The sequence below is a fragment of the Vigna unguiculata genome, chromosome 1 (assembly GCF_037176805.1).
Source record: "Vigna unguiculata cultivar grain cowpea cultivar isolate G323 ecotype 2 chromosome 1, ASM3717680v1, whole genome shotgun sequence".
Taxonomy (NCBI): Eukaryota; Viridiplantae; Streptophyta; class Magnoliopsida; order Fabales; family Fabaceae; genus Vigna; species Vigna unguiculata.
The window spans coordinates 32,408,749-32,479,846 of NC_140792.1; the positions used below are offsets into that span (position 1 = coordinate 32,408,749).

Genomic DNA, 71,098 nt, shown 5'->3' on the forward strand with positions numbered 1-71,098 from the left:
TTTTATTTTTCTGTGAAACGAAAGGGTGCATGGAGGAGACGCAGGTCAATCTTTTCAAATCCTCCTTCACCTGTCAACTCCTTAATTTGTATTTACTGATCCGTAGCTAATATCACGGCCTATTTATTGTGATCGCTTTACAATTTCAGATTATCTTGTCCCACCCGCACTTTCTCATAACCCACCCCTCAATTATTTCTTCACATTATGTTTTGCTTCTTCTTCCTCTTTTTCTTTATCATTTTTTTTCTCTTTTCTCAAACTTTTTCATTCACATACTTATATATTTTCTACTCAGTTAAGAGATCATATAGTATATAGTATACAATAGGGCTGTCCCTTCCCTTCTGCTCCCACCTAATATATTATGTTCTTTTCCTTCTACCATTTTCTAGTCCTTTGGAACCATCCATTGGTTAGTGTTTTGGGCTTAATTATTCTAATAAAAATCATGTGGCTCTGGACAAATTGATTTGTTGTCTTGCATGAATGCAACAATGAGTGTGACCACACATGTCAAGTTAAAAAATTGGCACTATCACCTTCCATGTAATCCTCTTCTTGTCCCCCCTTACCTTTTTTAGCTCTCTTTAGACAAAACAAAAATATAAAACTTACACCTAAAACCCTATTATATTACTAATCATTTCTTTAATTATTACTATATCTTCTGTCTAAATTCACCGGATGTTGCTTACGGAAGATTCTTCCAGATTAGGAGTATTCTATATCATTTTCTGCTTCAACGTATGCTGCTTATCCAGCCTCTTTACTGCATGCATTCTCTCAAATCAAGCTTATTCATCTTCACAAACGAATCACCACCACCTCTAATATCAATACATTTAAAATTATGTATAATTATCTAACAGATTATGCATTTGTGTATGTATATGTATGATGCATTCACATCATGTCCAAACCTTCTTCTGTGTACACATAATTTTTTCTAATGGTTAATTTTACAACCTAATAACGGTTAGATTTGACAAATTTATGTAATTCAAAATTTATCCAAATTTTGTCAGATTTCTTGATCACGATTTCTTATATATTATTTTGAATATTTGTGATGTTTTCTGGCAAATGGGTATATTTAGATAAACAGCGGAAGGTCTTGAAATCATTAAATTTCAGAAATTGGTAGCTTATTTTTTTAGAAGTTCCTGTTGAAAGTTGTTGAAAACAAGTGACTTTTTTTTTTTTCAAATAATGAATCCAAACAATGTTCGGTTTATTTTTGACTTAGAGATTGTTTGGTTAAGCAACTTAAAGTTTATTGAATGAGTAGTATTATATAAATGTTATTATTGTAAGTTGTTTTAACAATTAAAGAAGAAACATGGTTAATTTGTTTGCTTATAGGATATAAATTTCATTAGTTATGGTGGGAACAGCATTATTGAAACGTGTTATACAATTCCGTGAGATATAATATAAAATGTTTCTGTCAGCGAATCTAAATGTTTATGTATTTATTTGATAAAATATGTTAACATAAATTGTAAAATATGTTAAATAATAATGAGTACACATTAATGTTTGGCCTATATATTCAATAAAACAAAAGTCAAAATGAGTTCGAGCTTAATTTCCAGAGAGAAAAAAACTTACCAAAAAATAAAACAAGTTTATAATTTAAGCCTCACCAAAATTGTTCCAACTAAGTCCTATGTTTACAATTCTCTAAATTTTGTAAAAATCAATGTAAATAATCAGTAGGTGTATCATATTATTTAAGGTTATTGGAAATAAAAAAGCTTAGCAGTTAACATAAGATGGTGGGAATAATTCTAAAATATATGCAGCTTGTTGGGTATTCAATGTATCTACAAACACACATCTTAAATTAAAGTATGAAAATCTATTTAAGGACTAATATGTTCCAACATTTAAAATACCCATCTAATAAAATAAGTGTTGGAATAATATGAAACTATAAAGAAATCCATTAATTGTGCCGAAATTGGACTTTTTCTTGTTCTTTTCAAATTCATTCAATGATATGTTTTCTTTGTCTGATTTGAAAGAAAAAGAAGCTCCCTGAATCCTCATGTTCTTCGAAGGAAAGATAGTTGGTAAGAGTTTGTCCTCCATGTTTCTATTCTACTTATATTGAAACAAATGCCAACAAAAATGAAAAATTATTTTCTTTAATGAGAAATCAATATTAACTATGGAATTTGAAATGAGAAAGGAATTAGATTGATATTCCTGTGCAAATATAACACGTCAAACTTCAGTATTTTGTTTTGTTTATACTGTAGTGATTTGTATTTTTTATGAAACAGTATTATTGTCTAACACTCTTTCGTGATTGCACATGATGCTTTATATATGCACACTGGCTTGTCCATGGTTTGGTAACAGGAAAAAGAATCACTTTTATTGTCTAACGTCCTTTTCTCTTGATCTTATTTCTTGACTAAAGCATTTCATCTTGCTTATTAAATATAAATAACATCAAATAAATTTTATTGTTTCATATACATACGTACAAATAAATAATTTTGAGATGTACATATATATGATAAAGAAATAAAACTTAAATATGTAGAATGTGAAATACCATATACATTTATACCTTTAAATATTAAAACTTTGTACTCATTTTGCATATGAAAAGTAAGGAAGTGACAACTCGTTATTATACTGTGCTGTGTCTGAGTTTTTGCTAGTGGTGATTCAGGTGCAGAAGCCCAAATATTTTGCTAGCTGATATCCAAAAGGTAAAGAAATTAACTCCTTTGTCTAGTTCCCTTGAGTGAGGATAATTTGGAGAACTAGCCTTTGCTGATGAAGATGATGGAACTTATCAATGCTACAAAGGGATTCTACTATGCTTCCTCCTTCCAAAATGCATGTCTTTTTCACACTCTTTTTTATTTATTATTATTATGCATTATTTTCCATCCATTTCTTCTTCCACACAATATATATATATACTTGATTGGAAATTTGACCTTATTCCATGAGAGAGACTTCGTCTTATTTACAATTTCAATGAAGTTATGATTATTTCATATCCACATTACAAAGAGTACATTTTTATTTGATGATTCAGGATATACTTATTACAGATTACCAGAGATTAAGTTAATATAATTAGTATTTTGAAGTTCATTCTTTCTGCTAACCCATTATTACTACCATGACTTACTAACAGTAGCTTTCTTTTACTATTTATATGTGCTTTTCCATACGAGAGAATCTACAACAATCAGAATACTTACAATTGTACGTTGCTGTTAAGTTCTCTTCCTTTTCTTTCCTTCTATTTGAAATTCTTCCGTTACTTACTTGTTAAAAAGTATTTAACAAGATAAATATGCATAACATATTCTTTCTAACACTTATTTTTTTTGTCAGACTGAGCAACATCCACAAACCTCATAAGATACACGAAACTTTGTGATTCTTAAAAAATTTCAATCAACAACAACAATCTCCTCGTTAACATTTTCAGTTATCAGATTTTGCTGGTTAAGTAGTGAAGAAGACGATAACAATAATGACCTAAAATAAACATGGTTATGATGACTACACATATATAGAGATTTGTAGGTGTATGCTTAAGTAACATGTTGTCGTGGATGGTCACCGAAAGTTGTAACACAATTGGAAAGCATATAATCAAAATATATATATATATATATATATGTTCTGTTTATATACCCAAATTTTCTAGGTTATTCTCCCTTCTTCTCCGGGGTGCCCTTTTATTCCCTGCAAAGCAAAAGATGTGGTTTTCCCACTTCCACACATCTCTTTCAATAATTCTCCACACAAAAATGTGTAACAATTTTAATTGGGTTTCATCAATGCTGATCTGTAAATGCATCATATGTCCTTGCTTCATAATTATCGTCGGTAATCTATATTATCATTTTCGTGTTAGTTTGTCTTAAATCAGTGGTGTCCACTACTTTTCTTTTCCTCCAACAACAAATCTTCAAAATTATTTATTTAATAGGTTTGTCTGCCAGACATCAAAATATGATGTATTTGTTAGTCACTAACTATATTTGACATAAAGAGGTTACTATGTTTTTATTATAATTCGATCTTGCTATACTTTTTTTAACATATCTTTAAACTTTGATTCGAAAAAGTAAAAAAAAAAAAAAAAACTAACTTTTCTTGTATATAAGAAGGATAGGTTAACTTTTTGTTTTTTCTTCTTAATTAAGTCAAAGAAATTTTATATCATGAAAAACAAAAATGTCTATGTCCATATAAAGGATGTAACCAGGTTAGGAATAGTTATAATGTTTGAGCAACATATGTAACTCTGTGTAGTATATACAACAGCTTTCTGTTTCCACAGTTTTCTGATAAACACTTATCTCAGAAATGCATAAAACAATATTCTGAATCATATATTTCTTTTGCCAAACTTTTTCATTACTCCAACCCCCAGTTTCACAGTTGCAGTAAAAAAAAAAAAATGTAATTAATAGTTATTTTTCAAAAACATCATGCTTTCCTTCCATTTTGTTGAAGTCTTTCTCTTCATCTTACTAGCAAGTTATTTGACCATCCTTCTCCAAGGAGATTGATGTTTTCTAAGTTTCTGAAGTTTCTGCACATTGAGATACCTTTACACACATTCTTCATCCTAATCAGATACATTTTTTGAAGCAGTAGTTGACAAATAGGTTTGAAGTGCTAATTTCACTATTTGGTTTCAGATGAAATTGAAATAGAATCAATTGTCTAGACCAGGATACTTGGAAATAGTTTGAAAATAAAACTTTTACACCACAAGAAATTGTAAAATAACCTTATAAAATAATAAAATAGGCAGTGTAAAGATGAAAATTCGAAGAAGATAAATGAAGATGTTGGAGAGAACTAAATAATTAAGATATAAAGTATAGGAACTTTTACATTTATTATTATTATTTTTATTTAGAAACCAAAAACTCATATGTATAAATTACAACAATTTTTAAAAAGCTTTAGGATCTACAAAATATATATATATATATATATATATATATATATATATATATATATATATATATATATATATATATTATTTATTTCTTTATTGTAGATAATATTTTTAAAAATTATTAGTATATATATGATATAATATAATATGTGTGTACATGCATGTGCAGAAACAATTCTATATATATAAGTTTTAATTTATTAATAATACATCTATAGAATATAAAGATAAATTTTATATTTATGGTAGTACATACACTAGTTCTATTGGAATCTAATATGAAAGTATAAATTATAATAATTAATTAGTTTTTTTTGTTGGGAGTTGAAATTAAAGTAAATTTAAAATAAAATAGAGTGAATTTTTATAATGTTTTTATATCTTTCCTTTCATACAAACAAGTTTTAAATTTCTTCTCATTCTTATAGTAATTTTGTCGCCTAAAAACTATTTAGCATGAGAACAGTATCACGTTGGATTTGTGGTCTTGGATAAGTTTTTCTCTTATCTTAAAGTACCCCATGCATATGGTAGGGTTTGGGATGTAGAAATATTTGATCTTCTAACTTAACCGTGAAATGTTTGTTGACTAGACTTTGAACCTTGAGATGATCAAAGAGTTTTGTTTTTCAAATATTTTCTTCTAAATCTCTCAAGAAAATTCAAGATATGAGAAACTAGTTTTTTTCAAAATTTTCAAATTAGAAAATAATTTGCAATTGGATATAATGACGAAAATATATCCGTACATGCAAACATATATAAATGGAAAAAGCTAGTACTTTTTTTAGTATTTTTTTAATTTTTAATTTTAGTTTGAGATTGTGAATGGTTTACTTAAATTAATTTATATTTTAAATCTCAGAATGAATTTTGGTTATGGTGACTTTGTGAATGATTGAATTGTTTTTATAGGAATAAATTTGGTCTAATAATTTGATTGAAATAATTTATCTTCCAAAAATTTAATTTGGTTGATTGGTATTATTATGTTAATTTATAAATAAATGAAATATAAATATAATTTGAGAGTTGGTGTAAGGTTTTTAAAATTGTTAACTAAAATAAAAAATAATAATTTGGATTAGGAGTTCTATTATTGTTGATATATGTTATTGTCAACACCCAATTTCGTCCGGGTAAATAAATTTATTTTCAAAAAAAAATTAAAAAAATGTGAAACATTATTTTCTTCAAAGATTTTCAAACTTTAATTCTAGAAAAAAAAAAGATGAAAAAAAAAGAATAAAGAGGGAAAAACCCAATTTGTTATTAATTATCGTACTCCTTCTCATGAGCCCAACAACTCAACCTGCTTTCTACCCTTGTTTCTGGGAAAGAGATTAGTCATATGATTCTAATAATTAGAAAAAATATTTCTTCAAATGGTTATAATCAATATTACTAATTGTGATTGACTGATTTGTTAATGGTTAGAATCAATCTTACTAATTTGGGATTGATGTTGTGCTCTAAATTAGTATGATTTGATTCCCATGATGTGTTGCTATCATAACCAATTCCTTCCTTATATTGTTTATTACAATTAAGGCTGAGATTGCATTGATATTGCAAGGTGCGCACTCTATCATAACCGGAAAAAAAATATTCTCTACACTTTTCTAATTCTTTTGATTTAGTTTTTCTGAATTTTGATTCTTTTTTTTAATCATAAAAAATATGTTTTCCCCTTTCTTTAGTGTCTGTTCGGCTGCTCGCGTCGCATGACATCCAATTTAACTTTCTTTATACAATTTAACTTTCATAAAAAAATATATATAGATGATCTAAGAATAAAATATAACTTTCTTTATTTACTCTTTTATATCTATTTGGTTGCTCACGTCCCAATGATATCCACAACTACTCTAAAATAAATTTAAAAAAATATTAAAAATTTATAAATGATTAAAAAAATAAAAAAATAAAAGATTAGAAAAAAAAATTATTTGAAGTGTCTATCCAGCCGCTCGCGTCGCGTCACACTAATTTTAAAATAATACTAAAATTTAAATAAAAAGATTTTCAAAATTATAAAACAAATTAAATCATTTTCAAATAATTTTCCAAATAGATTTTTCAAGAAGAACTACGTAACCCCGATTACCTATTCACATGGAGATATGTAGGAGCGAGGATTAATCTTCTCGGGCCCAACAAATCAAAAAAATAGTTTTGTTATTTTTTGTACATTCTTTTATTAATATTTTTGGGGAAAATGAAATATTTTGAAAAAATCACACGTAACCGACGTTGTAGGGTTCTAATACCTTCCCCACACGTAACCGACTCCCGAATCCAAAATCTGGTTTTTCGCAGACCTTGTTCTTTTTTATGGTTTTCCATAGTTTCCTATAATAACTATGGTAACGACTTTTTTACAAATTTTATTTTTTGGTTCCTCGTCCCGTCGCGATTTCGATTGCGACAGTTATAAAAAGAAGTTTTTTTTTTTTTTTATTTCAAATTATAAATCTTTATATCCATAACTCTCATTCAAGCGAGTTAAAATTGTTCATGCATGAAAGTATTTCTACAAAGGAAAATTTTTCATTCAAACAATACCTCTTATTTCAAGTGATATGACACTTGACAAATAAAAAATATGACTAGCAGTGTGATCACATTAAACTGATATTTTCCTATTTTCTATGACATGTTTATGTTAATTATAAAGATTTAAAAATATGTTATGTTAATTACTTGTTTAGTTTGATCTCATTATTACTTGAAGGATATGATTTAATATGTGTACCTGTTATTTAAGATCGGTGTATATAATCTGTGATATCTTAGGCTTTACCACTAATGGGTGTGTGAAGGAAGGTGAAGAAAATGAACAAGAGCATGAAATTCCAAAAAGAAAAAACCATTACAAAGAAAAAAATGGTCTTACTTTTGAAAATAGTTTTTTTTTTTCGGCTTGTATTTCAAGCCCAAATAGAAAAGGATATGTGACCCAGATAAAGAGGGGTGCATTTGGAGTTTCACAGGCGCAAATAGAAGGCAAGGAAAATATGACTACAAGTAACAAAGAAAAGAGTACTTCATCCTGGACCTCCCTAATCTTTTCTTCCTGCACCTCCGTAAATATGAAAATTCCAACTTTATTCTTATGGATTACAAAATTCGAAAGTAAACATATTTTCTGAAAAGACACAGAAATTATATAATTCGGAAGTTAAAAGAAAATTCCAGAATTTATATTCCAAAGGCATGTAACGGCATGTCAATAAATGAAAAAAAAAATTGACATGACTCTAAAAATAAATTCGATAGATTATAATAAATAAACTTTAAAGAAAATTTGTCAACTAAAAAAAATCGATATATGATAACAAATAAACTTTAAAGAAAATTTGTCAAATAGTGCACTTTTTAATTAATACGTGTGGCTTTACTTATATAGATATTCGTATTTTTCTATTTGTAACACAATTCCTCCTCTCTCACGCTCATTTACTTCTTAATTTGTCACACAATTTTCTTCTTCTTCGCTTTTTCAGTGCTGTCTTCTCTTCCTCTCTAAACAAACACACCTAATAATACTTCTTCCAACTTTATATATCTACCTCTTCAACTTTTTCCACTGATTTGAGGGTTTAATTCAGTTGGATTGATTTGAGATTACTATGTTTTTATATATAATTCGATCTTACTATTTTACATATCTGTAAACTTTGATTTGAAAAATTAAAAAAAGTAAAAAACTAACTTTTCTTGTATATAAGAAGAAGGATAGATAAATTTTTTGTTTTTTCTTCATAATTAAGTCAAAAAAATTTTATATCTTGAAAAACAAAAATATCTAGGTCCATATAAAGGATGTAACCAGGTTAGGAATAGTTGTAATGTTCGAGCAACATGTAACTTTGTAGTATATACAACAGCCTTCTGTTTCTACAGTGTTCTGATAGACACTTATCTCAGAAATGCATAAAACAATATTCTGAATCATATATTTTTTTATCAAACTTTTCATACTACAATACCCCAGTTTCATAGTTTGCAGTAAAAAATATTGTAAATAATTTCATAAACATTAATGCTTTCGTTCCACTTTGTTGAAGTCTTTCTCTTCATTTTCCTAACAAGCTATTTAATTATCCTTCCCACTAGATTGATATTTTGTCAGTTTCTGAAATTTCTGCTCCACTGAGATACCTTTACACACATCATTCATCCAAATCAAATCAGATACATATGTTGAAGCAGTAGTTGACAGCTAAATAGGTTTGAAATGTTAATTAAAGTATTGCACTATTTGGTTTCAGATGAAATTGAGAAAGAATTGTCTAGACCAGGGTACTCTGAAATAACTTGGAAACAAAAGCAAAGATTAATAAACTTACACCACAAGAAATTATGAAATAACTTTATAAAATAAAATGAACAGTGTAAAGATGAAAATTCGAAAAAGATAAATGAAGATGTTGGAAAGAACCAAATAATTAAGAACTAAAATGTAGGAATTTAAACATTTATTATTATTTTTATTTAGAAACCAAAAACTCACATGTATATATTTGAACAATTTACAAACAGCTATAGATTTACAATATATATATATATATATATATATATATATATATATATATATATATATATATATATATATATAAATATATATAATATGTACATGCATGTGCAGATTGTGTATATAAGTTTTAATTTATTAATAATACATCTATAAAATATAAAGATTAATTTTATATTTGTTTAGTATTGGAATCTAATATGGAAATATAAATTGTAATAATCAACTAGGCTTTTAGTTGGGATTTGAAATTAAACTAAATTTAAAATAAAATAGACTGAATTTTAATATGTTGACATATTCTGTCTGCAGAAAATTTATCATGATGAAAACAAAGTAAAAGAATTCATCCCCATAGTTGTTGTAAAGAATATATTCTTCATAGAAATTTATTGCCATCTAAGTGGCTTTGATAAGCAAATAAGTATAAAATGTTTGACAAAGAAAGCATATAAAGTAGGCTTTTATGTGCCTTTATTCTTCTGTAATGTGCTCTGTAATGTTCTTTTTTTTTTCTTTGGGCTAAGTAAAGGATCAGATTCAGAATCAGAAAAGAAAAAAAAAAAAGAATAAAAGGATTATTTTGTTTCCTAATATAAATCTCATTTGTCTTTCAATCTAGACTCAGGAAGAGAAAGATGCAGTGAAAACTGGGAAGTTCGGAATTATTAATATTGAAAGTGGCATTTCAAAACATTCACTCCCAAAGGTCAAGTTCACAAAAGACCGTGTGAACGATCAGACAAAACCCACCCACATAAAGGTTCTTGAATCTACATTATAAATACAATAAATACATATAAACTGAAGTAAAGATTTAATTTAAAACAAATTTAGTGATTTTTTATAATAATTATATTAAAATTCATGAAAAAAAAGTTCTAGTCAGAACACTCAAATATGAAGATTTAGAGAATTAATGTCCATATTCGAGGTACAGACAGTTTCACTTGCAGCTATTTGACTAGTTTCCCGACATTGGAAGATATTAAAAGATTATCCATCAAATTAAAAAGGTTGATGGAAGAAAAAATTGAATTCAAATACATATCAGGAGATAAAAGTTCTTATCAAAATTCTTGCACATTTTTAATCAACCTTCCTTTTCCTCAATACTGTTGGACACTTCAAAAAACTAAATAATAAGTGATATGATACTGTCTTTTCACACAGAATTCTCTCTTCCCTATTATATATATATATATATATATATATATATATATATATATATATATATAAACAATGTCAGTAGTGGAAGTATATAAGCATATTGAGGAGTGTAAAGATGAGCATTATACAGTTGCACTCAATATTGACACAGACAGACATTGATTCTAGTATAATCAAGTGCTTACTGAAGGTTGTTTACAAATCATCTTTTAATTCTCCAAAATGCAGAAGCCAGAGACTCAGGGAAGCCAACCTCCCCTAGGTTCCTCTACTTAATTCCTCTCTACCAAATATGCACAAACACAACCTACTTAATTTGAAGATGTTACATAACTCACTTCTCATTTTCCTGTGATTTCAGGATACCCATCTGAGAATCCCCCAGCCAAAAGAAAGTTCTTCTCTGCTTTCAAGAAGAAAGGTGAGAGGGGCTTCATCGAAGGATGGTAAGTATCTAGAGAATACAATCACCTATGCTATCCTGCATGAAAAACATGATATATAACCATATGTATTGTAATCTATAGCTGTTTAACCAAGAAATGAGTCAATAGTTATGTGCTGAAGTTTCCATAAACACCACAAACTTTCACTAGAATACTAGACTATGACTTGGAGTTGGATCAGATCAGCATAATCTATCAGAAAACTTATGAACATATTTATTTGACCGCTATCTGTTTTTTTTCTTGTTGAAAATTCATTTTTTATTTTTTTTTTATTTTTTTTTATGCAGCCTCTTCGCTCTGTGTTGCTGCTGGCTTTGTGAAGAATGCTGTTGAACTACAGTTCAGGCTAGAGAGCTATATTGGCATGTTACTGTTTCTTTCCTTCTTTGTTAGTGTTTTACTGTTATTTGCTTTCATCATATATGTATTTGCTTTACCCTTTAATCAAGTTGGTGTAATATAGTTCATCTATGTATTCTTACTGATAATCTATTCTCTAAATCACAGTCCTTGTCTTTCCTTTCTGTTTAGTATTCTTCGTAACAATGGAGTTAGCATGGTATTAGAAGTATGTCATTTCTTTGTGACGTGTTTGGTGGTTTTAGATTTTATCCAGATCATGCACAACTTAACGTCTTTCGTGGCTTGGTAATCTTCCTCCTACACTCCTATACTCAAATAAGTTTAATGAAATCAATCAGAAAAAAATGGAGGTTGGTTGATTCTGCAAATTAAAAATGGATGAAAGAAAAGAAACTGCAGACAAAAAAGAATTATCAATGAAAGGAATTACACAGAGGTACCCCCAATAAATTAAGATCTTCAAGATTCCCAATATCAGTGAAGTGGTTTATAAAATGTCAAATGAACCAGAGCTCTTCTTAGGGGTGTCAAGATTTTAAGTATTAAACATAAAACATATACTCATTTGTGGTTTGTATGTCATTTGAAATTGTAAAATTTTAATTGTGAAGTTGGAGTTGAAATTGAACATATTCCTAAAAATACATCATTCATATTCCGGTGACAAAAAGAAGACAAAAATAAGACGCATCAGTCGTGTCCTGCCAAACCAGGGCCAATAATACCATATTGGGAGCAATTCATTCAAAAGTATCTCAACACAAGAACAAGGAATTATTCTGTAGATTATTCTATAGAAATACAATTCTTGTGGCATAGAAAAATGTACTTCTATTCGTACACAGCCAGGTTTAGCTCCACTACCAAAAACAAAGAAACTCAAAGATGAGCGTAAGAAATACAAACACCCCAGTCATTATGTACAAAGGTTCAGGTTCATCTCAGGAAACGAGGCAATACACATACTAAGACACATAACCCCTTCCCGCCCATCTCTCCTCGTACTTTCCAAATGAGTAGGTAGATGAAGGTATCCCAGTCAAGTGAAAGGGATCAGGTTCAATACCATAATCTGTGAGTGGTCTATGCTCAAGAATATCATCATGACTTTTCACAAAATCCGGTATTTCAATCTCTCCTTTCTTTATATCATCCCAGAGGTACTGAAGCCGGCTTACATACTTGATCTTCCAATATAATCTATACCAAGATCAAAGAGAACCAAAATAAAAAATAGGATTAGTCTAACAAGTGATAGTGGACCAACCAATGTAAATGACAAAAATCATAGATGTTGCAATACAACTATGACCCTACTTACATAAGCTAAGTAAAATAAGTTAATTTTTTCTTCAAAAGCTCAAGTGCAAAAGTTAATTTTAACTAAAGAAATTTATTCATTTTACTTTTAATTTTGTTCTCCTATAAGTTTATCCAAACGCAACCTAAATTATACTCCTAATAGAATGCCTTTGAATGTTCATTTGTGTTAAGAATCAATAGAAGATGAGTTACCCTCCACTCAAGAAGAGGCGGCCAACAGTAGCAATGACTAGCCGGGATCGAAGGCCAGGGTGGATGAAATACACAATTTGAAGCCTGTCCTTGAAATCAGAAGGAAGCTCTTCATAAATCCACCTTAAGATCGTTATACCAGGGGAATTATCCTCTTTCTGAACGCTGGTGTGCATGTAAACAATACAGAATGGCTCATCCGGCAACTCGCTGCAGATCTTGTGAAACACATATCTCTTCAGTCTCTCTGCATTTACAACAGTTGCTGCACACCATTTAAAAGCACTTCAGTACCAAATCAATGGAATAGAAGTAATACAAATTTCAAAACAGCTTCGCCAAAAGATACAATAGGAATTTACATCGCTAGAGCTTTAATTTATTTATTTTTTCTTGAAAGCAACGTATCTCCAAAGCCAGAAACCATGAAACCAGTCCCAAAGAGAGTAGAGTACACATTAAGGTGCAACTCCTCTCTTCACACGTGCTGCTCTATTCACACAGTTAGGAATCAAACCCCTCTAATATGCTTAAAGGCCTAAGCTACTACCACTTGAGCCACCCTTTGTGAGTCCAAGACCTTTAATTCAATTATTAACTTTCTTTCTCATCTCCATTTTTTTCTCATTGTTTGTGAAAGAGTTGTTTCTTATCCTCGTAGACAGAGCCAGACAACCTCACAGCAGAGCAAACGTCAGAAATACATAAATAGAAGATCAAACGAAAACAATATTGAAATTTACATGTAAAAGAAGAACAAATAAGAAGGTGGAATAACCGGGTTATTGCATAACAGACCGCGAATTCTTGACTCTATAATTCAAGTGTTGAATCCCAGTGTTTTTCGGAAAAATTACAGAAACTAGTTTGACTAGCATCTACACGTAACACGTCGAATCTTACTGGTGAAACAAACTATAACCAAAAGAGACCTAATATCCTAACACAAAACACAGCTTAACCCCCGAATAAACCCTAAAATATAAAACCACGTTAATTAATTAATTAAGTTCAGTTGATTGAGGAAACAGTAAAATACCGGGGAAGTACTTGCCGACGATGCGGAGAATGCGATTGGAATTTTTGTCGGTGCCTTGGAGGAGGAGGAATTGCAACTGATCGAGATCGGAGAAATCTTCATCGGGGAAGAGATATTGAGAACAGTCATGCCAATTCTCTTCTTCTTGTTGCTGTTGATGTTCAAGGAAGGGTCGTGCGTCGATGCCGAGGTCCGACGCCAAAACCACCACCGAGAAATCCTCCGACGATTCACCCATGGCCGCCCCTAATCCGTGAGGATTGGCTATTGGTTGTGTGTTTCTTTACTAATAGAATTTGTCTACTCTTCAATATTTGATTGGAAACAAAATTGAAAAAAATAAATATACAAAGAATTAATGGAATTACTTTTTTCTTCTGTTTGATATACACTGTGTAAACACTGATTTAGGGTTATCAGAAGAAAAATGAAGCACTGATTTACTTAATGGGTAGAGATGGATATCACAGAGTTAAGTTTTACTCAAAGTAAATTGTGTTCAAAATTTTCATGTCAATTTTTTTAAATTCGTGCCGAAAATACATTTTCTTAAACTTTTCTAAGATTACAAATTTATTTTGGTAACTAGTAAAAATACGTTTTAATGTATGTCTGTTTTTTTAAAATAATTAATTTAATTAAAACATTGAATTTAATTAAATAACAATTTAAACTAAACTATAAAATGATAAAAAAGTATTTTAATTTAAAAATAATTAAATTTAAACTAACAATTATTTAAAAAGTAAATAATTGAAAGGGATGCAATTAGGGATGACAATTGGTCGGGTCGAGTACAGATAGTGCTTACTCGCAATCCGAAAAAATATTTGTTCGTTATCCGTTCCTTTACCCGTCGGGTATCCGCTTAAAAACTACCCGCAAATATTTTTAAAATCTACAGATACCCGTGGATACCCGATACCGGCAAATATTTAAAAAAATATATATATTTTATAAATTTTTTAATATAAAATTATAAAAATAAAATATAAATTAAATTAAATTTTAATTATAATTATAATTAAATTTGATATAAATAAAATATACTGTTAATTTTAATTTTAATTAAATTTAACTTAATAAAATATAAATTAAATTTTAATTTTAATTTTTTGCGGGTAACGGATACCCGCGGGTACGGATAGTAAGATACCCGCACCCGACTCGTTTATAAGCGGGTATTAAAATGCCCCCTACCCGCGGATAATAAATACTCACGGGTACTAACTTTCCGTCGCGGATTTTATCTGCGAATATCCGCAGGCACGGGTATTTTTGTCATCCCTAGATGCAACCTTATTTGAATCCTTGAGTCACTACACACTACTTTATCATCGAAAGGGATTTCTCCATAAAATTCTCACACCAAGTCCACATGTTATCTCATAATAATCATCATCTAATGTTAAACACATCAAATACAGTCCCAAAATACCTCATCATACATGCACAACATTGTACAACATACTCTTGAGAAGAAGTGAAACAACCAATCATGGAAGGAATCAAGCAATTAGTCCCTTGCACTAGTCTCCTTCAAGCTAGAAACCTTCACTTAAGTGACATAAGTTCTCTTGCTTAAGCTAGCCATTTTCGCCTAGGCGAGAGCTCGAACAGTGTGCACGATGAGGCTTTGCGAGTTCCCGCTTAAGTGAGACCTTCTCGCCTAAGCAAAATTGCTCTTTGTTCAAAATTAAAGCTCCTCGCCGCCTAAGCAATCACTCCAACTGAGACAAGGGTGAGTTTCTGTTACTCTCGCAGCGAGAGCTGCTCGCTTGGGTAAGAACAATAGGTTTCTCACCTACTCAAGCATGCAAATACATAACACAAACAACACAACACCTAACACATTTTCATACAACACGAACATCAAACAGACATTAAAAATATGATTCAGAAACCATAAAACATGCAATACTCTTAAAAAGCTTTGAACCCTAGCTTTCCTTACCTCAAAACTGAAAGCAAATTTGCAGAGAAAGAGCCTAAACGAAAGGAGCACCACAACTCCATAAACAAACTAAAGATCTGCAAAGTATGAGCACAGTGACAAGAATGAGGCTCTAAGGAAGAACTCAAGATAGAACCAACCTAACCGAACCAGAAAAGAAGGAAAAGACGAAGGTTTGATGTTCAACTTGGAGGATTGAATTGTTCAGTTTAATATGTGGAGTACGAAGTAGGATTCCAAATTCAGCTTCTATTTCACGAAAGGTTTTCAACAGAGTTAGAAGGAAGAAGAAGAATGGTATTTGAGAGAGAATAGTTGAGAGAAAAGAGAGAGTGGAAAAATGAAGAGGTTTCTGAAAGAAAACAAATGGACTGATTGGACCTCTTTAATTTTAAACTAGTCCAAAATCATAAAATAAAAGTGAGTCTTATATTTAGTAATATATAAATTAGATTTAATGTGTGATTTGAAAAAAATAATTTTTTATTTGAATAAAATTATTATTAAACATATATTGATTAATTACAATTTTATCATATTTTTTTATAAAATTAAATTAAAATTATTATTACAATTTACTGAAATTATGAATTATATTTACGATTCTTATTTTATTCCTTGTTTAAATTATTAATTAGTATTTGAAATTATTATTATTAGTATAATTAATATTTAATAATGGAAAATAGTTTTAATCTAGTTTTATTTGAATTAATATTTAGATATATAAGTTTAATCTATAAAATATTATTAATTTTAATCCAGTTTTATTTAAATAAAATTATTATTAAATACATACTTGTATCGTCCCAACCATCTGATCTAAAGATTGATAAGACGTTCAAAGCCGACATTTTTCAATTTTGTATGAAAACTAGTCCTTCTACCCGTGCAACGCACGGGTTTTTTTTATATGTAATAATTGTGGTCATAGCAATGGGTTTTTGGAGATTTAATAATCTATATGATGATAATCTAATGTTTTAAAAAGATGTTGACGTTTATCAATGGAATAGATCAATTTAGAATGTAATTAAAGTTGTATGTCTCGTTAAGATATGATTTCATTGAATATTGTCGTCAAGCAAATAAAAGGACGACTTAAAAGAGAATACGGTTGGATTATTTAAGTTAATAACGTGAAAAAATAAAAAGAAATATATATCAATAGTACAATTAAATATTTTATGAAATGACGGATGCTTAAAGCAGAAGAAATGTCGTGGAAGGTGGAAGATAAAGAAACATAATGAAGCGTGCATCACAATTTATTCAATTAATTGTGAATATAAAAATGAAAAAAAAGGACGACTTAAAAGAGAATAGGGTTGAAATAATAAAAATAATTTAAAATAAAAAAAATTACAATTACAAATTTAAAATTTGTGAACTGTTATTTTGAATACACAGAGAATACAAAGAGTTTTTAAAAATTATAAGAAGAAGTCGAAATAAATTAAAAATAATAACAAATTACAACATGAAAAAAGCTGACATCTATGTCTGGCGTTCAAAACAAAAATGATGAACATAAGAAACGTTATTTTGCGGTTTAAAAAACATGTTTGTGTTTTAATCTTCATTTCAAGAATTAAAAAAAATGAAACTTAACATGAAGCAATATCGAGATAAGAAGAACAGAAGAATATGATCTGCAGAAAGATCAGAAAAATAGATAAAGAATCGCCATACTCGATTTTTTGGTGGTTAAAAAAGATGTATGTGGTTGTACTCTTCATTTCAACCTTGTATATACCTGGAAAAGAAGATGAACAAAACAAACCATGAGATCTTTGCAAAAAACATAGGGAACCATAACAGTTGGGTTGAGAAACCAAAATAAATAAAAGGTTTCGACAAAAACAAATAAATGTGAAGAGAAGCGAGTCTTGATGTTGAACGTGTTTGTAGTGTTCATGTTGAACACAAAACCATTCAAGGAAGATGATGAAGAGAAGAAGAACAGATGAAATGTAAGAAAGATATAAATAGCCTCGCCAGACTCGAGTTTTTGCTGCTTTAAACAGAAGATTGTGCTTGTACTCTTCATTTGAAGGATTTAAACACTGAAAAATAAGATGAAGCAAAGAACCAATAGATATTTGAAAGAAACATAAAGAAAAATACCATTTAGGTTCAGAAACAAAAAAGTTAAGAGATGAACAACAGAAATGGACAGATGAACGGTAAATCTCAGATGTCTGTGGTTGTACTCTTGATTTCAACCATTTATATAACTGAAAAATAAGATGAACAAAAAAAAACATTAGATCTTTGTAAAAAAATTGAAGAAAAATACCAGTTAGGTTGACAAACAAAAAAAATAAGATATCCACAACAAAAATGGACAGATGAACGGGAAATCTCAGATGCATGTCTTTTTAACCTTGAGTTGAAGCCTGAAAACAAAACAAACATGATGAACAGAAGAAGATGAAACGATGAAATGTAAGAAAAATAGAAAAAACATCTCCATAATCTTATTTTTGGTGGAAAAAAAAGATGTCTGTGGTTGTACTCTTCATTTCAACCATTTATATACCTGAAAAATAAGATAAACAAAAAAAAACCATTAGATCTTTGTAAACAAATTCAAGAAAAATAACAGTTAGGTTGAAAAAACCAAAAAAAAAGATATCCACAACAAAAATGGACAGATGAACGGGAAATCTCAGATGCATGTCTTTTTAACCTTGAGTTGAAGCCTGAAAAAAAAACAAACATGATGAACAGAGAAGATGAAACGATGAAATGTAAGAAAAATAGAAAAAACATCTCCATAATCGGTTTTTGGGTGGTTAAAAAAGATGTCTGTGGTTGTACTCTTGATTTCAACCATTTATATACCTGAAAAATAAGATGAACAAAAGAAACCATCAGATCTTTGCAAAAAAAATCAAGAAAAATACCAGTTAGCTTGACAAACCCAAAAAATTAAACATCAAGAACAAAAATGGATAGATCAACGGGAAATCTGAGATGCATGTCTTTATAAGCGACAGTTGAAGCCTGTAAACAAACCAAACATGATCAACATAAGAAGATGAACAGATGAAATGTAAGAAAAATAAAAAGGAAGCATCTCCAGAATGGTTTTTTTGCTGGGTCGGTCAGAGAGAATGAGAAGATAGAGAAAGAAGAAAGAAGCCGCTGCCAGAGAGAATGAGAAAGATAGAGAAAGAAGAGAGAAGGCGGTCGCAGAGAAAATGAGGAAGAGAGAGAAAGCATTGGTGACATGAGAAGCTGAGAAGACTCGGAAGAGAGAGAAAGAAAATATAAACTTCAGATTTTCAGTGCTTTTAGAATTTTTTTTTAAAAAGTGAAAACGCTGAGAGAGTGACACGTAAGCTATTATACCTTTTGTAGATAAAAATTTGAATTATGAAGAAGAACAGATATATTATTCAATGTAAAAACTTGCCTTTTGTTAGTTCACAATTGTATATAGTATTAGATACATGATGAAGCGTTATGTGTAAAATGGTTGTTATTTTTGTGATTTCTAATCAGTTACATCTATAGATCTATACATTTCAAGAGCTAAATTTATTTTCAAAATGAAGACTTTGAGTCGAGAGAATTTCTCCCACATAGTCCTAATTTAGTTATTTTTTAAGTCTGCCTTAATTTAAAATTTTCTAATTATTTTAAGTATAAATCCACTTTTTTTTTTTCATAGTGTTGTAAATATACAATTTTAGTTTTTATAAAAGTTTAAATACATATTCAGTCCTTTAACTTTCGAACATTAATTTATTTCGGTTCATTATTAATATTTTTCCGAATTTTAATTGAAATTGTTGAGGTGTATATAAGCAATGACATCAGTATTTACCTAAAATATTAAAAGTAATGTTTTACAATAAATTTGTTTGTATTGTTACAGAAAGATTGCCTGATCATGACATGCACTTGGGTCACTTGGATAAGTAAAGTATTGGATTAAACTAATTACGAAATATTAAGAAACATTAATATGATAACTTATACAAATATGAAGAGCATAACTTATATAGTTGATAAAAATAATTAAATTCTCAAACATTAGGAAAAGTATTGGATTATAGTATTGTTTATGAATAATAAAATTGAGTGAAAAAATTCTGTTAAATGTGATTAAAAAGTTTGAAGGGATAGATTATATTGCATTATATAAGCGACAAACGGTACATGTGAGATGCTATTAAAATTAGGATTAGATTAAGCTATTTATTTGATTTGAAAGAACAAACCAGAAAACTAATCACAATACCACTTCCTCCAATTCCCAATTTCGCAGATAAAATCAAGAATGAAAAAAAGAAAAGAAAAGAAAACTAAAAGTAGGGTTTTCAGAAGAGTGCAAACTGTGTAATTACGACGTTGACAAGCGAACCAATTGGTTTTTGGCATGTACGGGAGTAAGGTATGGACCTAATGGTAGGTATTGGATAATCCAACACCACCGATTCCCATTTTTTTATTTTATTTTCCGTAACAAAAGAAAACACCCACTTAAAATTGTCGCAGACGAGGAGTGTCTAGTGGCCACACGAGTTTTACCATTACCAAACCGGCCAAACCATTGTCCCAAGCTGTTCTGTTTCTTCCCTTTCTGCATGTGAATTTCAATGTTTCCTTTTTTTCCATTCCTTTTCTCCAAGGTAAGCATGAATATCAAGTGCTGCTTGTTTTAATTATTACTGAAATTCCATTTTGTGCCTTCACTGTTGGCGTGACTGTGCAAAGTTCTCTTATTTAGTGCGACCCAGATGGTGTTTTGAGTATTGGTTTGGAGATTCGTTAAGTATTTTAGAGATTTATATGATTGCTATGGATACTTTGCTCAAAACACCAAACAAGCTTGAGTTTTTGCACCCACTTCACGGTTATTCAGAGAAATTAAGCGGTTCGGGCTCCTCTAGGGTGCAAAATCAAGATTTTAGGTTTGGTTCTAAGAAACCACTTGTGAGATGGGGTAAATGTGGTGGTTTGCGTGCTAGTAGCAGTGCCCTTTTGGAACTTGTTCCTGAATTCAAGAAGGAGAATCTGGATTTTGAACTTCCTTTGTATGATTCCTCAAAGGGGGCTGTGGTGGACCTTGCTGTTGTGGGAGGGGGACCTGCTGGACTTGCAGTTGCGCAGCAGGTTTCTGAGGCAGGGCTTTCAGTTTGTGCTATTGATCCAAACCCTAGGTTGATTTGGCCCAATAATTATGGGGTTTGGGTGGATGAGTTTGAAGCCATGGATTTGCTCGACTGCCTTGACACCACCTGGTCCGGAGCAGTTGTCTACATCGACGAAAAAACGAAGAAGGATCTCGATAGGCCTTATGGTAGGGTCAATAGGAAGCTGCTGAAGTCGAAGATGCTGCAGAAATGTATCTCAAATGGTGTCAAGTTTCACCAGGCCAAAGTTATCAAGATTATTCACGAGGATACCAAATCTTTGCTGATTTGTAATGATGGTGTCACTGTTCAGGCTACTGTGGTTCTTGATGCAACTGGGTTTTCAAGATGCTTGGTTCAGTATGATAAACCGTATAACCCGGGTTACCAAGTGGCTTATGGGATTCTGGCTGAGGTTGATGAACACCCGTATGATGTAGATAAAATGCTTTTTATGGATTGGAGAGATTCTCATCTGGACAATGACAAGGAGCTGAAGCAGAGAAATGGTAGAATACCTACTTTCCTGTATGCAATGCCCTTTTCATCCACTAAGATATTTCTTGAAGAAACCTCTCTTGTAGCACGGCCTGGATTACGAATGGATGATATACAGGAAAGAATGGTTGCAAGGTTGAGACATTTGGGTATCAGAGTGAAAAGTATTGAAGAAGATGAGCACTGTGTGATTCCCATGGGTGGCCCCCTCCCAGTTCTTCCCCAAAGGGTTGTTGGCATTGGTGGCACCGCTGGGATGGTGCATCCTTCAACTGGGTACATGGTTGCAAGGACCCTGGCTGCAGCTCCTATTGTTGCTAATGCTATTGTTCAGAGCCTGGGCTCTGATAGAGGTCTTTCTGGAGGAGATATATCTGCACAAGTGTGGAAAGATTTATGGCCAATCCAAAGGCGGCGACAAAGGGAGTTCTTCTGTTTTGGTATGGACATCTTACTCAAACTTGATTTACCTGCCACAAGGAGATTTTTTGATGCGTTTTTTGATCTGGAACCGCATTACTGGCATGGATTCTTGTCATCAAGACTGTTTCTTCCTGAGCTCTTATTTTTTGGACTCTCTCTATTTTCTTATGCTTCTAATACATCTAGGATAGAGATTATGGCGAAGGGAACTCTTCCTTTGGTAAACATGATCAACAACTTGGTAAAAGATACAGAATAGGATTACTTCCCTTTTAATCTGTTGTATGCTACCTATGCTTTGTGCTTCCAAATGTAGTTTCCTACTCACATTATAGATTTCCAATAATGAATAATTGTGTATATTTATTCTTTGCTCACTTTAATTCCCTTTTGTGAAAAAAGTTCCCAAACTTTCTCTATTTTAAGCTTATACTGAAACTTGCTCGGGGTAATTCGTGGTCTTTCTATCAAGTTAGTATATTCAGTTTGACTTCCACGTTGCGAAGGAAATAAGCGGTACCCTTTTTCGTTGAAACCATCGTTCTTTGATTCTAGCAGCATATTTTGTTAGTAAACTCACCTAGCAACATGCCAGCAGCGTATCGTACATGTTACAGAGCTTCACCTTATCACAGTGCACTAAACTGTTAAGTTGCACTAGATGAAAGAGAAATTTGAACAAGAACTAGGCACTAGCACTGTAACCAGAAAGCCGTGGATAGTCCAGGTAGATCGGAAATGGGTATTGGTTAGAAGAGGTTAAACATTTTAACTGATACATGATAAATTATATTTAAAGTGAAGTTGGATCTATTATACACTCGTTTGAAGGTAAGTTCACTTCAATATGTATTTGACTAAATTATGTGATTACAGAATGCAAATTTCGTTCTAGAACTTGTTTGAGAAAAAAATGTCATTGAGAAAAAAATGTCATTTTCTTGTTATGGCATACACAAACACATGTTCTTTTAGCTAGATTATCTTAAGATCAACTTGTTCTGCTAAAGTAAAGTTAATACACGAATTTATCCTATTAGCTTATCATACTTTTTCAGACCACTTGAAATTATGTTTGACCTTATAATTATTTTTCCATTTTTACCCTCTATTTTAATAGAAATGTTAATTTATGTTAAATTGTACTTGACACTATTTGAGTAATTTATTTTTAATTTATTATGAAATACTTTAAAATAAGAGTCCAAAATATGCCAAAAATAAAAACTTAACACTGATTATTATATTTTTGTATGTATATATAAACATCTTTTCATGCCCATTTTATATCTACAAGCTTATTTTAACAAACAGCTTTACCAATCACTACTAATTCAAAAAAGAAAAAAAAAACTAACAACTTTCAATTTAATGATTTAACATTTTAACTTCTGGCTAATTTATCAGGCATATTCGCCAAACATATTGTTTCATTATCAGCATTAAATAGAAGAAATTCAGAAAGATTCGAAACAAAATGCATCGAGAAGAATGCAACTCTTATCTTCGAGGCCAAGTGTTTTATTTATACTATTAACATCAAACAGACACACATACGCATACATGATGCTAGCCCGAACGAAATAACTCCTACGGCAAAGTTCAAATAAACTGAAAATTCTGCCAAAATATGATTTTAGCTTAAAAAGGTACAATACTAATCTCTACATTCAAGAAAGCTCACGGCTGCGCTTAGCAGCAGCAACAACAGCATTCATCAGTGTTCCGCGGAACCCACCGTTTTCTAACTCATGAATGCCCGTAATTGTTGTCCCACCGGGAGAAGTAACGTCATCCTTCAGTTGCCCCGGGTGCTTCCCACTCTGCGTCACCATTGATGCTGCTCCCAATACCTGCAAACAACACAAATAGACTAGTCATGCAACAACTTTAGAAACGAGATCTAAAATGTAGGTAATGTAATGTTCAGAGGATACTTGCTTCCATATTCAAACAACAGTAAGAGGATACTGTATTAACTGTATCCTTACTTATTTATCTTTTTTGTCTGGTTTGTAATACGAGCATATATGCCTATGCGCAGGCAATGTGTTGTTTAATCAAAACCAGTAAAAAAAATTGTGTGCAGGTGTAGGTATGGGTCAAGGCAATTTGGATGCACTACTGTGGGAGAAGGCTTTTCCATAAATCCGGTTGATTAATTTGCTCAACCTGTCCAGTAAGCACTTCAATATAGAGGAGGATACTTCGTAGATTGCTTGAATCTAATTTGTAAAGTAAACACTGTACAGTAAACAGCAACATAGAATGCACTTGGTATATTACTTGGATACAATTTGTGATTCTTTGTTGTTGGAGACCTTCATCAAGTATAGAACGAACATACACAGTAAAGCTAACAAAAACACAGAAAGACAACCAATCTTCAACTTGTTTAATAAGAACATGCCATAGAAAATTTAAATATTTTTTAATGATATGAAATGTAAAACTAATAATTGCAACATATTTTATGCGTCCTAAATATTACTTTATTATATTTGGATTTTATGACAAAATAGCAATATAAGACAACGCAAAAAACAAATATCACATAAATTATAAACATTGGGAGAAATGAAATACAAACTTGACTGTTAAATGGTCGAAGGATAGCATTTCAGTTCACTTACAGTTTGAGAAGCTAGACTTAATGAAAGATCACGTGGTAGACCAGCTGCTACTCCTCCATCAGCCAAAGCTTCTATTGCTAAATAAATGTACGCAGGACCACTACCACTGAACAATTTAGGAAAAATAAAACAAGTTTTTGTAAGTACATCAAAATTTAGTATGTCTGTCACAGAACTCGGGAAGCTACACGGAGACAAAATCTGAAAAATAGGAGCAAGGCTCACATATCACTTGAACAGGGGGGGATATGATTTACAATGGTAATAGGGGTTCAAAGTACAAACGTTAAGGAGAAAATGTAAATAGCTTTAATTGCATAGCATACTAACATTTTAACCCGTACTTATCCTCTACCTTGCACTAATATCATCACTTATCTCAAAAGAAACATGTTTATCAAAGACGAAATGAAATTTCTTGTTGATTTCTCGAATAATATCCAAATATCATTCAGTGATTTTAAAAATGAGATCTACATACCTCAGGCCAGTTATTCCATCAAAATATTTCTCTTCAGCTCTCCATATTTTGCCGATTGACCCAAATAATTTAGCTATAACATTTCCATCTTCCTCTGTTGCGGCTGCCCCTAAGCTCATAACTGTCATAGTTTGATTTAGTTATCTATTCATTCAAGTCTGTAATTCTCAACAATGCAAATTAATGCAGAGGAAATGCAATAAGGAATATCCACCGATTTGTAAAATAACATACAAGGTCCAGAATTACCACAATATGTAAGAGAAGGCATTCTTAACCTAGTAATTTATCCATAATTGAGATTATTTACCCATATAATTTATGCATCCAAGAAGAAAAGAAAGACATGCTGAGACTACACGATCAAACTGTGTCAAAGACAATTTTTGGGAACCTTTCAACATCAGCCTTCATAATAGGCAAAAGCCCTCACACTATTAAGATAAATCATGTGCAGCTTCCATCACATGAAAGAGCCTCATAACAAAGATGCATAAAATACAAATATTAAAGGCCAGCCAGTTCTAAATGTAGTTCCATTATAAGCTGTAGACTCCATAAAACAGGGCATTAGCATCACAAAACAAGCCTTTTATTAGACAATTCTAATACCAAAAGAGTGTTCAAAATATCCCCACCCGCTAGCCAAAACAGTCACAGACTAGAAAGAAAAATTATGTAATTTTAGTACTGATAAGTTTAAATACTAGATTATCAATAAACTGAGTTAATTCCACCACCACTTTCAAGTTGCAGACAAAAAATGAATGTTCTATCAAAACTCTTGAGCAGAGAGCAATTAAGCAGTAATTGACAATTTAGAATTCAGAGAGCCAGTTACAGAACTACGAAGTTGTACAGATAATTCATGCATCATACATTTTAAACATTCTGCATATAAAAGTAACAGAGAATCAAAACACCATGCTTTCAAAAATAGAGGGAAAATGGGATAATACCTGATGCTGCCTCGCCAACTGCAGCAGGTGTATTAGGCATCACTCTTATAAATCTGTCGCTCCCTGCCCATTCCTACATTTTATGCACAACCGTTTTCCGTAAAATTATACAACCTGATTATATTTGAGAAAGGCTACTTGCACAAGCCCATGTGTTGTATGTTTGCTTGGTCTCGGAAAGTATATTTAGTTTTCATTTCCTCATTTAACTTTTGAACACAAAAATATCACCTTATTTTTATTTTGTTTCTTATTTTCGGAACTTGTCCAAATAAAAGAGTGAAACCAATCTTTTATTCTATTACGAGTTTAATTGTGATGCAATGTAAAATGTAAAAGTCAGTAAACTTTCAGCGAGTTGATGGATTTGTGATTTGATCAGTGAAAAAAACCTTTACAGTATCAGTGAATTTAAATTAAATCATTTTCTTTTTCTTTTGTTAGTATAATCATAAAATAGAAACATGTTCAGTTCCCACTAAAACCACAGTCTACACAACAAAGTACACAAAAGCAAAAAAGAAAAAAAAAATACACTGCATTCGTAACCTGAAGATCTTTCAACTTGACGCCAGCAGCCACTGAAACCAAAAGCTTGTCCTTCGTGATTATCGGCTTCAATTTCGACACCACGTCTTTCACTGCAACAACACACACACATAAGCAAATGAAATCGCAAGTCGAATACCACCGCGGAGAGAGTGCAACAATACCTAATTGAGGTTTGACCGATAGAACGACGACGTTGCTTTGGCGAACGACCTGCGAGTGTGAAGAAAAAAAGGATGAAAACGGCGTGACGTTTGTTTAAGAGACAAAAGAAAAGGAGAGGGAACGGTAATACTTCGTCGTTCGATGAGAGAACGGTGACGCCGAATGATTCGAACGCTGTGCGGCGCGCGGGATTGGAGTGTACGGCGGTGCGAATGCGAGAAGGCGGCAGGACACCGGAGCGAACGGCACCGCGGGCAATGGACTCGGCCATTTTTCCGGCGCCGATGAAACCGAGGGTGTAGGTGTCGACGGGAATGGGAGCGATTTCCATTTTGGGTTACTTTGCAGAGAAATCAGTTTGGATATGAGACTGAATTAGGGAAACAGAGAAAGAAGAGAAGTGACGCAGTCACACAGATTGGTTTGGCCACTCTTCCACTTCCAGTTGTTTGTTTGTTTGTTGTTACACTTATATATACAATTTGGGAAATTTTTTCTGCTGTGACCCCCATTTTACATCAGGACCCACTAACACTTTATTTATCTAAATAGATTCGATTCTTTTAGTGTTCATGTTATAAAACCGGATTCCACGCAAATGAGATCCTGAGTTGGTTTTTAAGCAGGTTTACTTTTTGAAAGAGAAAAAAAATATAATTTTTATTTAAAAAATACAAAAAAAATAAAATAATAGAAATATAGAAATTTTGTTTAGAAAAAAAATTTATTTAAAAAATATAAAAATAAAAATTCTAAAATATAACAATACCAAATTTTTTAATTAAAATTTATAAATGTTTTAACAGAGAAAAAAAGTAGAAACCTTGAATAAAGAAGTTTAATTTAAAAAGTATATAAAGATAGAAATTTAAAAATGTAGTAAAATATAGAATTTCTTAATTAAGATTTATAAAAATTCTCAAATGAAAAAAGTATAAAAGTTTGTTTGAAAAGTTTTATTTTAGAAGAAATATAAAAATACAACAATATTTTAAATAAATTTGATTTATTTTATTTTATTTAAATTTATAAATATAAATAATTTTTTAAGAATTTAGTGTTAATGTATTTAATTATTTAAAATGTGATTTTTTTTTTCTTGCAAGGCAATGATCTCAATAAAAAATACATCTTTACACAATGTTCCCTTTATTTATCTGGGCAGCATGATTTTAAGAAGTTCGGAATTGGATTTTCGAGAACCCAACTTTTGAACTTGGATTTGGAAAATTGCACCTGAAAACCAAACAAATTTTTTTTTATTGGAGTTATTTAAAAATAGTAGATTGTATAAATAAATTAAAAAAGTAAGGAAATTGGAGATAAAATCTCTACCTTCACTTTATTTTTTTCATAAGATATAATCATGTTATAATTATCGACGACAATTATTGACAATAATGAGAAAATATCCATGATCATGGATGGAGGCCTCTTTATAGGTCCTATATGTCTGTGTGAAAACACTTTTAAAACAAAAAACACTCTTAGAAAATTTTAGTTGTTATTATTTACCAACATAACATTATTCATAAGTATCATTATTGTTATGAGGAATATTATCACAATTTTTACTAATTTTGTATAAAACTTTATCTGATGGATGTCCAAGCCTTTGATGCCCAACATTTTATCCTTGCCTAGTAAAGCTTCCAAGTTACTCACTTGTTTATGAATAATCTTGCTTGGGTCAATATGTTGTTTTATACGATATAGACCTTCCTACAAATCAGCATGACCAATCATCATCCTCAAACTCAATGATCTCTTGTCCTATATCTAAAAAGAAGAACAAGAGAAAACATGTTTCTAAATTGACATGGCTATAAATCTGATATGGGCCAAGGGCAAGAGGAGGAAATTGAAATGGGCTCTAACCCAAATGAGGAATTGGCAGACCAATACAGCCAACATGTGAAGCCCACAAGGAAAGGGGAGCAGCCAAAGTGGATGAAAGATTATGTGGTCAACAATCATTTCGAAGATTCAAGTTCATTGCAAAATTGATCTAGAATTACTCAAGTTGTTAGAGGCACTAAAAAATAACACTGATGATTACTCTAATTATACTTTCACTCAAGGAATTTTATTGTATCGAGGCAAAATTTATGTGCCACCACATTCTGACTCGAAACTGTTGTTGATTGAATAGTTTCACGCAACACCCAATGGGGGACACACTGGTATATTAAAAACATTTGGTAGATTGTTTGAAAATTTTATTGTCGGGAATGAAGAAAGACATGACTGAATTTGTGTGTAAATGTTTGTCTTGCCAACAAACCAAGGTTCCCACTCATTCTCCATATGGCTTGTTACAGCCATTACCGATTCCCATTGGCATATGGGAAGATGTATCCACATATTTCATTGTAGGTCTCCCTTCATTTCAAAATTATATTATCATTTTAGTAGTGGTTGATAGACTATCCAAGGCAACACATTTTGGGATGTTGATATCTTCTTTTAATGCATCTCAAGTGGCCCAATTATTTGTCGAGATGATGTGTAAGTTACACAACATGCCTATGAGCATCTTATTTGATCGTGATCCTATTTTTATAAGTCAATTTTGGAGGGAGTTATTCAAGCTTAGTGGCACTAAATTACATATGACAACTACTTATCACCCACAAGGAGATGAACAAACTGAGGTGGTAAATCACATCTTGCAACAATATCTGCGAGCTTTTGTACACCACCAACCTTCAAGATGGGGAAAGTTTATTCACTGGGCTGAATGACACTACAATTCAGCTTACCAAACTGCTGCAGGGATGAGCCCTTATCAAGTTGTGTATAGGAAGCCACCCCCTTCATTACGACAATGTGTTACTGGATCCAGTAACCTTGAAGCTGTGGAACATGAATTAAGTGAGCGGAAAAATATTATGGACAAACTAAAAGGCAATCTACTCAAGGCTCAATCAACTATGAAGAAAATTGTTGATCTGCGTCAGATTCCTCATCCGTTCAAGTTGGGGGACCAAGTTTTGGTGAGACTAAGATCATATAGGCAAGGGCAGCGAGTGCAGAAGCTATCTTAACGTTTTTATGGCCATTTTCCCTATTAAGAATTGCATTGGAGAAGTAGCTTTTGAGCTTGAACTACCTAAAGAATCCAAGATACATCCAATTTTTCTTGCTTATAAACTTAAACCCTTTCATGGTGATATAGACAACAAGGAATTGGCTTTACCTTATGCTTTTGTTGAAAATCAACCAAAAATTAAGCCATTGGCTATTGTTGCATCTAAGGTTGAAGGTGACCCTCCGCAAGAATTGGTATTAGTTCAATGGGATGGGTTATTTTTGGAAGATTGTTAGGTGAAAAACAACAAGCGCATCGGTCACACGTAGCAAGTAATAATATATCGTTTTCTCCACAGGGACTTGTGCAACACATGACAAATCTCACAATTCATAACTCAAATAGACAACAAAGCTCACAAAAATAGAAAGAAACTCTTTTTGGTATTTTATCAAACAGTTAGTGTGCAACGGAAATTTAACATAGATTATATACAATTGTTAAGACTAGATTTCATTCACTTTATTCTCATGCATTCACAAACATCTCAATTCCAATTTCATGTCAAAATCAACTCACGAGAATACTCAAATCCTATTCCTAGCGACTTTGAGTCTATGATAACTCATCAAGCTCCAATTCCTTGAATCCTCAACAAGTGAAATCATGCATTAAGTTCAAGAGTCTTAAGATTACTAATGAATCATGTTCTATCCCTAGATACAAGCTCCATTAGACATTCAATTTCAGTTCTAGGTCCAAAAGAGATTTTCCAACACCTCAAGAACACAAATCATGCATGGGTGGCCAAACCAAAGCAAGCATTAAGCATGGAAATCAAATACTAACATAGAAATGAAAAAACATATGGATTAACATCACATAATACACAAGAATTCAGTTCATTACATCTAATCTCAACAAATAGGTTTAGCTCTCCATGATGGAGAATCTAGGTTTTACAAATTGAAGAGATAGGAAAGAAATGGAAACCAAAGAGAAGATGCAAGTCCTCTCCCAAGGTTCTTGGCAATTAATCCATACTCCAATTGTGCCTCCCATTCACGTCTCTATCTCCAATTTGCAACTCATCTTCGTCTCTAACCCCAAAAGGGGGAAAACCAAAATGAATGGATGAGAAGACCCAAGGAGGAGTGAAAGAGTTTCCCAACACCCCTAGCAACCTCCAAGAGGCTCTCCAAGCACCCAAAAGTATTTCTCTATCGTGCAAAATGAGGAATGGTCCAAAAACTCACGAGAAACAAGTTTAAAAACCCATTTTTTGACATGTCAGCGACGTCACCGCTCAGTCTTGTCTCAGCAGCGCTCAACGTCAAGTTTTACGAATTGAATGGCGCTCAACCCCACTTTTTGTCGCTTAGCCTTGTGGCGCTCGACCCTAATTTTTCACCGCTCAGTCTTGTGCAATTTGACAACATTATGTATTTAAAGTACTCGAGTGATTCCAGTGGTGTCCTACGTGGGTATTTGCTTCAAAATCAATCTTTTTTTGCCCAATCATGCTCCCTTGAGTTCTTGCTTTTTTTCCTCCACCACAAATGCTTCGTATTAACTTATTTAACACGCTTAGAAGAAGGATTATAGGCAAAACAAACATAAAACAACTAAAGCACAAAACAATACAAAACACACTAAACTTGAGGATATAACAAGATAAAAGCTAGAAAAGATTATATTTATCCATGACAATAAACACATATAAAGTGATAAAAAGGGACACTATCAAAGATTCAACTTGGGAATCACTAGACTAGTTGCTTGCAGATTTTCCTGAATTACACCTTGTGGACAAGGTGTTTTTCCATCGGGATGGGAATGATATGGGCCAAGGGCAAGATGAGGAAATTGAAATGGGCTCTAACCCAAAGGAGGAATTAGCATACCAATATAGTCAGCATGTGAAGCCTAAAAGAAAAAGGGGAGCAGCCAAAGTGGATGAAAGATTATGTGTTCAACAATCCTAAGAGCAATAATAACAAATCCGGAAGAAAATAGATTCTACTAGATTTTGTAGTAACCATATTCAATATTATGCTTTTGTATTTTCTTTTGAGTTGTGCAAGTTAGTTTTCCACAACAGACTTTATATGCCTTGATTTTGATCGAGAAAGACAATGAAAATAATTCCTCCATCATCTTCTCTCTGTTTTTCTCTCTTGACCTTCTCTCTTTTCTAGTTGCTATCAAATTCTTTTTGTAGAGTTGATATTTAGCGTGAACTCAGGGACATATAAAACATTGTAGAGAATGAGCTTATCAATTAATATGACATTTCCAACAAAGTTTGCAGTGACATTATATTTGTTAGGCAAAGAGGCATGCAAGGGTTTAATCTTGTAAAAACTAATATATGAAAATCTTGAGTAGGTTACGTGATCAGTAGCCCTGGTGCCTAGGATCCAATTACCTTCTCCAATTTTGGAGCAAGAAGACTCACTTGAATGAAGTTTGATCTGATTGATCTTACTTTGTGCATTAACATATTGTATAAGTTTGGTAAATTATTCTATCTGATAAGGGAGAAAATGTATGTTGCATCAACTATTGATTTTTTCTACCATTATTTTGAGAAGTATCTTGACCTTGGCATATATCACTTTCTGTTTCGACGTTAGCAGAGAAAGAGTTGGCAAAATGCTTGTTTTTTCCTTCATCTAAGACGGATATCCATGTTTTGGATAACACTCTTCAGTGGTGTGGTTCATCTTGTGGCAACAAGAGCATTTCTTGTCATAGTTTCTTCCTATTCCCTTGTTAGGTTTCCTTTCATCATGCCTTGTTCATTACCACTTTGTTGTCTAACATTGTTGAGAATAACTCTTTCTTCATTTTTTGTCGATGCACTCAGGTTAAATTCTTATTGCAAAACCAAAGAAAATCTGATTGATGTTGGGTAAGGTATCCATCATGAAAATTTGTGTTCTAATAGTTCTAAAGATCTCACCTAATCCTTTCAAGAAACATATTACATTCTCATAATCCATGTACCGTGTGAAGGTGATCATAAGGTCGTAAGTGCATTTAAGTTTGCAATTGCAAGAAGGGATGGGTCTTAGAGAGTCCAATTTGTCCCAGAGAATCTTGAGGTTCATGTAGTATTCGATCACACTTCTTTCTCCTTGATTGATGGAGTGGATATCTTACAAGAGGTTAGAGACATTGAAATGGTTACCTTTGGAAAAACACTCCTTTAGCTTTTCCCAAAGATATCTCTTATTGTCAATATATATAGTGCTTTATGTTATTTAAGGAGAAAACATACGCGTTATCCAAGAGATGACATCATTCCCATGCATCAAAGGTCGCATCGTCCTTCTCAGGTGGCTATATTCTTACGCCAACGAAGTTTAGTTTGTTCTTTGAAAGGAGAGCACGCTTCATCCTTCTACACCAGGAGTGGTAGTTTCCTTTGTCAAGAGGAGGAGGTGTAGGTGCAAGTAGTAAGGACTTGATGGATTTTGTGAAGCATCTTATGAACCCTTGATTTTGTTTGTGGCCATGAAGAACCAAGAAGAAAGGAACACAAAAAGGGAAGAAAGAACAAGAAAAATAGAAAGGAAATAAGAGAAATATAGAGATGACACAGAAGAGAGAGATTGACCCACTTTGATACCATATTAGATTTTATGGTCTTTCATATTTGAAGAAAAAAGTTTAAATCTACATAATAATTTCAAGAAGAAAATGCAAAAGAGATATAGAAAAGACCATAAAACTCATGAAAAGCTCGTTGTGGCACAGGCTCTCATAGATCTTATGATGATCCAGTTTAGAGCCCTCAAATAAGACCTAGACGACAAAGAACCTCCTTGTTGCACAAGCTCTCATAGATAACTTTCACGCCTTAGTATAAGGAACAAAATTATCATGAAATTTTTAACTACTTTTATGCTTTATTATTTAACTAATTAATATCACTAAAAAATATTTAATTTTTATTCAGCCAAACTGAAGTCGTATGAATATGGTACGCCTTCTTCATTATCAATATAATACTAAAGTCTCTCTCATATGGTATGACTTTTTCATTAACGATTTAATATCGAAGTCTTTCCATATTGGCACGATTTTACTTAGAAAGTTAATTAAAGTCGTATCGATTTGACACGACTTCCAAACAACAAAGAAGTATTTCCATGTTGGCACGACTTCAACTCATTTTAATAAAAGTCGTCTTATATTGGCACGACTTCTTTATTTTGAAATCGTGTCATTTTAGCACGACTTACCCTTTGGTGAAATTTTTAAAATTTTTGCACCACTTTGGTAATTACAAAAGTAAATTACACTATTGTGGGGAAAAACATCCTATACCAAATAATTAAAAACACTACAAGACTATAAAATTAAAAGATCATTAAATAAAAATAAAAAAAATTATAACCATAAAATTATGTACTTTTTATATACGTTGTACATGTACCCTTTATTATTTTATTATCTTATATTTGTTTGTTAGGTAGTGATATATGTAGTGATAAAATTAGTACTATAATATATGTTAAATTAAGGTCCTTTTCACAAATGCGCAACAAGAATAACAAATTGATCCATAATTTTGGAATGTAAATTTTGCAATCTTTTTTTACTATTAATGTCTAAATCAAGATAATTAAGTATAATTAATTTATTTTTTTATGACACACACACATATATATATATATATATATATATATATATATAATATTTAAATTATGTATTCTGAACTATCTATATTGAATTTAATTGATTAAATATTTTTACGCATATAATTCATAAAAAAAAGTATAGAGTTGTTAGATCATACGCAAACTCAACGTGACACGTACCTATGTGCGTTTGGTTTATGTACATTCCGAAGCACCTTTAAACCAATCAATAAGTGTGATGTCTTTGTATTAAACGTCTGTTTCTTTTGAACAAAAATCCAATTTGACCCAACAAACATATACAAGTGGTGATTCCCAAGTTAGAATTATGCCATTTAATAAAATTGGACTGAAAAAAATTAAATCACACTTGAACTCGTATTTTCATAAAAAGAATCCATCAATCGATTTAACACTAGATAATTTTCTTTTAACATGTACAAGGAACTATTTCTAAGATTGCTTAGAAAATAAACTTTCAAATAGAAATAAGGATTTTTGTGTGTAAGTGAAGAAATAAAATCATTTCTACTAGAACAATTTAAGAAGTCAGGTTTATTTTTTATCATTCGAATATAAATTAATTAATGTTTTTTAATCTTATGTAAAAGAATTCACTAAAACAGATTAAAAAAAATCCAAATTAAGTCCTTGGAGATGCTTTAATGACCGAAAACACAATTTTTTAACTATGGAGTTTCTAGCAAGTTAATTGTACCGGGACAAATTTATGTTCACACTTATGGGCTAGCCGCCTGGCACTACCTATCTTTTCTTTTCTTTTTTTTATAATTTTTTTTACCATCTTAAATATGTATGATAAGTTTATCTCGGATAATTGTATTATTTTGTATGATTCACTTTTTATCGCTATGAAAGAATGATCGGTTATTAATTTGATATAGATAATGATATGATTGATTGACTTTGTTATTATAATTATTTTACTCTATATAATGTTTAAATATTTAAATATTTGTATTAATTGTTCAATTTGTATCTTTTATAAGTTATATTATATATTTATAAATAATTTTTCTTATCAATAATACGATAAGGAAACGTTGATATCTATTATCTCTCATTCGTTTTAATATTAGTTATTATTAGCTCTATTTTATAACAATATTTCAATCTACACCAGAAAAGTTGTTTTGTATTATCTCTTCTTTCTCTTATTCTCTTTATTATTAGTTCTATTTTATAACGATGTTTCAATCAATCAAGTGTTAGTGAGAGTGTTTTCTCTACAAGGATGGTGCTTTGTGTGTCTCATGGCTCTTTCCAATCTTTTATTCATTTATAATTTTATCTTATATTCTTATTTTTTGTGATAAAAATTGTTTGACTTTATCAATTCTAATTATTATTTATATTTTATATGTTAGTTCTAAAAATGTCAAATCTTGTAAAATTTGAAATTGTGACGAGGAAGAATTACGTATCTTGGATATTTGGTGCTAAAATATATTTAGATGCAATGGGTCTTGGTGTTGCCATTAAAGAAATCAATAAAACTTTGAGCAACTAATTTACTCCTGCAATGGATTTTATAAATATTCTGAATTTATTTCATGTCTTGTGTGCTTGAACAAAACAATGAAGTTTTTGATGAAAATTCATCACACCGCCTAATTGATTTTGTTTCATTTTCAATAATGAATGCAACAATATCTCTTATTTTTTTTTCATGGTCATAGTTGTGACCTTGGTCATGGTTGTGGTCGTGCTAGTGATCATGATTGTGGACATGGTTATAAAGAAAATTTCAAAGAGACATTTTATCACCAGAAATGGAATAATAATGTAACAATGTGAAAAAAGGGAAAAGCAAAATGTGAAAATAATGGCAAATAACATGAAAATATAAGTTATCATTGCGGTGGCAAATAACATGAAGTCAACATTGACGAGACTTTTGCATATAATATCTATGAATGTTATGAGTGACAATGATGATTAAGAACCAATGACCATTGAAGATTGCCGACAAAGAAATGATTAACCAAAATGAAAATATGTAATATAAGCATAATTAGATTCACTTGCTAAACGAAAGATTTTTAGACCTGTAGCTTGCACACCTGAGGGTGTAAAACCCGTTGGGTACAAATGAATTTTTGTGCAAAAGAAAAATAGTAATTATGAAATTGTTAGATACAAAGCATTGTTATTTGTTCATGGTTTTTCACAAAAACTTGGTATTATTTGTGAAGAGACATATTCACTAGTTTTGGATGCAACAACCTTTCGGTATTTGACTATGCTAGTTGAACAAGAAGGTTTGCATTTACATCTAATGAATGATGTTACAACCTATTTGTATGATTCTCTTGATAATGATATCTATATGAAATTTTTTGAAGGATTTAATTTGCCCAACAAGGCAAATTCTAAAGAGGTTTATTCAATAAAATTGAACAAGTCCTTTTATTAATTAAAGCAGTCAAGACGTATGTGGTATGACCGTCTTAGTGAGTACCTGCTAAAAAAATGGTATAGAAATGATCCTATTTGTCCTTGTATTTATGTGAAAATATTAAAAAATGAATTTGCCATAATTATTATTTATGTAGATGAAACAAATATCATGAGAACTCTTATTGAGTTCACAAAGACAATTGATTGGTTAAAGAAAAAATTTGAGATGAAGGATCTTTGAATGATAAAATTTTGTTTGAGATTAGAAATTGAGTATTTAAACAAAGGTGTTTTTATACATCAAGAGGCTTTTATAATTAAGGTGCTTAAAAGGTTCTTAATGGACAAGTCACATCCGTTATGCACTCCAATGGTTGAGGTTGTTAGATGTTGATAAAGACTCTTCTTAGACCTCAATAAAATGATGAAGATCTTCTTGGTTCAGAAATACCATATATTAGTGTTATAAGAACACTAATGTATCTTGCTAATTATACTTGACCATGATATAGTTCTTCACGTACAAGAAGACATTAGTTTGGAGTAAAACATATACTTCAATACCTTAAAGGTACTACGAATATGAGCTTATTTTATCCAAATAATTCAAAATCATACTTAATAGGTTATGCAAATGCATGCTATTTATCATATCCTCACGATGTCACAATGGTTTATCACAAATAGGACATTTATTCGCATGTGGTAGCACAGTGATTTCATAACGGTATATGAAACAAACCATAACAACAATATCATCAAATCATGCAGAACTTTTAGCATTATATGAGGTAAGTCGTGAATGTGTTTGATTAAGGTCTATAATTCAACATGTGCGACAAACTTGTGGTTTATCCTTGACAAAGATGGAACAAACAATCATATATGAAGACAACAATGTATTATTCAATTGAAAAAATGATATACATATCCAAAAGATCCGTTTATGTGAAAATCTAGCTGATCAATTTATAAACTTTTTGCCAAGGAGAACTTTTTAGACAAATGGTTCACAAGTTTGGACTCCATCGTCTTAATGATGTGAGTTTATATGAAGGAGAGAAATAAAATATGTGATAAATAATGTTATTAAAGAATACAAAATGTTCCTACTTTTATTCTTTTACTAAGTTCTCCTTGAAAATTTTAAAGAGATATATTCTATAAGAAGATTTCAAATATTTTTATTAACTATTTTATTTATATTTTTTATAAATTAAATTTCATCTAATTTTTTTCCCTGTCGGTAGGAGACATGGAAAAGTTGCTCTCCTCCGCTCTCTCTCTTCTTTTCTATTTTTTTTTCTCTTCTTTTCTCTATTATTTTTATTATTAACTTTACTTTATAACAAAAATGTATTTAAGTGTTATTTATATCATGTTTTACCAAATATTTATTTTCCTTTATACTTTTCAGTGTGAAAATTATGATTTTTTTTTTCATTCTATACAAATTTGTATTTCTCTTTAAGAGATTTCTTCCAAGGGATAATGTCTTAAAAAACAAAATATCACGGTATTTATTTTTACTTTTAGTAGTCTTTTCTTTTTTTCATGTGCCACTGCTTTTTAATTTCTTTTTTGTTTTCCATGTTTCATTCTCAGAGGAAATTTTGTTCTAAACTTGAATCACGGTCTCACGACTTTTAAGTTCGATCAAACGAAAGTATGAATAGGTGGTGGTCCCCAATTAAGGGAAACTTCATGGTTCGTGCACATTAATAAAAGAGTGGTGGCAGTTGCTCTAAAAAGAATAAATACATTGATTTTGACAGTCTAGGATAACATATTTTAATTATATTCATATTATTTTTTAATTTTAAATTATAATATATATTATTATATTATTAAAAAAATGTTAATATTTTTTTAGGAGAGTTTCAAACCAACTTATTTCTTAAGAAAATGAGAATAATTTACGATAAGATCTTGAAAGAAACCTGCACTGTCACAGAAATTTCTATCCTCCACGTTCACCGTTCTATGGCCAATCAACATTATGCAGAAGAATCGAAATCGAAATCGAAATTGTTTTTGTTTATTATTCATCAGTCAATGGAATCAGTGACATCATGATCTTATATACTTTATCTTTATATACAACACGCAAACACCATTATTCACAAATAAATTGGAAAGCTAAGGTAAAAGAGAAAATGGCAGATCTATTTGTGAAGCAGGCAAAAGAATATGCAGATGCAAGACCAAGTTACCCTCCACAGCTCTTCCAATTCATTTCTTCAAAGACTCCCTCTCACAACCTTGTTTGGGATGTTGGCACTGGAAGTGGCCAGGCTGCAAAATCTGTATAAATATTCACTTTCTTCTCTAGATCTTTAAATTTCTTCACTTTCTGCATAAATTGTTTCGTCAATTTTCAGAAATCTAGATTTGTTTTTCGTTTTAACCTTAGTTTGTGTTTTTCAGTTAGCTGTGATATACGACAATGTGATAGCCACTGATGCTAGTGCGAAGCAACTTGAATTTGCAGCCAAGGTTTCCAATGTGCGATACCAACACACTCCTTCAATCATGTCAATGGCTGAACTCGAAAATCTGGTGGCATCTGAGGGAACCGTGGACCTTGTGACCATAGCCCAATCCCTGCACTGGTTTGACTTGGCAACCTTCTACCAACAAGTGAAATGGGTCCTGAAGAAGCCTCATGGAGTGATTGCTGCATGGTGCTACTATTTACCTAGAGTTTGTGATGAAGTAGACACTGTTCTTGATGAATTCTATTCCAGTAAAGTAGGCCCTTATTGGGACCCTGCACGTAAATTGGTTGATAAGCTCTATGGAACCATTGATTTTCCATTTGAAGCTGTGGAGGGTGCTGATCACACCGGACCCTTTGAGTTCGTCACAGAGACTTTGATGAATCTGGATGCTTTGTTGACTTACATAAAATCATGGTCAGCGTATCAGACGGCTCAGGAGAAAGGAGTGGAGCTTCTTGCGGAGGATGTAGTTCAAAAATTCAAGCTTGCTTGGGGAGAAGATGGTAAAAAAGTTGCAAGGTTTCCGATTTATTTGAGAATCGGAAAAGTTGGGGATGCCTAGAACTATGCATATGGTTACTTTTACTGGGTTGGGGCGTGTCTTGTTTCGTAAAATAGAATAATTTAATATAATGAATTATCTCCCTTAAATTATTTTATTAGTCTCAAGAGATATAGGAACGTGAATGTATTTAAGTTAATTGAATGAGTTTCTAATTGAGAATGTATTGATGAGTGTGATAGTTGTGTGTTTGGTTATACAAATTGTTTATTAACTTTAATTTTGTTTTAAGCAATTATTTAAAGATTTATATGATTTTTATTATTGAGAATTTCTAAAGATTATGTTAGTCAATTATTTATTATAACTTTAGTCAATATAAAAAATAAATATTCACCCTATCTAATCTAATTCACACAATTAATCCTAAAATTTTATATATACATAAAAGTTATTGAGTAAATTATGGGTTAGATCAATTTACTGACGTATAAGAATAAGTTTGTATATATGTTTTTCTCATCAACAATTGCTTCTGCATCTATATATATGTATATATATTTTGTTTTTTCATATTATCACGTTAAAACATATTTATACTGTGTTAGAGATATTGTTCCAAAAAGACTTTAAGACATTCAAAATGTCTATTTTAAATAAAAAATTAGAATAAATTTTTAAATACATTTTTTTCAAGAATTATTTTTAAATGAGAATATTCTTCTTAAAAAAATTCAACAGAGTATTTTTAGATATTTTTTTTTACAATTTCTTACTGTTGTCTTTACTTTAAAATGTATTTCAATATTTTTAAATATAAAAATTAGGTATAAATACTGATTTGGTACCCAAACTTTTTCGGAATGTTCATTTTGGTATCCGAACTTTCGGAATGTTCAATTTAGTACCCAAACTTTTTAAACGGGTTAATTTTAGTACCTTCCATTAAATACCATTTAACGCCGTTTGGGACCTGTTGAGCTGGCACAGTGGAACAGATACATGGCAGAATCAGTGGGTGTGCACGTGGATTAAGATGTAAAAAAAAGGAATTAAGTAATAATTGTGTAAGTAAAAATTTTTGGTTCGTGTTTACTGAGTGAATTGGGGAAAATATTACGTTGAGAGAGAATTAGGGCACAACACATTAGAGAGAATTAGGGCACAACACATGAAATTGGGTGGAGAAGGAAAAATCAGGGCAGAAAGCGGAAAGCGGAAATTGGGATTGTGGTTCGACGATCGGCGAAGAAGCAGGGAGATTGTGGTTCCGTTCGTTGGAGAGGGCGAAGTTGGGAAGAAGAAGGTTCGGCAGTGGAAGACGACGAAGGAGAATCTTTGGCAGTCGTGGAAGGTGAGTTTTCTTTTGTGCTTTTTGTCTTCGTGCTGATGAATGTGTGTTGATGAATGCGTGGTGTTGTTTTATATTTTCGAAGCTGTACTCGTTTTGGGGTTTGTATTATATTGCATAAATGTTGTGGGGGGGGGGTGGGTTCTGTTGTGGGGGGTTGTGCTGTGGGGGTCCTTGTGTGTTTGGAATTAGTGATTTATTTGATAAATTGTGTGAGTTTCTGTGAAGTGTAAAGTAAAGTATGCGGTGGGTGGGTGGCTTGTGGTCCCCTTTATGACTTTATACTGTTTTTTTTGTGGTATGGTTGTAATTTGTGGCGTTTTTTTGGGTATTCTTATTTGATAGGGTAAGTGGTTTTACTATATTGGTTGTGATGTCTGATGATTGTTTTGAAGTTGTACTCCACCATGGTGGCCATTTTATACAAACTGGTAGGTTAACTTATAGTGATGGGTTAACAGCTACATGGGTATGTGACCCGGATTGGTGGAGTTTTTTTGAGATTAAAGGGAAACTGAAAGAGATGAGTTATCATGCTGTGAAGGAATTGTGGTATAAAGTTGGAAAAGGGTCAGTGTTACAAAATAAGTTGAAGTTGTTGTGTGATGATAAGGGAGCATTGCACATGGCAGATATTGCTCGAAGAAATGGGAATGTGCACTTGTTTGTAGTACACACAGTTTCTGAGGCTGAAGTAGTTGATAACTTTTTGGAATACTACCCCTTAGGTGATGACAATGTAGAAACTGGTCATGGAAATGTTGAGGTACAGGGGCAGATGGATTGTGATAGTGCTTGTGTAGGTGGCAATAATGGGGAGGCTGAATTGCAGGATGGTGGTAATAATGACAAAGAAGTTCAGTCTGAACAACCCGATGGAGGTGATAAGGTTGTGGATCCTGAATTACAGGATGATGCTAATAATGAGACATGCAAAGATGGGATGGAGGATGATGGTAATAACCCGGATGAAGTTGGCTATGATAAGGTGGATGGAGGTGATAAAGATAGAATGGATGATGATGTGCAGGGTGATATGGAGGGACGTCATGATGAGGGAGTTGATGATGTTGAAGTCCACAGTTGGACTGAATCAGAACCTGATATTGCTGATGCTACAGGGGATCAGGAATTAGAAGGTTTAGTTGATGTCAATGTTGCTTATGATGGAGATGCTACACATGACCATAACTTGTGTGAGGGCAGTGTTGAAGTAGATCTGTATTTCAGTGAGGGAAGTCAGGAAAGTGAAATGGGATTATCTGATAACGAATGGGTGTCAGACCACTTGGACAGTGGTGAAGAAAGTGAGGACACAGTGGGGAAAGAAGAAAACACTAAGTCAAGCTTCATGAACTTTCGGATGCCAATAAACATGGAAGATTATCAGTGGGAAATTGGTACATATTTCATAGATAAGGCCCAATTTGTAGATGCAATTAGGACGTATGGTGTGCATTCTGGTTTGAAATTGAAAATTCAAAGAAATGATAACCGCAGACTTAGAGTTATTTGTTTAGGAGCTAAGGGAAAATGTAAATGGTTTGCATATTGTGGATATGTTCCTGCTAAAAACATTTGGCAACTAAGGAAAGTAGTTGACAAACACACATGTAGTAGATAGTTCAATGTGAATTTAATAAATGCAAAGTGGCTAAGTGGGCAGATGAAAAACACAATTAGAGATAATCCAAGGACTAGGGCTGTGGATATTCGTAAGAAGATATCAAGAAAGTGGAACGTGAATGTGAGTAAGTCAGTGTCACGTAGGGCAAGGGCATTGGCCAATGAGGAAGTTGAAGGTTCTTTTAAAGAACAATTTAAAAGAATATATGATTATGCCCATGAAATTCTGAGATCTAATCCGGGATCAACTGCAAAGGTTAAAGTGGATACAATTGAAGGGAAAACATACTTTATGAGATTTTATATGTGTCTTAAAGCCTGCAAGGATAGTTTTTTTTGTTGTCGACCTATTATTGGTTTGGATGGGTGTTTTCTCAAAGGGAGATATGGAGGTGAATTGTTGACAGCTATTGGGAGGGATGCAAATGATCAAATGCTGCCAATTGCATGGGCTGTGGTGGAAGTAGAAAATAAAGATACATGAAGTTGGTTCTTGGAATTGTTAGTTGATGATCTTGGTGGTCCCAATATATGTTCTTCCATCACTTTCATGTCAGACCAGCAAAAGGTATCAACCATATCGATTAAACACTTATTTGTTTTTCATTTATCAACCATATGGATTAAACACTTATGAAGTGAATTGTTGAACAGGGTTTGTTGCCTGCTATACAAGACATTTTGCCAGGAGCTGATCAGAGATTTTGCATGCGTCACTTATATGCAAACTTTAGGAAAAAATTCCCAGGAAAAAATCTGAAAAATCTGATGTGGCAGGCTGCAGTCAGTACTTATCCACAACAATGGGAAACAACTATGCGGATGATTAAAGAAGTTAACTTGGACGCATTCAAGCATCTAATAGCCATACCCCCTAGGTAACTGAACTTATACAATATTGCTGTCACTTTAACATTGTCGATACATTCTTATACATTGTTCTCATTTTTGTGCATAAATAGGTATTGGTCTAGGTCCAGGTTCAACCCAAGACCTATGTCTGATACATTAGTGAATAATATGAGTGAGGCTTTCAACAGTGTAATTGTAGAGGCGAGGAGCAAGCCTATCATAAGTATGATGGAACAAATTAGAGGTTACTTGATGGATAGATGGGCCACAAACAGATCAAAGGTGACTGCTGCAGAAGGGCCAATCTGCCCGAAAATTAAATCAAGAATGAAACAGGAATCTAAAGAAACCAAAAACTGGTTACCAAGGTATTTGCTATTTGCTATTTGCTATTTGCTATTTGGTATTGTATATATACATTTTAAGTGGTCAACTTTGTATCAACAACTTTGCTTTTATCATGGCAGGTGGTCTGCAGAAAATTTTTTTGAGGTTAGGCACACATTCAATGGGGAAAAATATGTTGTCAACCTAGATACCAGGGACTGCAGCTGTAGGAAATGGAGTATCACAGGGCTCCCTTGCTGTCACTCATTGGCTGCAATGAAATTCCTGAATTTGGATGAAGAAGACTTCATACCTTTATGCTTCAAGATGTCAACATATAAGGAGACTTACCAGCCAATAATATACCCAACCAATGGACAACACCAGTGGGATGTCACAGAATATCCAGATGTTTTACCTCCACCAAAAAGAATCCTACCAGGCAGGCCAAAGAAGAAAAGACGTCTAGAAGCTTGGGAGTTAAAGAAGAAAGATAAAAATGTTATATCTGTGAATAGATCAGGTGTAAGAAAAAAATGTGGCATATGTATGCAAATTGGCCACTTCAGAAAAACTTGCCCCCTACGGCCTAAAGAATATGGACCTGAACCTGCACCACATTCTGCACCAAAATCTGCTACTGCACCTACACCAGATTCTGCACCAGAATCTGCTACTGCACCTACACCAGCTTCTGTACCTACACCAGCTTCTGTACCAGACTCTGCACCTGCAACTACACCAGAATTTGTAACACACCCTGCATCTGCATCTGAATTACCTGCACCTGCATCTGCAACACAGCCTGCACCTGCAACCGCATCACAGTCTGCAACACAGAATGGACCTCCACCACCTTCTACAACACATGAACAAGCAACACAGATAACTCATGGAACAGAATCATCCCAACCAGTCCACCAAAATCTCATTCCTCAACCAACACGTGGTAGACCTTTTTCAAGGCAAAAACTCCAGCATAGGAGAGGCGTTGTATGGAAACCATGACTTTAGGATTAGTTTTAAGAATTCAGGCCGCACTTTTTGTAATGACTTTAAGTCTGCAACTTCACTTGAAGTATTTCATATGTATTATGTTATTTTGGATTGGTATTGTGTTACCAATACTTTTGTCGGATGTTTGTTATCCATACCTATGAACAATGTCCTTTTGTTATATCATATTTGATATTCAATGAATTTGTGGCAACTTATCCTGCTTTTGTTCAAATTTAAATTTCTTTCTTATTATTTCAGCCCATGTAACATTTCAAATACCAGAAAAATAAATGCAGAACTTTAAAATATGGTTCACATTTTTCATAACTCCGAACTTTAATTCATTTCATTAAATTTCATATTACAAAATAACCTTCCACACACCTAAAGTCAAACAACTTTAAACAGCTAATCTTTCACTACACAATTTTAAACAGCTAATCTTTCACTACAATATCAATCTACATCAACATCATGGATACTAAAATCAGATTCACTACAACCAATAGACACACCAATCCAATTAACAAGTTCACCCACTTTCTCCATCCCTTAACTTCTTTCTCTAGAATATAAATCTTTCGCCTTTGCCTCAGAATAATTGCATCTTTTTCGTCATCACCATCTTCAATGCACCATTTAAAGAAATTGCACCCATAACAACCTTCACTTCCACCCTGTTCTTCAAAAAAAAACACAACAAAGAATTACTTTACTATGCAACTATCTCCAAACACAAACATAAACTTACCCAAAAAAATAACACCATATGACTGACCTTGAAATTAGGGCATCCCCAAAACTGTCTCCCACCATTCTTGATTGTTCTAGCTGTTCTCAGCACAGCTGCCACTCCACAATTGCATGTGGGTGCTTCACCCAAGCCTCTACAGCCACCACTACTACAGCATGAGCTTTGATTTCGCATCACCCGTGAATTGTGAGTGCAAGAAGAAGAGGATTGAACCCTTGACATCTCTTCACCCTTTCAGAAAAACCAGAAGACGAGAAAACTAAAATTAGGTCAATCTCCACAACAAAAGGGGCACTTTAATTTGATCACAAATAAATACAATCCAAGTCATTTTATGTGAACCCTTATTTCTGCCACGTATCTGTTGCACACTGCCAGCTCAACAGGTCCCAAACGACGTCAAAGTGTATTTAACGGAAGGTACTAAAATAATCCTCTTTAAAAAGTTTGGGTACTAAATTGAACATTCAGAAAGTTCGGGTACCAAAATGAACATTCCGAAAAAGTTTGGGTACCAAATCAGTATTTATACCTAAAAATTAATAGTTAACAATAACCTTGTAACGTCCCATTTAATTTAAAACAGCAATTAAAGGAAACGCCACACATAAGATAGTACAACAACGCAATCCTGGGGTTCTTAACACCACCCCTACAAAACTAGGCACACCACAATGCCAACCGAAACAGGATAACGATTTGACTAAAAAGTTACAAATCCAAGAACAGCGAAATACAGGGGCCATAGCCCAAAGAAGAGTCCAAAGGAAGCCATAGTCCAATCCACGTGGACTAGGCAGCGAAATCTCCATTTCCTTGCTGGCCACGAGAATCTCGTCCATCTGCTCCCATCAATCAAATTGATGATCATCGCAAAAGAAAAGCCACACCACAGAACATACAACAAACAACAGAAAGGGTAAGCCAGAGCCAATAACATATTCATCATACAGTCAATTATATTTTCACCATCCCATACTCATACAACAACCAAACATATCATGACCCTTCATTCAATACATTACGACTCGACTCGACTCATCTGGATACATATAACTTAGTCGGATTCAGCGGATGCTTGCAATTGTGGTGGATACCTCTGCTCGACCCTGTGCTGCTCACCCCCGAGCTATGTGTTACAAGTGTTATGATGAATCAAATCTCCCTCACTACAAGGTTAGCCCTTGATGAATTTCAGGCCTCCTGCTACTCTCACCACAGGAGTCAGTCTGCTCTAAGTGAGACTAACTGGCTCCTTAGAGCGTCAGGATGCAACCTTAACTTGAATCCTTACCTAGTTATACAGATAGGGCACCACCATGGATACCCACTAACAGGGCCATGGAATTACGTCCCGACCACTGAAGCGCGACCCCAAAAGTCTCACCTAGAGACCCCAAGGAATTATGCATTGACACATACAAAACATAACCACACAGCCAAAATGATATTCACCATGCATGTATACGTTAATTGTACCAACCTTTAAGCCAACGCCTTTCATGTTCTAGGCCCAACTCATTTCCTCTCATCACAAACCATCCATGTACCAAGGACTTCCGAAATCATATCGTTATCATGCCTCTTTCATACCAACCATTTCATTACAATCTCATGCGAAACTCATGTCAACTCATTAAACATAATTCATGACTTGCATTACTTTATCATACTCATTCATATCAAACCTTTAGCACAATACTCAAAGCCAAGCAAGCATTATCCATACAAAACCAAGAAAACCATCCCACATTGCACTGTCTCGCCCAGTACCTCGCTCAGGTTGGAGGGTCTCGCTCAGGCGAGATGGTCTCGCCCAGGCGAGTCCCCTTCGCCTAGGCGAGGGCTCGAAAAAGACAGCAGGAGCATACACGGGATCTCGCCTAGGCGAGATGCTCGCTCGCTCAAAAAGCCGAGCTGGTTGCCTGGGCGACCTTTCGCGCAAAAGTCCTAGGCGAGCTCCCTGTTCATCTCGCCTAGGCGAGACTGGCTCGCTTGGGCGAGATTAACAGGTCTCGCCACTGTTCTTCACTGTCCTCAACACAGTTCATGCCCAAACAACAACACAAATCATGCCATACACTCACAGTCACATATAAACACGAAAATCACAGGACATCATCAAAACTAACAACATTGCACCAGACAATAGGGTTCTAGCTTACCCTTACTTGGAACGAGCTAGCAAAACAACCCGACACGAGCTTGACCCTAAACAGCGGAACGCAATCCTTAATAGGCGACTCCAAGAGCTGGAAACCATGGCCAACAGCGGAAACATTAGTTGTTTAGGGTAACAGTGGGGGAAAAAACAGACACAAACGGAAGAAGCACTTACGTAGGAAGGGAAACGGGTTCGAACCGGCGTGCTCACGATGGTCCCCAAACCCTAGCAGAGGTAGAAGACGACTGCGGCTCTAATGCAAGGATAACAATTTTCTGAAATGCCAAGAAGTGAAGTGTTTAGGGCAGACCTAAAGACTTTATCTGTTGAGCCGGGCTTAGGCCCACTTATAAGGGCAGTCCACTAACTTTTAGGGCAGAAAAATAAAAAGGGGGCCTTACAAACTTGTATCATAATTGAATTAAAAACAAACTGTAATAATTTTTTATAATTTATAGTTATTTAATCACAAATTCCCAGCCCATGTACATAGTGCTTTAATTAATTTATTTATTTAAGCATACGGTTTTTTTTAGAAAAATATACTTTTCTAATTCAAAGTAAAGTTTAACTCATATATTAAAATTTAATGTAAGATTGATCTAATTGTTAAAATATTTAATTAAAATAACCCAAAAAATTTTAAGACACTATACTTAAAACGTGTCGTTCTTTACAGCATTGAAATTAATTCAAAATTTAAAAATCTTTTATGATCAATTATTTAATATTAATCCTTTTTTGAACCTACTCCAAAAATATAGAAGATTTATTTTTTTCACTTAATCATCATTTAAATCTTAAATCAGACAATCGTATTTAAACTCTATTATTCAATGTGAAAAACGCAATAAATATAAAAATATATTTGTCATTTTGTAAGATTTGTTTGTACTAAAAAGATAGTGCGAAATTCCAAAAAATCCCAAACCTATAAATACCATTGGGTGTTGAGTTACCGTTTGTGCGGTGTGCATGAACGCCAATATGGGAAGCCTATTCGAGTCCATCGGAAATTTTTTCACCGGCGGCGATCAGATCCCGTGGTGCGACGGTGACGTCATTGCTGTAATCTACCTTCATTTTGATTTCCTTTCTTCCACCAATCTCAAATCCAACATTACCTTCTTCTTCTTCTTTTTTTTCAGTTCTTGGTTTCTTCATTTTAAAACCCTAGTTTTGCAACCAGAAATTCGAATGTGTAAGGATTGATGGTTTTTCTAGAATCTTGATAGGGAATCGCAATGCTGTTGGGCTTTGAGACGATAATTGGTTTCATTTTACTGTATGTTAATTCGTGGCTGATTTGTTTTGAATGAATATCTTATTGGATGGGTTGAATAGATGTTTTTTCAGAGACATTTCCTTGAATTGATCTTGGATCTGTTTTTTTTTTTTTTTCTTTCTGAAGTGCTTAACCTTTGGTAATTAGATTTTAAAAGGATTTAAATTGTGTAGAAGTGGAGGAAATTTTATTGGTTATTCTCCGGTTAATCAGTTATGGCGGTGGTGATTGCAGTGGGGATTATGAATACATTGTTTGACTTGTTCCTGTTGGTTTGTGGTGAATTGGCTTGAATTTGGTGTAGGAGCGTAGCCTCTGGTGTTATTTGCTTTCCTATTCTCAGTATTGACTATCGTACATGTTTTGAAGGGCTGTGAGAGAGAAGTTGCAGAGGCTGCTCGTGGTGACTCGGAGGACCGGAAGAATGAGAGCATAATGAGGTTGTCATGGGCTCTTGTTCACTCAAGGCAAAAGGAAGATGTTCAGCGCGGGATAGCCATGCTTGAAAGTACTGTAAATTACAGAATTATACCTTGATATGCTTTTAAAATGGTTTTATTTAGTTAATACTTTTTACTTATTCTTTGGCACTAACCATTTATAAACTTATGATAGAAGTTATATTTTCTGCTTTTACGATGCTTTCAAAATCAGTTGCATGTTTTCAGTTTATATTCAGAAGGCTCTGTAAAGTGCAGCAGTTTAAAAGACATCTTATTAATTTCATGTTTTTCACTGGTTGAGCTTAATCATCTTATCTGAGTGCCCCATCTCCTTTATCCCTGGCATTTCATCAGTCATGACATCTCAAAACTGTAGTGCATAATTAATTTAAAAGTCTTGTTTATTTGTTCGGATTCCTCAGCTCATTATGGCAAAATTAATGAAATGTTACTCAGAGCATAAAGCAACCCAATTGTGAGTTATGTGATTATTCTACCAGCCTGATGGATAATTCAAAATAAGCCAAAATATCACATGCAATGCAATTTTTGACTGGTCTCCAGAATCTCTCTGGTGTTGGCACTGGGTCGTTGTGGCGTTGTGGCTTTCTATAGTTATTGTGCAAACTTTAATGTAATATGGTGAACTTCATAAACTATCATTTTAAAGGCAGCTTTATAAACAAGGCCTTTAAGATATCTCAATTTTCCCATAGCTATTTATGTTCACTCCATATAAAATCATTGGAAACATCATTGTGGTTTCTTTATTAAAGGACTATGGATTTGGCCTTTTAAATTGCCATTTCTTTTCAATGAAAATGGATAGCCTTTACCTGCTAATGCTGCTGTGTTCTGGAAATTGCCACCATGGCCACATCCTATTCTACTTTTTCAATTGCTTTTCTAATATATTATTCAGATGTTGATATTGAAGTATTCTGAGCTTGACCTTTATATCCATGGATAAGCTTTTACATCCTTAATTATGATTTGCAGCTTCTTTGGGCAATGATAAAAGCCCTTTGCATCAAAGAGAGAAGTTATATCTTCTCGCTGTTGGTTACTATAGAAGTAATGACTATGGAAGGAGCAGGCAGCTTGTGGAGCAATGTTTGCAGGTTTCTGTTTCTCACTTGTAGTCAGTAGTCAGAAATTGATCATCGTACTTTGCCACTTCTGGATTGCCATTTTATGGATAATGGATAGAACTTGTCATACTTATTTTTTATAATACCTTCTACAAGTGATTGATGTTAATTCTGTTCGTTGCATATAATGGATCATTGTGTTGGTCTGGGGGATCCTAGGAATGTCAATACCCATTGTTATCCTTTATGAGATATCCAGTACCCACTGTTTTGATTCTATGCTGGGAGTTTTTTTTTTTTTTTTTTCATTTCATTTAGCTGATATTTAGGGTGTGTTTGGATTTCAGTTGGAACACTCATATCAACTTTCTGTTTATATTGAAACCGCCAACATATTTGACACTTTCTTTTTCAGATTCTGTTAGCAGCAAAATCCACCTCAAACTCTAGTTGAATTAAAAACTTTGATGGGTTTGTCTTTTCCAGTTTGAGTTGGATTCAACTAAACTTAATGTTATAATTGAAATCCTGACGCACTTAATCTACTTATAACTTTCGTTTTAAAGTTTTCCAACATAGGGAGGCTCTTTTTTTTTCTTGATAATATGTTATTTGCAAATTAATGGGTTATGTTAGAAGTGATATCGGGCTGCTGTTGGAAATACATCGACTAGAGATAAGGTCAATTTACAATATATAAGTGGGTGCAATCCTCACCTTACAAGCCGATTTTGTGGCTTTGAGTTGGGCTTAAAGCTCACTCTCTAACATGGTATCAGAGCTGGTTAGAGTCTATCCTAACGAACTTTCTTGGACATTCTGTTCCACTCGATATCGGGTTGCTAACGGACCACTTACTAATTTCTTGTCCCACGCACGAGATGAATATACCTCGGCGTGAGGGGGTGTGTTGGAAGTTCCACATCGACTAGAGATAAGGCCAATTCACAATAATAAGTAGGTGCAATCCTCACCTTATAAGCCAGTTTTGTGGGGTTGAGTTAGGTTTAAAGCCCACTTCTAATATGGTCTCAGAGCAAGGTTAGAGTCTATCCTAGCGAACTTTCTTGGACATTCTGTTCCACCCGATATCGGGCCGCTACTGGACCACCCACTAATTTCTTTTCCCATGCACGAGATGAATATACTTCGATGTGACAGGGTGTGTTGGAAGTCTCACATCGACTAGAGATAAGGTCAATTCATAATATATAAATGGGTGCAATCCTCACCTTACAAGCCGGTTTTGTGGGGTTGAGTTAGGCTTAAAACTCACTTTCTAACAGGTTATATGTCACACGTTGCATACATTTACATAAAGTTGTCAATTTGGCCAATCTCACGAGGTTGGAGCTAAAAATACTCACTGGGCCAAAAAGTCCACATAAGAAAAAGCATATAAGGCAAAAATTACAATAAGAAGCTCCACGGGCTAGGGCTAGGGCTAGGGCCAACCCATGGGCCGGTTTATGCGAGTTGGTCTTAGGTTAAGATAGATAGGATTGGGTCAGGACCAAGTCAAGTAGTCATTCAGGTTTGGTTTTGGTCATGTTGTGTCTAGGTCAATTAAGGTTGATAGAGTTTGAGCTGAGTCAGATACACTTCATTCTAAGATTAGTCAATTTGAAGCTCAAAACAAGTCGACTCGGGTCGAAGGTTGACCCAAGTCGGCGCGTCAAAGATTGAGTCTAGTTGTCTCGGGTGGAAGAATTCAATTGAGCCAGCCCAAGCCAAAGAATCAAGGTAGCCTAGGCCGAAAGGGTCAAATGTCGAGTCAAGCTAGCTCGAGCCAAATGCTAAGTCAAGCTAGTACCAAATGAATGACGAGTAGGGTCGGCTCGGGTCAATGGTCGAGCAAAGTTTGTCGGGGTCAAAGGTCGAATCGAGCCGGCCAAGGTCAAAGGTCGAGTGTAGTCGGCCTAGGCTGAGTAACCAAAGTTAATGGTTAAGGTCCAGGTGACAAGTCAGCTGGAGTCGAAGGTTGACCAGAGTGTCTTAGGCCAAAGTCCAAGTTGAGTCGATCAGGGCCAAAGAATCGAAAGTCAAGTCAAGTCGGCTCTGACTGAAGGTCAAATTTCAACGTGGGCTGAACGGCCAAGTCAAAGGTTGATCCGAGCTTGTTAGCCCCATGGTTGAGACGAGTCAATTTGTGGTGTAGGTTGTGTCAAGTCAACTTGAGTCGAAGGTTGAGGTGAATCGACTTGGGCGATGGTCATGTCGTGCCAGTTAGAGTCAAAGGTTGAGGCATGTTGGTCCGGGCCAAAGGTTGACTTAAGTCGGCCTATGTTGATGGTTAAGTCTAGTCAGTTGCATCAAAAGTTGAGCCTAGTTGGTCATGCTAAATAATCGAGTTGAGTTAGCTTCGATTGATGTTCGAGCATAGTCATCCGAGGTGAAGTGGCCAAGGTTAAAGGTTGATCTAAACTTGTTAGAGCTAAAGGTTGAGGCTAGTCAACCTGGGCTTGAAGTTGAGCCAAATGAGCATGGATCTCGACCTGGGTCGTCTGACCTAGGGTATGGTCAAGGCGAGCAAATTAGGGTCAAAGGTCAAGGGAGGTTGACCCGAGTAGAAGTTTGAGGTGAGTTCGCATGGACCGAGTCGACCTAAGTTGGCCTAAGTGATGTTCGACAAAAGTTGACTAGTGTCGACGATTGACCTAAGTTGACCTGTGTCGAAGGTTGACCAAATTCAGCCTAGGCCAAAGGTTGTCCAAGTCAACCTACGCAAAGAATCAAGTCAAGTTTGTCCGAGTCGAAGTTCAAGTGGCCCAAGTCAGTCGGGCCAAAGAATCAAGACGAGTTGGCCCAGGTCAAGCGACCTAGACCATAGGTTGATCCTCGTCGTTTAAGACCGAAGGAAGTCAAAGGTTGATTTGAATCGGCCCAGACTAAAGGGTAGAGTTGACTCACGTCGGGTTGAAGGCTTGACCTTTCGGCTCACGTTGACCTGACTCTACCTTCAGCTTGAACAAACTCGATTTGACCTTCGGCATAAATTGACTTAGTTCAGGGCCTGAGTCGAAGGTTTTGTATTAAGGAGTTATAAATTCCTTTAGGTGGGCCAAAACTCACTTTGGCCCTAACCCACTCTAAGAGAAGACTTTAGGTGCTGGGTTTTTTTAGGTCCCTCATTTAGTGGGCCAATGAAATGGGGCTCTTTTAGGGGTAGGTTGGGCAATGGACTATAAGTCAAATGAACACCTCTATTATATATTATTTTAGTATTCATCATTAGATTAAATTTTGATCCATGGTATACTTTTCGTAAAAAATCATAGTCTTTAAAATGATGTGGTAGTACTTTATTGAATATTGAAAGCTGGGAAAGTCTTTATACTTACAATGGTTCAAATTTAAGTTCTATAGTTGGATCCCTAAGGCATATATGAGATTGATGGGTCTTTCGAAAAAGGATCACTGAATATATGTGAGTTCAGCTTACATAAGGGAATTGACATAATCCAATAAAAAACCTTAAGACAATGAGAGTTTATGAATCTTTGTTCTTATACGATACTCAACTTTTCTTTTTTATTTAATGTGAGACTTAAACTCATTTGAATTTTCTAACAAGGATGCAATACATATATCATGGAGATTCTCTTTCAGCTTTTCTTCTTTAATACCTCTTAATTTTATGCTGCACTCATATTCTTGCAGATTGCACCTGATTGGAGGCAGGCACTAGCCCTCAAGAGAATAGTTGAAGATCGAATTGCTAAAGGTAATGGACTGACTTGTTTCTTGAGTTTTTACCCCGTAATTTTATCATTAACTAAAGAATTGCAAATGTTTGTTGTATCGATGCAGATGGTGTAATAGGAATTGGCATCACTGCAACAGCTCTGGGACTTATAGTTGGTGGCATTGCCACCGCATTGGCGCGGAGGGGTTGAGAATTTTGAGGAAATAATCTCAACCGAACATGAAGCTTCTTTTTTTATTTGTTTTTCTTCTGGAAATATGTTAAAAGTCAATGGGAAACAATGGCCCGTTGAGAAGTACTGTTTCAACTTTTTTTGTTTGTCAAAGGGACTTAGTGGGTACCTAATTCCAAATTACTCTGTTCAAATGAATTCTTTTTCTACACTGGCTGGATTACACATGCCGTACGTGGTAATAACTTTAAGCCACTGGATCCGTAATAATTTATTAGTAGATTTACATCTTGTTTGGATTAAATTGTATGATTGAATGATGGAAAATGATGGAGTTCAAAAAGAAGAGAAAGAGGTGAGAAATAAATGAAAATGAAAGTTGATTTAGATTACAACAAATGAAAAAAAAAATGAGAAAAAAATATTTTTTTTATAATGTTATTTGTTTGAGTTTATAATATTTATTTAGGGTTTTTTTTCCGTTATGTGTCTTTCATAGTTGGTTATGTAGTATCATAATCGGTTATAAGGTCTTTTAATGTTGAAAAAAAATAAAAATATTCAAAAATAATTAATTATGCAGTGTATATGATAGATTTATATTTTACTTCTGCGCTTTCCTTGGTGCAGTCTAGATTTGAGGCATGCACTCATGTCCACAAAATTTACAGTAAATAGAAATTTTTCTTTAAAATATTAAACAACCTATATTTCTATTCGTAAGACAATAGTAACTAACATAGATTTAAAGAAAAAAAAAACATCACAATTAGTGAGAACACTTTTGAAGTTTAAATAACCAAATTTGGTAATTCGTATATTGATTTGCCAACAAAGACAAGTTATTTATATATATATATATATATATATATATATATATATATATATATATATATATATATATGTGTGTGTAACGTAAAATAGTATCATCGATCCTAGAGCAGGATGATAAAAACGAAAGACATCATTATTGCCGCATATTCATTGTTAACGTGAACATAGTGAACTCTTGTGCTTTTTTATATATTTCGCAAACATACAGGGCTCCTTCTTCCTGCACCTCCTTGTTTTCTTCCTGCACCTCCATAAAATTTTAAATTCCTCTCTTACCCTTAAACTAAAATACCCTAAAACCCAAAATCTTCACCCTCCTGTATCGCCGCACCTCCTCCTTTCCCCATCCTCTTTCCACTTTGCTGGTTTCTCATGTGCACATTTTCTTTAATGGACATGGAGTTGAACAACACAAGCCAATTCCGGATTGGATCTTCCGGGAAAGAATTTTCGGATCCGGACTGGGTGTGGAGATCAAAAAGAGTTTAACAATAGGTATCAGTTTAGTCAGGACGATGGTTACCAACAAGGAGTTAAAAAGAAGAGTAAACTCTTTGGAAAAAATGGTGGCAGAGTTCTAAGAAGCTACTTAAAAATGTTTGCGTGGACGCAACAAGCTGTTAAGGGATTGATTTCTTCAATGGCAGCCATGAATACTACCAAGCAAATTGAACTTCCGCCTATGGTACATCAATAATCTTTTTCTTCTACTTTTGCTGTTCTTGACAGAATCTAGTTACACTCTCCAACCTTTGATGGCCCCAGCTCCAGAGATTGACACTCTCAATGGAAAAGTCTTTGCTTAGCAGAGACGTTATGTTAAAACATTTGATTTCAACATCAATATTGGACAAAAATTCTGCAGGATGTGCGGTTTGACGAAGGTGTTTTTGATGATATAGTGTTTGAATTGGCTTCTTTAAAACAGGATGCTTCTTTAACTAAATATTCCTAAAAGATGAGATCAGAAACATCATTTGCAAACACCATTTCACAAAAATGTAAATAAATAAAATAAACGTTTGTGAATGAAGTTGTTGAAAGGTTGTTCTTCAAGTTAAGAGAGAGAAATGTCACCACCAAATTTACAGAGTACAGATTCAGAGCGTTAGGATTGATCAACTTATGCAATCATAACCTTAAGCATGATACAACAGTTAAATACTAGGAATTAAACCTGCAAAACTACAAGAGAGCACAAGAAACTATCACCACACACATCGATACGTGACATGCATCTGGGTGATTTCACCACTATAGGTAACTTTAACTACTTGGCCCCTCTCAAGTCCATAATATCGTGCAACTGCATCACTCTGTAGCATGCGGGGAAGCTGAAAACACCAAAACTTAATATAAGAGTGCTTGTGTTGGAATATGAAACTTAACATTCATGCAAAAGTTACACTATAATATGTTCTCAACTATTATTATCAAGCACTTTCATCAAAGAAGCTAAGAACAAGAAAACTCAACTTTTATATTCGAATACGAAAATAACTCAGAATTTAAGATTCATAGGATATAATACATTTGTATATGTGAATAGAAGAATGAATACAAATATCAGTATTCCATATGGCTAAGCACATTTAATCATAATAAACATGTTTCCATCATTCCAAGAATAAAACTTATATACTATTTTCTTACCATTGGTTCATTAAATTCATTTTATTTGTTTTTATCATTTATTTTGGCAACGAACTTCTTCAGATCTTTTGACTCTAGATGCAGAGGCCCTTTTCTCTTATCAGACACACCTCAGCTTTCTCTCCTCTCTCTCTAAAAGCTCTCTCTTCCTGGGTTTATATTGTACTAGTTCTGTAGCCTCAGCCCTGTCTAAAATGTTCCGCGGATATCTTGGATAAGTCATTAAGGTTGAGCAGATCTTAGCACAACACCCTTTCTAAATACAATGGAGTTTACAACTCAAGGTCATGCATTGGTTTTCACAGTTACCGTGACAGGAAGTGTCTATGTTTATCTATATTTGTATTTACTACAACATGATTAAGTACAACATTATAGCCAGCCACTACTTGAGAAACCACAGTAAAGTAAGACATATCTAGGCAACAACTGAGTCCATTATCAAAGCGTAAAAGTTTAGTTACATATTTCAATGTGAAACCAATGTGATCTCCAACAGAAATTGGTTTCATTGGGTAATGTCAAAATGAAACTTCGTTTTATCTACACGTGACTCAACCTAAAGTGCACAAGTTCAGTGAAGATGCACCATATTAATGACTTAAAGAGAAGGGTCCATAACCAGGGCATAGACAATTGAGAATGACGAGGTTCGTGTCTGAGATAGGCTTTTCCAAATTGTAAACTGACCTGCTTTTCTTCTATATTGAACTTCTTCAGGAGATTTTTCTTCTGCCTATCAGTCAGCACCTGATGCTTTGGCTTCAACACATGCTTTGTAATATTAACAAGCAAGTCTGTGATCTGAACAGCAAGGAAAAAATATTTACATGGGTTTTGGGCAAGAAACTAAGTTTTTGCCAGCACACATAAGAAAATCAGTCAATAGGTTTCATATTAGAGGAAAATGAAATTAAAGAGACATCTTTCATGATATAGGTATTATTAAAAAAATAACTGAAAATTACAAGTGCTTGGTGGATCATAACTGAAGCAATTATGGGTACAAACTGAAGCAAAAAATTGTATGCCAAAGGTAGACAAACTCCCAGTGTATCCATGACAGAATATCAGATATACTTGAAGATTGACCAAACAGGGACTTCAGTACATATATATATATTCAGGCTCGAGACACATGAGTTAAATGATCATAACAGTTTAAACAGCAGAGTTTTCTATGACACGAAGAAACTTTTAAAAGGAGAAGATTGTCTCGCTACATATGCCATGTAATGATTGGATCTGTCCTACTAATGAACTAAGAAACAGAATCCTAAAGTTTCCAAGCTTCTAATCTGTCTTCAATTAGCCAAGTAATTATAACTTGTTCTCCAACATACTAACCACTTTTAAAACATTTTCTAACTTCAAAGAGTAGAAGGAATTATTTTCACTTTTTTCATCTTTCCCTTTCACAAAGGAACAATTTCCAGCTGAATCCTTATTCTTCACCACTTACATTGTACAGGCCATTTTTAAGTTGCATCTTCATGAAACTATAGACGTGTACTTCAATACAGCATGAACATAGAAATGCAGAAAACAATGAGACAGTGAAAAATTATGACAACATATGAAGTTAGTGAAACAGTATCACGTGAGCAGAATTTTTAATTATGAGATAGAATCAATGATTTAAAATTCATAAAAGAAAAAGAATGTAGTTGAAAGAGTTCAGCTTTCAGTCCGAATTAGATGATAGAAAAGCATAGGTGAGTTATGATATGAGAGAAAGCCATGGTTTCTGGTTAAAGGAAAATCTCTTGCTTTTAATAAATCAACAAGCAGCGAGAAACCTATAGAAATCAAGAAAAAGCAGTGAAAACGGAGAGAGAATCAAAGAAACCTCCTGCTGTGAAACCATTAACTAAATGAACTTACTGAAATGTGATGATTCAGCAACACTTAGTAGTTAAGACTTATTCACAAAACTCAAATTCCAATCAACTTAACGTTTTATGGTTTTATGGGTGTTCACAATGCAATTGCAGCCACAACTGTGCTACGGTGGCTGCAATTTAAAACCTTGTCCAGAGATGTTAGACTGATAGCTGAGCATAACTGAAGTGAATATTAGTATTACTCAAACACCATGAAATATCTGACATACGTTTGTTCAACATGGTAACCACAACTATTATAAGTGCACACAGGTCAATAATGAAAATCCGTCTCAACCAATCCCGTTAGAAATACAAAATGCAATTTTATATTATCCACCAAAAGCTAGAAACAAATAAAAGAAAACCAATCTGTAGAACATTTATGAGAAATGTTTGAGATAGAATCACAAACCTGGAAAATTTCAACCTTGAAGGAAAAAAGAGCAACGGCTTTCAAGGCCTGGCTAGTAACATGATTCTCCACTATCAAAATAAGACCACTCAAAGTGTCTCTATTAACAATCTGCCCCGCAATGTTCCGAATGGCAGTAACTTTCACAGAACCTGGCCCGCAGAAAATGACTAAAATCTGCAATCAACAAGGAACTGATTTTACTACAAATACAAATGTTCAGTCATTTTCAGGTGTTATTGAGTTAGTCCCTAAACTTCGTTTTGACACAGTCATAAAAAGATAACTTTTTCACTCTGTACGTCAAACATAATTTAAGAGTGGTAAAAATCACCAAGACAAACTCAATTTACAAAAAAAAATGGTAAGAAACATGTACTCACTTTCAGACATAAACATCAAAACATAAATAACTTCATTAAATTAATAAGACCAACTTAACAAAATGAATTTCATCCAAAATCAATTTTTCTTCAAAATTCCGGTCAGACAGGGTAAATCAAATGTGTCTTGCAGATGAAAAAAAAGTTATCGAAAAGAAAGAACCCAGGAGAGATGACCATTCAGTAAACATCAGCAGATTCTTTACACCTATAAAGTAGTAAAAAACACATTGCCACTATATAAAAATTGAATTTTTTCCTTAGATTTCAGGGAAAGACATTGAAATTGAGGGAGAAAGACAAGAGGGGACATGTTGGGTGGAAAAGAGATGAAGAAAAGGATACCCTTTTGGAAGGGTTGGTGGCGTGAGTGAGGGAGAGGCGGAGACGGTCAGGGTCGGGGGAATGGCCGTGCATGTTGCGGAATTGGGAGAGAGAAAGGTCGATTTCGGTGGAGGGAATGGAGTAACCTCTGTCTCTGAGCATTTCCAGAGTGGTTCTGCGAGACAAGTAGTATCTGTGAGTTTCAACGGTGCCATCATCGATGAACTTGCTCAAACAACCTTTGACTTCTTCTGCTTCTTCTTGTTCTTCTCCTTCTCCTCCCACTCTCTCCAACTCCAACCCGTTCTCAGCTGCCATCTCTCTCTCACTGTGAATCAGAGCCACTTCTGTTCAAATTTTTCTTTTTAATTCACTGCTGATTGCGAGCATTAAATTAAAACTGACATATTAATTCATTTTCATATTTCAACTTTTTTATGAATGTATTGATTAAATAATGAAAATATGAAAATTATAAGAAAAAAACTTTATACCAGTACCAATATAACTTTTAAATGAGTAAATATATGAAGGTTAAATATCTTTTATTTTCTGAATTAGAATTTATTTTTATTTAAAATTTTAATATATTTTGAACTTTAAATTTAAAAAATAAATAAATATTTTTTTTTAATTTACTTTTTGTTAATTTTTCTTTTTATGTGTTAATATATTAATGTTAGTGTAACATCCCAATTTCAGCAGCTTAAAACTAATAAAAATAGGGAGTTTCATCATAGTTCCAAAACAAATAATCCAGTGTACCCAATATATTAATACAGTCTTACAAAAAGGTATGACTATAAAAATATATCACTTATACACTTAAACTAAACTAATAAACTCTGTACTACCGACCACTGCTAAAGCTCCCCCTGGAAACCTCTTCTTCAACACTAAAACGATGGCTCTTCATCCTCCATAAGTGCCTTTGACACTGCAACCATATATGCTCCCACCGAATAGGTGATCATCGCAAAAGGAAACATGCAACACAAGACAGGAACACAAAAAGCAAGGGTAAGCTAATCTGATTAAGGAATCATGCAGTTCAATTATAAAAAGAAACCATGCAATCTTTCTCATTATCACCAGAATCATATAAACCACCACAACACATATACATGACTCTAAACTCAATATCCGGATTACGTAAGCAACATCGGATCTCTTGGTGGCTTGCACCTGCGACGGTTCCCAAACTCTGCAGAGTTTGGACACAAGGGGTTATCACCCAACCACTCCCAGGGTAAGTCCCATCACCTCTATGGCGGATCGGGTCCATAGACCAGGACCTCCTGCTACTCCCCCCGACGTAATCCATCATACTCTACATGAGTCTTAATGGTTACTAGGAGCGTCAGGATACCGATCAAAACTGAGTCCTTATGTCCTTACATACATTAAAACATTCCTCTTAGAATTTCCCTTGAAATCCTAGTTCAACCACTTCTTCTCATATTCCAACTTCATGCAATTTCACCACACATATTACCAGTCATAACAATTCATGCATATCATAACTAAGTTCATATTTTAACATTTAAACATAGCTTCATCCATTAGAAACAGAGAAATAACACTCAACTGCAGAGGTTCTCGCCCAGGCTGAAAGGTCTCGCCCAGGCAAAAGGGCTCTCTCGCTTAGGCGAGTCATTCTCGCCTGAGCGAGGCTCGAAACGGAGAACAACCCAAACTCTGGGCGAATTCTCGCTCAGGCTAAGCTGTCTCGCTTAGACGAGAGTGACTCTCGCTCAAGCACAATCCCAACATCACATGCAACAGAAATCTAGCACAATCCCAGCATACACTCAATTACACAGTTCAAGCACTCATACAACAATCAATCATGCAATTCAAAGTCATCATAATGATTTCTATACGAAATTCAAGTAAAACAGTTAGCTTCCCTTACCTGTTATCCTGTTTAGACAGCTTTATAAACGTCAACGCCTTAAAAACGTCAACACCTCTAACTCCACAGGATGCTTTATCTACACATAGAAACATCACAAGAACGATCAGGACATACCGTTATGATCACTGATCAGCAGAGACTCATACTGATGATTAAAACGTCGCATGCAAGCGGAAGAAGGCTCGCATGCAACAGAAAACAGAAAAAGACTAAAAAAGAGAGCGGAAACTCAACTTACACGAACGAAGAAACTGATCGGTCCAATTTGAAGAGCTCGCCGAGAGGATCAATCCTACGGTCTCGGTTCTTCAATCAGACGACCAGAGAGACAGAACCTCTAGAGAGAAGTCAGAGAACTCTAGAAAAGTGGTTTCTAGAGAGATGGTGTGTTTTAAAATAATGAAACTCGTTTATAACAATTCTATTTATACTAAAACCTTTTAATATTAAAATAATCGAGTCTCACTATTTTTAAACCACTATCACTTTTAAAACGTCATTTTCTAGGGTCTTACGGCTAGCATTTGAATTATTTATATTTTTGACAATTGTTTACTTTAATATTAATTGAAAAATATTTATTATTAATATTAAAAATTAACCTAATTAGATTAAAATTATTATATTTATTTATTTATTTTTAAGATTTGTAAAAATATATTAAAATTTTGGAAAAAACAAATTTTAAATTTAAATTATTTAAAAACAACTTTGTTAACTGTTCACTTTTATTTCATGTAAGAGAAAATGCAACAATTTCTCTTAAACAAATTGTTCAATAACAACTTTAATATAAAAAATTATTAAATTTATTTGCTATATTGGTGCAAAATTTTAGTATTCATGTATTTTAGAAAGATACATATCATAAATGCAGTGTAATGGTTACAATAATAATAAATATTATTATTATATCTTCTTTTTTAATATATTGTGATTTGATCATAGATAAATTTATACACAAAAATGTGAGAATGTCAATCCACTGAATAATTGATGAGAATAATAGTATAATTAATTAAATAATATTTTTATAAGATTAATATGGAGGTAATACATTAGATACAATAGTGGGATATCAAAAAAGAAAAGATCTTGAAGTTGTGAATACTTTATAGAAAAAAACCCGGAAAAAAGACATAAATTTCTAAGAAGTTATTTATCAATAATATTCTCATAAAGGTATTAATTAATTAATTAATTTAATGATGAATGAGATATTATGTAAGTACGCGAAGCAGTTGAAAGTGGTAATATTAGATATTGGACATGTGATTCCGTAAAAGACTATAAATGGACCATTATAAGATAGTATAGCTTTTAGTAAAACCCAAGATAATGGTATAATTACTTTAGATTATATCTATATACGGAATTCAATATTTGTTATTTTAGGGGACAACAATAATTTTGTACTGATACTCTAAAATGGTCAAAGTGGAAATGATAATAAGAAAGTAAACAATAATATGGTTGATGTCAAACTTTATGATTTATTTTACAAGTTTTTTTCCTATCTTTTTTATAATGATTTTTTTCATTTATTTATTTTCTATTTTGATTTACATTTTCAAATGATTGGAATTGTTCCTTCAATAACTTTTACAAATATTTACATAGAATAATATGCTAAATTGAAAGAAAAGAAATCAGTGATAGAAATTTCTCTATGTTTTAAAGTCACTATGAAAATTAAAAAACAAAATTGAAAGATCGTTAAAAAAGTCATATTTATTGGGATGATCAAGTAAGTTGGATGAGTTTCTAGAATACATTTTAATTGTATCAACCTCAATGATTAATACAGTGAATCTGCCATTAAAGATAAAAAGTATAATTTTATAAATTAAATATTTACATATTATTTCTAATAATTGTAATAAATTTATATTACTTTGTTTTCTCTCTAATATATGACATGTATCATAGAATATTACTTACTATTATCAATTTGTTTTGTTGATTTAATATTTCAAATTGACAGGTATTCTTAGTTAGACATTATTTTAGTTTTAAGTTTATATTAATCATTACTAATACATATTAATCTATTTATTTATTTTCAATTTTAAATTTTTTTAATTTTCTATGTTTATTAATTCGAATTATTTAAATTTTTTTATAATTTACTATTGTTCTTATTAATATATTTTCATATATTTTTTAAACTAATATGAATAATGTATTTAAAAATTTAATAATTTAAATTCAATTATGTTAAATTTATTATTTTAATATCACATTTTGATTTATTATTTCTATAAATTCACATAATATATTAAGTTTAATTCTATTATTTAAATTACTTTTATTTTTTTCATTATTTTAAAAGAAATCAAATATGGTCATATTCTTTGTTATTTATTTTAATTTTATTAATAATTTAAATATTTTTTAATAAGAAATAATAAGTTAGAATTCAATTTTCTGAAATCAATTTTTTCAACATAGTGTACTTCTGTAACTGGTTTAATAATTTATTGATTTCATTGAGAGGAGTATCTCAATTTACTTCTGTATATAAGAACAATAAATGTCCTAACAAAATATATTTTTATACTTTTAATAATTTATTTTAAATACTAAAATCGTATTTTTAAAATTTAAAGCACTAGAGTTATATATTTTATATGTAAAAGCTAAAACTGAATTGATCTCGAATTTTCAGATTAAAAACATAACTAAAGTTAAATTATTTTTTTCTTTTGGTTATTAATTAAATTTAACTCACTATTTATAAATTATAAAAATAAAATTCTTGATATGAAGTCTAGTGATTAAAAAATTTTAAAAAATATTTTTATAAAGAAATCATAAAAAATATATTCTAAGAGATCTATAACATATGAGATTTCTATTTAAGTTGTATTTCACTTTAACTTTAATAATTTCTTTAAATAAAAATATAAAATATATATTAAAGAGACAAATAAAAAATAAAGAAAACTAACTAATTCTTGTTCGTCGAAGTTAACAAAAAACTATGTTTTTATACACAATTAATTCATATATACTAAGAAGGTTTAACTCCATCATTAATTTTTTATTATTATAACATCATTTTAATACAATTATAATAAATAATATATTAATTATCTTATTTTTATATATTAAATAAAAAATAAAAAATATCTAAAAAGAAAATATGGCATAACAATAAAATTTTGAAAATGTGGCACTCGTATTTCCATATTCTTAATTATTTTATTTTACTTTTTTGATAATTTGTAGTACTTCACATATGCTTTTTAATAAAACCCTAAGCCCAAAATATCATTGTCCAACCACATATGCTTCAATGCTTGCACAACTTTGAAAGGTAAGAGTAAGAACTTCTAACCTACAAGATCTTCTAGAGATTAGTAAGTGCAAAAAGTTCTCCAAATTTGAAACTGTTTCACTTCATAACAGAGAGACTATTAGAGTCACCCGGCTGTTACCATTTCTTAATTATAATTGAGAATCACCTGCTCCATTGAACTTTTAATTTAAAGAAAAATACGAGTGAGATTAACAAAATTACCATCAAGTATCTAGTTACCGACAACATATAACATGCGGACAGTAAATAGTTGTCATTCACATCTTGGGTCTCGCAAAGACACGCTGGCTTTGAATTCCTCTGCACCTCATCGGGACCACCACTTCATAATTTCTGGCCCAGTCCATACGTCCAAGCCCAGTAAAAAACACTCATTTTTTTAATTCTAAAAGTAAAACTCCTTTGATTAAAAAAAAGTTAAATATGTTTTTAGTTTCTAAGTTTTAATATAATTTGAAATTAGTCTTTTTTTTTTTTAATTTTAACTAATTTAATCATTCATCTTTAAAAATATTAAGTTTATCTGACATTTCAAGCGCATTTTATGATAATATTTGAATTGTTTACATTGTTTGACACATTTTCGATTCATTGTTAACTCAAATATTATCATAAAAACGACTAAATTCACGTATTTCTAAAAATAAAAGACTAAATTAGTATAAAATTTCAAAGAGAAACTAATTCAAAAATTCATTAAAACTTGAGAAAAAAAAACATATTTAATCAAAAAGAAAAACTCTTCAAAGCTTTGGAGTAATAAAAATTTTCACCTTTTATGTTCACTTCTTGATAGGTAATTAGAATTTTCAATGGTTAATTCAATGAACAAACTCTTGTTGTTATCTTCTATCAACATCTTTTTTATTTGCATTCATATTAATTTAATGTAATAATTTGCGTTGTTGGAAAGTTTGTTTTTTTCTTTTAAGAAAAGAGTGAGTAACAAGTTAAGTTTCTTTTACCAATAGGGTGAGAGTAAAGAGTGACAATACAGTAATCAACCAGAGGAATCCAACAAGTGTGACACAGTAGAAGAAAATATATTCAGAAGAGTCCTCAACCTAATTCTAGGTCATGTTATCAAAGTGATCTGGAGGAATATTTCAAAAGATGAATCCAAAATCTTTACTTTTCAATTAACAGTTAAAATTGTATTAAATAAATTATTATAACTTTATATTTTATTTTCTAAAATATTTTGTTTAACTTTCATCAATCCTTGTGATTGTGTCATTATTGTCTTCTCATTTCTTACTCCAATATAAGCTGACAAGAGTGATTTCTACTTCTAATGAAACATTTTTAAAATATTTTTCTTTAATCTTTTTATCTCCGTTTCCAAGTTAAATTTTAATGTTTTAAGAAAGTCATATATATGGTTTAAAATAATTTTGCATCAAAATATGATTTTTTATCACAGTACAAGTTGCATTTGAGAAATATTTATTTATTGCAAAATTTATTATAAATATAATTTATATGCTTAAATTCTTATAAAGTTCAACTTGCCTCCTTCACAAGGAATCTTTTCTTCTGAACACTTTTTACCAATAGCTGGTGTTTCTCTTTTTAGAACGTGACAGATGACAGACTTATACTTATGCCAGTGCATTTTCTTTACTCTAGGAAAAACATACTTACCTTTTGATCATCAAATCATATGTAGGTGAATTTTCACCAACATTCGTTAATCTTAATGTCAGTCTCACAGGTGAACATGATCTTGTAAAAAACGTCATGCACATTCATATGTGAAAAGGTGAATGTTTCATACTATTGAAGATACAAGTAAACATTGATTCAACGTAACACTGTTGTGAAAGGGTGAATGTCACACTATTGAAGTGAAAATGTCTAGTTATAGTTTCAAACAAGATATTTCAACAAGCTAACCTAACATGCAGTAAATTATTTTCTCAGATTTATCAAAGACAGAAGATAGAGTTCCAAGCACAAACAATGCCGTGAACGTGAAGATTGTACTATTGCAGCAAGATGGGTCAGTCTTATGAAATCAACCCTGTGGTAAAATAGCCTATTTTAGCTGAAACTGACAAAGCACAAACACTGAGAGACAACTCCAAAACCAGTAACCCCCACAAATTGCACCTTCTGTTTGTATGTGCTGAAAACCATGGTGCACAATGTGGTTGTTCAAGACCTTGTAGTTTGTTCTGCCATTTTCACTGTTGAGAAACAGTGACCTTCTACTTACTGGCTTCCTTGATAATTGCATATTATGCCATAAAAAAACAAAAACTAGCAACACAGCTTCATAGATCAGACACTTCAAATTAGAAATTAAGCATGTACACATAACCTTGTCAGTTTTATTTTCTTCTGTTCAGAGGGTAATGAACACTAATAAAGCAAAAGTCTGACATAAAACAAATAACAACTGAGAGTACTGACTAAAAACAAAAGACGAAACTGAAAGGTGCATTCTTGGTGGTTGTCAATTCTACCCCAATGAATGAACAAACACAGCACCAACATGATCAACTAGGGTAAGCTTGTGATCAAGAATTGCTCTTCTGTGTAGAACATATGCTGAGAGAGATCAACATCTTAAAATGGATTTTGATACAAAAATAGTCTCGGTGAATCTGGTATACCTGATTCAGAGGACTAATTTCCATGAATCATGTACAGCAACCCGGGCATCTTATCAAGCCATTCTCATTGCAATCAGGGCACCTTCTCAACCCTCCGTCTTGATGTTCAAACACCTTCCTGCTACCACTGCAATTGGGGCATGGCACAAACCTTGCATCACCACAGTTGTCACAGACAAAGCCAGGCTCCTGAGTGGGGAAGCCTTCTAACAGCCTTACTAATTCTCCAGACTCATTCATATGCTTCATCTCTTCAGCATTTCCCACATACTTCCCTCTGATAAAGACCTGTGGCAAGGTCACTGCCTTGCCACCAAGAGCATCCTGCAACTCCTTCCTATAAGATGAATCCATTGAGATGTCCCTCTCATCAACCGCAACTCTGAATCCCCTCAGAATCATCCTAACTGAACAACAATCCTCGTAGGTCTTCCGGATCCCTCTCAAACTAGTACAATAAAGCACTATTCTGTCCTCAGTGCCAGGCAAACGGCACAAATGATTCTTACACAATGAAAAAGAAGGAGAAAATACCAAAGGGCTAGACCCCATTGACCTGATATCCCTAGGTAGAGTGTTCCTACCAAGTTGCCTCGATGATAATGCTCTCCTGTAACTCCAAGCCACACTTGGATCCAACTTAGCAAGCAATGCTTCCTCAGACAAGTGCTGCCAAAGTGGCTTCTTGGTTGATGCTGGAGAGCAAGAGTTTTCCGTTACTGTTTGTGAAGTTTTCAGAGACTCAAAGGAATCAAGCAGTTTCTTCCTTGCAGACCCATCAAAAGCTGTGTACCTGCATGAACTTGGCTTGTCTAAAGTAGAAGTGTAAGGAGGCTTCGCAATTCCTTCCTGTCGCTCTTGTTGTTCTTCTTCTTCATCCAAGCCATCCATGAGTTCCCAAGTGTTGATGACGGAGTCTGGGGAGAGCGAGTGTTCTAGCTCAGTTTGGTTTGAGGTTTTGGTGAGGTGGGGTTGGTCTTTTGGGGTAAAGTTGGGGTCTTTTTGGTCAATGAGAAGAAGGGAGCCATAGGTGGTGGAGGTGAGGGAGACAAGGTGGTGTGTGTCGCCCTTTTTGATGGGAGGGTGATGGACAAGAGGCATTGGGAGAGAAAGGGCTCTTCTTCTAACCGGGGGTGAAGAACTGTTGGAGTTAATGTGTGAAGCAGAAGCAGAAGAAGAAGAGAAAGAAGAAGAAGCAAGAGAAGCAGAAGGAGAGGGATCCTGATCTGGATAACTGTTGGCCACAATGGTGATGGTTCTTGAGGCTGAGCAACCCATGATTTCACAATGAACAAGGAGATGTGCCTTCCTTGCCTTTGCTTAATTGCTTTGCTTCCTCTCTCAAACAAAAAGGACACTTTCTATTTTTTCCTTCCCTCCTCACTCCAAACTTTTTGGCTTTGTAAAAGTCTTCTTTGGAAGACCTTTGTGAAATAATGATTGTCCTACAGTAGAGATAGAGAGAGAGTTAGTTTTGGAGGCTTAGATTAGATGCAAAGGAAGAAGTACACAAGGGAGGTATACTGTGGTGAGAGGTGGTAGAACGGTGCTTTCAAGTGGGTTAGAGGGGGAAGTTGATGAGCATCAATGCTGTGTACAATTGGGAGCATCCAGTAGCAGTTAGGACCATTGTTTTTAAATTACTGATAAAAAAATGGTGAGGGACCATTTGTTTTTAGGGCATAACAAAGTGGTAAAAAAAGGGGACACTGATCATTGGAAGATTCCTGTGTAAATTTGTAGGGTATACATTTTCGTATCAAAGTACTAAAGTTAAACTCTTTTAAGTATTGTAATCTATTTTCACATGTAAAAACAGAGTATTTGACATTCCAGAACATGGTTAAATTGGATCTGCCAACCTCCCTCCTCCCAGCTCCTGTTTTTCAAATGTAACATAAATCTAGCAACATCTTTTTGTTCAGTTTGAAAGTTTTAATAATGTGCATCGTTATTTGCAACTACCCAGCATTTAAATTCCTTTGAATTGTTGCCAGAAAAAAAAAAGGGAAAAGAGAAACCGACAAATGAATGGAACTTGAACCATTGGATTTTAGTAGAGATTTGTTTCGCCTTGTTAATAATTAAAAAAAGAAAAAGCTGGTTGTTGCTAAAGTTGTATGTTTCTTAGGAGGAAATAGACAAAAATAATAAATAACATGTGATGTAGTCTAAAAGAAAGAAAAATTACATTACTGTTAAGTGTAATCATAAATGTCTTGCACCTTTTGATATTGGGTATACTTCGCTTGTTTCAACATATGAATATAGTAAAATCATGCTCAGGTCCCATGTGAAGTGTTAAATTTTTCTTAATTTAATGCATGAACGAGTCAATATCAAGTGAAGGGAATAATAAAATATTCATCGGTGCTTAAATGTAGAAGCTGTGTATCATATTCATCAGCAGTGATTTTCATAGGTTGAGAAGATTGATTTGGTTGGACATATCCAAACTCTGCTGCTGAAAACAAAGAGAAAAACATCAAATTATAGAACTGATGATAGTGGTGGCAGTTAGAAGAAGCTTCACCTTCAAAGCCAATACATGATCACCAAGTCAATACAAGCAATCCAAAGGTTGGCCCATTTGAAAGCTTACGACCAAGGATTTCATAATCAGTCTTTTCCTTTTCAACTTGAAGTTAATTTTTAATGAATTTCAAGTTTTAAAACCAAACCTTTTCAATTTTTAATGTTAAATTTAGATAAAATAAAAAAAAGAGTTTTTAATCTGAACACATTTTTTTTTATCATATGTGATATTAAGATTGACCAAGTATGTCTATATGATAGGAAGGTTGGTGATGTTTGATGACATTGCTAAAGTGGAAGATGGACTAAAATAAACCCATTTAATGAATGAGAAGGGGATCATACATATATGAAAATGCATCACCAAAAAGAGAAGGGAGATGAAACAATGACGTTGATTTCTTCAGTAGGTAGAAGGGGGAGAAAATAGTTGAATGGTGATTGATACAGAATCAGAAGATGCATGTCACTTATTTTCTGATACAAAAAAGGGTGTGAAG

At 33.1% G+C, this 71,098-nt stretch overlaps 9 protein-coding genes and 1 long non-coding RNA gene across 10 annotated transcripts in view; 6 read left to right on the forward strand and 4 right to left on the reverse strand.

The window, feature by feature from the left end:
• The window catches only part of LOC114181313 (BTB/POZ domain and ankyrin repeat-containing protein COCH-like), a 3,381-nt gene extending 3,233 nt beyond the window's left edge, over positions 1-148 (forward strand). Inside the window, exon 2 of the mRNA XM_028067768.2 lies at positions 1-148. This exon is cut by the window's left edge and continues 1,320 nt beyond it. The gene's annotated coding sequence lies outside the window, so the exon portion shown is untranslated.
• A 10,605-nt stretch (positions 149-10,753) lies between these two features.
• Positions 10,754-11,614, forward strand: LOC146888868 (uncharacterized). The gene is made up of 3 exons (XR_014994009.1): positions 10,754-10,926; positions 11,026-11,110; positions 11,401-11,614. It is a non-coding gene; the product is annotated as an uncharacterized LOC146888868 (long non-coding RNA).
• Positions 11,615-12,173: 559 nt separating this feature from the next.
• Positions 12,174-14,405, reverse strand: LOC114194787 (uncharacterized). The gene is made up of 3 exons (XM_028085203.2): positions 14,031-14,405; positions 12,992-13,256; positions 12,174-12,676 (listed from the first exon to the last, which is right to left on the reverse strand). Exons 1-3 carry the CDS (start codon positions 14,266-14,268, stop codon positions 12,442-12,444), a joined length of 738 nt encoding a protein of 245 aa, XP_027941004.1. The 5' UTR covers positions 14,269-14,405; the 3' UTR covers positions 12,174-12,441.
• A 6,058-nt stretch (positions 14,406-20,463) lies between these two features.
• LYC (lycopene cyclase) lies at positions 20,464-22,429 on the forward strand. The gene is made up of 2 exons (XM_028081130.2): positions 20,464-20,627; positions 20,726-22,429. The coding sequence occupies exon 2, from the start codon at positions 20,788-20,790 to the stop codon at positions 22,309-22,311; it is 1,524 nt and encodes a 507-aa protein (XP_027936931.1). The 5' UTR covers positions 20,464-20,627; positions 20,726-20,787; the 3' UTR covers positions 22,312-22,429.
• A 1,089-nt stretch (positions 22,430-23,518) lies between these two features.
• Positions 23,519-27,414, reverse strand: P5CR (pyrroline-5- carboxylate (P5C) reductase). The gene is made up of 7 exons (XM_028057881.2): positions 26,970-27,414; positions 26,839-26,887; positions 26,675-26,766; positions 26,126-26,198; positions 25,167-25,287; positions 24,686-24,791; positions 23,519-23,905 (listed from the first exon to the last, which is right to left on the reverse strand). Exons 1-7 carry the CDS (start codon positions 27,168-27,170, stop codon positions 23,723-23,725), a joined length of 825 nt encoding a protein of 274 aa, XP_027913682.1. The 5' UTR covers positions 27,171-27,414; the 3' UTR covers positions 23,519-23,722.
• Positions 27,415-38,920: 11,506 nt separating this feature from the next.
• LOC114175872 (S-adenosyl-L-methionine-dependent methyltransferases superfamily protein) lies at positions 38,921-40,184 on the forward strand. The gene is made up of 2 exons (XM_028060712.2): positions 38,921-39,246; positions 39,368-40,184. Exons 1-2 carry the CDS (start codon positions 39,013-39,015, stop codon positions 40,001-40,003), a joined length of 870 nt encoding a protein of 289 aa, XP_027916513.1. The 5' UTR covers positions 38,921-39,012; the 3' UTR covers positions 40,004-40,184.
• A 2,776-nt stretch (positions 40,185-42,960) lies between these two features.
• Positions 42,961-45,107, forward strand: LOC114190525 (uncharacterized). The gene is made up of 5 exons (XM_028079452.2): positions 42,961-43,312; positions 43,427-43,488; positions 43,575-43,798; positions 43,883-44,140; positions 44,240-45,107. Exons 1-5 carry the CDS (start codon positions 42,961-42,963, stop codon positions 45,105-45,107), a joined length of 1,764 nt encoding a protein of 587 aa, XP_027935253.2.
• A 3,816-nt stretch (positions 45,108-48,923) lies between these two features.
• Positions 48,924-55,017, forward strand: BIGYIN (Tetratricopeptide repeat (TPR)-like superfamily protein). Its single transcript, XM_028062316.2, has 5 exons — positions 48,924-49,084; positions 49,671-49,809; positions 50,744-50,865; positions 54,496-54,559; positions 54,646-55,017. The coding sequence occupies exons 1-5, from the start codon at positions 48,992-48,994 to the stop codon at positions 54,729-54,731; spliced, it is 504 nt and encodes a 167-aa protein (XP_027918117.1). The 5' UTR covers positions 48,924-48,991; the 3' UTR covers positions 54,732-55,017.
• Positions 55,018-56,536: 1,519 nt separating this feature from the next.
• On the reverse strand, positions 56,537-60,575 carry NRPE5 (Eukaryotic rpb5 RNA polymerase subunit family protein). The gene is made up of 4 exons (XM_028062552.2): positions 60,227-60,575; positions 59,499-59,675; positions 57,891-58,004; positions 56,537-56,881 (listed from the first exon to the last, which is right to left on the reverse strand). Exons 1-4 carry the CDS (start codon positions 60,521-60,523, stop codon positions 56,756-56,758), a joined length of 714 nt encoding a protein of 237 aa, XP_027918353.1. The 5' UTR covers positions 60,524-60,575; the 3' UTR covers positions 56,537-56,755.
• A 7,133-nt stretch (positions 60,576-67,708) lies between these two features.
• On the reverse strand, positions 67,709-69,679 carry LOC114176595 (uncharacterized protein At5g39865-like). Its single transcript, XM_028061681.2, has one exon. The coding sequence runs from the start codon at positions 69,339-69,341 to the stop codon at positions 68,091-68,093; it is 1,251 nt and encodes a 416-aa protein (XP_027917482.1). The 5' UTR covers positions 69,342-69,679; the 3' UTR covers positions 67,709-68,090.
• Positions 69,680-71,098: the final 1,419 nt, after the last annotated feature.

What these genes read in the sequence shown, in the direction of transcription:
- LOC114190525 (XM_028079452.2), top strand. Translation starts at nt 42,961, where the DNA reads ATGAAAAACACAATTAGAGATAATCCAAGGACTAGGGCTGTGGATATT. An exon ending in TCATGTCAGACCAGCAAAAG is followed by an intron (nt 43,489 to 43,574) that starts GTATCAACCATA and finishes ATTGTTGAACAG; the next exon opens with GGTTTGTTGCCTGCTATACA. An exon ending in CTAATAGCCATACCCCCTAG is followed by an intron (nt 43,799 to 43,882) that starts GTAACTGAACTT and finishes GTGCATAAATAG; the next exon opens with GTATTGGTCTAGGTCCAGGT.
- LOC114176595 (XM_028061681.2), bottom strand. Translation starts at nt 69,341, where the DNA reads ATGGGTTGCTCAGCCTCAAGAACCATCACCATTGTGGCCAACAGTTAT.
- LYC (XM_028081130.2), top strand. Translation starts at nt 20,788, where the DNA reads ATGATTGCTATGGATACTTTGCTCAAAACACCAAACAAGCTTGAGTTT.
- NRPE5 (XM_028062552.2), bottom strand. Translation starts at nt 60,523, where the DNA reads ATGGCAGCTGAGAACGGGTTGGAGTTGGAGAGAGTGGGAGGAGAAGGA. An exon ending in CCACCAACCCTTCCAAAAGG is followed by an intron (nt 59,676 to 60,226) that starts GTATCCTTTTCT and finishes TGTTGATTGCAG; the next exon opens with ATTTTAGTCATTTTCTGCGG. An exon ending in TCAAGGTTGAAATTTTCCAG is followed by an intron (nt 58,005 to 59,498) that starts GTTTGTGATTCT and finishes CTTGCTGTTCAG; the next exon opens with ATCACAGACTTGCTTGTTAA.
- P5CR (XM_028057881.2), bottom strand. Translation starts at nt 27,170, where the DNA reads ATGGAAATCGCTCCCATTCCCGTCGACACCTACACCCTCGGTTTCATC. An exon ending in ATCGGTCAAACCTCAATTAG is followed by an intron (nt 26,767 to 26,838) that starts GTATTGTTGCAC and finishes GTGTTGTTGCAG; the next exon opens with TGAAAGACGTGGTGTCGAAA. An exon ending in GATGGAATAACTGGCCTGAG is followed by an intron (nt 24,792 to 25,166) that starts GTATGTAGATCT and finishes TAAATTGTTCAG; the next exon opens with TGGTAGTGGTCCTGCGTACA.
- BIGYIN (XM_028062316.2), top strand. Translation starts at nt 48,992, where the DNA reads ATGAACGCCAATATGGGAAGCCTATTCGAGTCCATCGGAAATTTTTTC. An exon ending in TTGTGGAGCAATGTTTGCAG is followed by an intron (nt 50,866 to 54,495) that starts GTTTCTGTTTCT and finishes ATATTCTTGCAG; the next exon opens with ATTGCACCTGATTGGAGGCA. An exon ending in TGAAGATCGAATTGCTAAAG is followed by an intron (nt 54,560 to 54,645) that starts GTAATGGACTGA and finishes GTATCGATGCAG; the next exon opens with ATGGTGTAATAGGAATTGGC.
- LOC114194787 (XM_028085203.2), bottom strand. Translation starts at nt 14,268, where the DNA reads ATGGGTGAATCGTCGGAGGATTTCTCGGTGGTGGTTTTGGCGTCGGAC. An exon ending in CGTCGGCAAGTACTTCCCCG is followed by an intron (nt 13,257 to 14,030) that starts GTATTTTACTGT and finishes AATGGTGTGCAG; the next exon opens with CAACTGTTGTAAATGCAGAG. An exon ending in CGCCTCTTCTTGAGTGGAGG is followed by an intron (nt 12,677 to 12,991) that starts GTAACTCATCTT and finishes ATCTTGGTATAG; the next exon opens with ATTATATTGGAAGATCAAGT.
- LOC114175872 (XM_028060712.2), top strand. Translation starts at nt 39,013, where the DNA reads ATGATCTTATATACTTTATCTTTATATACAACACGCAAACACCATTAT. An exon ending in GTGGCCAGGCTGCAAAATCT is followed by an intron (nt 39,247 to 39,367) that starts GTATAAATATTC and finishes TGTGTTTTTCAG; the next exon opens with TTAGCTGTGATATACGACAA.